The sequence below is a fragment of the Arachis hypogaea genome, chromosome 9, assembly GCF_003086295.3.
Source record: "Arachis hypogaea cultivar Tifrunner chromosome 9, arahy.Tifrunner.gnm2.J5K5, whole genome shotgun sequence".
In the NCBI taxonomy this organism is placed as follows: Eukaryota; Viridiplantae; Streptophyta; class Magnoliopsida; order Fabales; family Fabaceae; genus Arachis; species Arachis hypogaea.
In genome coordinates this window covers 41,148,416-41,220,504 of record NC_092044.1, presented here as the reverse complement: position 1 = coordinate 41,220,504, position 72,089 = coordinate 41,148,416, and the positions used below count along the sequence as shown (strand labels likewise).

At 37.8% G+C, this 72,089-nt stretch overlaps 1 protein-coding gene, 1 non-coding gene and 1 pseudogene across 5 annotated transcripts; 1 reads left to right on the top strand and 2 right to left on the bottom strand.

Moving 5' to 3' along the window:
- Positions 1-4,347: 4,347 nt before the first annotated feature.
- Positions 4,348-4,455, bottom strand: LOC112713961 (small nucleolar RNA R71). The gene has a single exon (XR_003158921.1). It is a non-coding gene; the product is annotated as a small nucleolar RNA R71 (small nucleolar RNA).
- A 24,497-nt stretch (positions 4,456-28,952) lies between these two features.
- Positions 28,953-66,838, bottom strand: LOC112709122 (BES1/BZR1 homolog protein 2-like; annotated as a pseudogene).
- LOC112710897 (uncharacterized) lies at positions 66,356-70,236 on the top strand. 4 transcript variants are annotated; one of them, XR_003157089.3, is made up of 5 exons: positions 66,356-67,130; positions 67,204-67,305; positions 67,421-67,448; positions 67,564-67,676; positions 69,997-70,236. XR_003157089.3 is itself a non-coding variant. In XM_025763351.3 (4 exons), exons 1-4 carry the CDS (start codon positions 66,837-66,839, stop codon positions 70,031-70,033), a joined length of 546 nt encoding a protein of 181 aa, XP_025619136.1. In that variant the 5' UTR covers positions 66,356-66,836; the 3' UTR covers positions 70,034-70,236. The 4 variants fall into 4 exon arrangements, 2 of the variants coding, with proteins under 2 accessions (XP_025619136.1, XP_025619135.1); XR_003157088.3 differs by having other exon boundaries at positions 68,016-70,236; XM_025763351.3 differs by lacking the exon at positions 67,421-67,448.
- The last annotated feature ends 1,853 nt before the right edge of the window (positions 70,237-72,089 follow it).

The following is a 72,089-nucleotide window of genomic DNA, read 5'->3' as shown; positions in this document are numbered from 1 at the left end:
CTACACTAGAAGGGTCAACTTTGATCAAAGGTTGGACCAAGTCATCATGGACATATGTATGGAAGGAGCTCAATGGAGAAGAGACTTAAAAGGCAAGCCGGTTCAATTGAGAAGACTGAACCTTAAGCCTGTGGCTAGAGGATGGTTGGAGTTCATCCAACGCTCCATCATCCCCACTAGCAACCGATCTGAAGTAACTGTGGACCGGGCCATCATGATCCATAGCATCATGATTGGAGAGGAGGTAGAAGTTCATGAAGTCATATCTTTAGAACTTTACAAAGTAGCCGAAAAGCCCTCCACCTTGGCAAGGCTAGCTTTTTCTCATCTCATTTGCCATCTATGCTCTTAGCTGGAGTTGTCATAGAAGGAGACATCCTCATTAAAGAGGACAAGCCCATCACTAAGAAAAGGATTGAGCAAACAAGAGAGCCCATTCATGGATCTCAAGAGACGCATGAGGAAGCTCATCATCAAGAAATCCCTGAGATGCCTCAAGAGGATGCACTTTCTTCCAAACAACTATTGGGAACAACTCAACACTTCTCTAGAAGGATTGAGTCATGACATGAACCAATTAAGGGTGGAACACCAAGAGCACTCCATCATTCTCCATGAGAGTAGAGAAGATCAAAGAGCTATGAGGGAGAAGCAACAAAGGCAAGGAAGAGACATAGAGGAGCTCAAGAACACCATTGGTTCTTCAAGAAGAAGGTGCCACCCTGATGAGCGGATAATTTGTACGCTTTTTGGCATTGTTTTTAGTATGTTTTTAATATGATCTAGTTAGTTTTTAGTATATTTTTATTAGTTTTTAGTTAAAATTCACTTTTCTGGACTTTACTATGAGTTTGTGTGTTTTTCTGTGATTTCAGGTATTTTCTTGCTGAAATTGAGGGACCTGAGCAAAAATCTGATCCAGAGACTAAAAAGGACTGCAGATGCTGTTGGATTCTGACCTCCCTGCACTCGAAGTGGATTTTCTGGAGCTACAGAAGCCCGATTGACGCGCTCTCAACGGCGTTGGAAAGTAGACATCCTGGGCTTTCCAGAAATATATGATAGTCCATACTTTGCCCAAGATTTGATGGCCCAAAAGTCACCCTTAGAATTTCCAGTGTTAAACGCCGGAACTGGCACAAGGATGGGAGTTAAACGCCCAAACTGGCACCAAAGCTGGCGTTTAACTCCAAGAAAAGTCTCTACACGAAAATGCTTCAATGCTCAGCCCAAGCACACACCAAGTGGGCCCGGAAGTGGATTTTTATGTCATTTACTCATCTCTGTAAACCCTAGGCTACTAGTTCTCTATATATAGGACCTTTTACTATTGTATTTTAATCATCTGATCTTTGGAATCTTTTGATCTTTAGATCTTTTGATCACTTTGGGAGGCTGGCCATTCGGCCATGCCTAGACCTTGTTCTTATGTATTTTCAACGGTGGCGTTTCTATACACCATAGATTAAGGTGTGGAGCTCTGCTGTACCTCGAGTATTAATGCAATTACTATTGTTCTTCTATTCAATTCCGCTTGTTCTTGTTCTAAGATATCACTTGTTCTTCAACTTGATGAATGTGATGATCTGTGACACTCATCATCATTCTCACCTATGAACGTGTGCCTGACAACCACCTCTGTTCTACCTTAGATTGGGTGAATATCTCTTGGATTCCTGATACACGACGCATGGTTGATCGCCTGACAACCGAGCGCTCGCCTGACAACCGAGCCAGCCATTCCGTGAGATCAGAGTCTTTGTGGTATAAGCTAGAACTGATGGCGGCATTCAAGAGAATCCGGAAGGTCTAAACCTTGTCTGTGGTATTCTGAGTAGGATTCGATGATTGAATGACTGTGACGAGCTTCAAACTCCTGAGGGCAAGGCGTTAGTGACAGACGCAAAAGAATCACTGGATTCTATTCCGGCCTGATTGAGAACCGACAGATGGATAGCCGTGCTGTAACAGGGTGCGTTGAACATTTCCACTGAGAGGATGGGAGGTAGCCACTGACAACGGTGAAACCCTTGCATACAGCTTGCCATGGAAAGGAGTAAGAAGGATTGGATGAAGACAGTAGGAAAGCAGAGAGACGGAAGGGACAAGCATCTTCATACGCTTATCTAAAATTCCCACCAATGAATTACATAAGTATCTCTATCTTTATCTTTATGTTTTATTCATCATTCATAACCATTTGAGTTTGCCTGACTAAGATTTACAAGGTGACCATAGCTTGCTTCATACCAACAATCTCTGTGGGATCGACCCTTACTCGCGTAAGGTTTATTACTTGGACGACCCAGTACACTTGCTGGTTAGTTGTGCGAAGTTGTAATGATCACAATTTCGTCCACCAAGTTTTTGGCGCCGTTGCCGGGGATTGTTCGAGTATGGACAACTGACGGTTCATCTTGTTGCTTAGATTAGGTATTTTCCTTCAGAGTTCTTAAGAATGAATTCTAGTGTTTCAAGGTGATGTTCTTATCATCACCAAAGCTGATTGATTTTCATCAATTTAGCTCTTGAATGCAATGTCCTGCTGAAGCTTGTTCAGCCATGTCTAATTTCTTTAGACTAAAGCTTTAGACTAACATTGCATGATTCCTGGAATTCTCATTAAGAATTTTGATACCTTTATTTTCTTTTTCCACTTAATTTTCGAAAAAATCCAAAAATATTTCTTGTTTGAGTCTAGAGTCTCATTTTAAGTTTGGTGTCAATTGCATGTTTCTGCTCCTTTTGCATTCATGCATGTGTCTTCATTAATCTTCAAGTTGTTCTTGATGATTTCATTGCTCTGATTTTTAAATTCTCTTGACTTGAGTGTTTATGTGTCTCATATGCATTCTCATTAGTGTCAGTAGTATACAAACTGCTAAGTTTGGTGTCTTGCATGCATTGTTATTTGATTTTAGTTGCATTTTCATTATTCCTCTTTATTAAAAATCCAAAAATATTTTTAATTTGTGTCTTTTCAAGTCAATAATACAGAGAATTTGAAGATTCAGAACATACTGCAGAGGAATTACACAGAAAAAGCTGGGCGTTCAAAACGCCCAGTGAAGAAGGACAGACTGGCGTTTAAACGCCAGCCAGGGTGCCTGGCTGGGCGTTTAACGCCCAAAAGGGTAGTAGTTTGGGCGTTAAACGCCAGAATGTGCACCATTCTGGGCGTTTAACGCCAGGATGGCACAAGAGGGAAGATTTTGTTTTCAAATCAATTTTTTCAGTTTTCAAAATCTTTTCAAAATCAAATCTTTTTCAAATCAAATTTTTTTCAATCAAATCTTTTTCAAAATCAATTTCTTTCTATTTTCAAAAATACTTGCTCTCAATTAATGATTTGATTCAACATTTCAAGTATGCTGCCTTTTCTGTTGAGAAAGGTTTAATGTTTGAATCATATCTTTTCTTGTTAGCCAAGTCATTAATTTTTAAAATCAAATCTTTTTAAAATGTTTTTCAAATCATATCTTCTCAATCACATCTTTTTAAAACCAATCATATCTTCTTAATCACATCTTTTTCAAAATAGTTTTCAATCAAATCTTTTTAATTTCTAATTTCAAAATCTTTTTCAAAAATCACTTAATTTCTTTTCACTCTTAGTTTTCGAAAATCAATTAAAGTTTTTCAAAATGTTTTTAAAATATCTTACTTAATTTTCGAAAATTCTTCCCCTCTTCTCACATTCTTCTTCTACCTCTTCCTTCTATTTTTCTTTTCCTCTGACACATTAAGGAATCTCTATATTGTGACATAGAAGATTCCATATTTCCTTGTTCTCTTCTCTTTCATATGAGCAGGAGCAAAGACAAAAGCATTCTTGTTGAGGCTGATCCTGAACCTGAAAGGACCTTGAAGCGAAAGCTAAGAGAAGCCAAGGCACAATTCTCTGTAGAGGACCTAACAGAAATCTTCAAAGAAGAAGAACCCATGGCAGCCGAAAACAACATCAATGCCAACAATGCAAGGAGGGTGCTGGGTGACTTTACTGCACCTACTCCCGACTTCTATGGGAGAAGCATTTCTATCCCTGCCATTGGAGCAAACAACTTTGAGCTTAAGCCTCAATTAGTTTCTCTGATGCAACAGAATTGCAAGTTCCATGGACTTCCATTGGAAGATCCTCATCAGTTTTTAGCTGAATTCTTGCAGATCTGTGACACTGTCAAGACTAATGGGGTTGACCCTGAGGTCTACAGACTTATGCTATTCCCTTTTGCTGTAAGAGACAGAGCTAGGACATGGTTGGACTCACAACCTAAAGAAAGCCTGAACTCTTGGGAAAAGCTAGTCAATGCCTTCTTGGCAAAGTTCTTTCCACCTCAAAAATTGAGTAAGCTTAGAGTGGAAGTCCAAACCTTCAGACAGAAGGAAGGAGAATCCCTCTATGAAGCTTGGGAAAGATACAAACAATTAATCAGAAAGTGTCCTTCTGATATGCTTTCTGAATGGAGCATCATAGGTATTTTCTATGATGGTCTGTCTGAACTGTCCAAGATGTCTTTGGATAGCTCTGCTGGAGGATCTCTTCATCTGAAGAAGACGCCTACAGAAGCTCAAGAACTAATTGAAATGGTTGCAAATAACCAATTCATGTACACTTCTAAAAGGAATCCTGTGAACAATGGGACTAATCAGAAGAAAGGAGTTCTTGAGATTGACACTCTGAAGGCCATATTGGCTCAGAACAAAATATTGACTCAACAAGTCAATATGATTTCTCAAAGTCTGTCTGGAATGCAAAATGCACCAAGCAGTGCTAAGGAGGCTTCATCTGAAGAAGAAGCTTATGATCCTGAGAACCCTTCAATGGAAGAGGTGAATTACATGGGAGAACCCTATGGAAACACCTATAATCCTTCATGGAGAAATCATCCAAATCTCTCATGGAAGGATCAACAGAGACCTCAACAAGGTTTCAACAACAATAATGGTGGAAGAAACAGGTTTAGCAATAGCAAGCCTTTTCCATCATCTTCTCAGCAACAGACAGAGAGTTCTAAGCAGAACAACTCTGACTTAGCAACCATGGTCTCTGATCTAATCAAAACCACTCAAAGTTTCATGACTAAAACAAGGTCCTCCATTAGAAACTTGGAGGGACAAGTGGGTCAGCTGAGCAAGAAAATTACTGAACTCCCTCCTAGTACTCTTCCAAGCAATACAGAAGAAAATCCAAAAGGAGAGTGCAAAGCCATCAACATGGCCGAATTTGGAGAGGATGAAGAGGCAGTGAACGCCACTGAGGAAGACCTCAATGGACGTCCACTGGCCTCCAATGAGTTCCCCAATGAGGAACCATGGGAATTTGAGGCTCAAAATGAGACCATAGAGATTCCATTGAATTTACTTCTGCCATTCATGAGCTCTGATGAGTATTCTTCCTCTGAAGAGGATGAGTATGTCACTGAAGAGCAAGTTGCTAAATACCTTGGAGCAATCATGAAACTAAATGACAAGTTATTTGGAAATGAGACTTGGGAGGATGAACCCCCTTTGCTCACCAAAGAACTGGATGACTTGCCTAGGCAGAAATTACCTCAAAAGAGACAGGATCCCGGGAAGTTTTCAATACCTTGTACCATAGGCACCATGACCTTCAAGAAGGCCTTGTGTGACTTAAAGTCAAGTGTAAACCTCATGCCTCTCTCTGTAATGGAGAAGCTAGGGATCTTTGAGGTGCAAGCTGCAGAAATCTCACTAGAGATGACAGATAACTCAAGAAAACAAGCTCATGGACTTGTAGAGGATGTTCTGGTAAAAGTTGAAGACCATTACATCCCTGCTGATTTCATAGTCCTAGAGACTGAAAAGTGCATGGATGAATCCATCATCCTTGGCAGACCCTTCCTAGCCACAGCAAAGGCTGTGATTGATGTTGATAGAGGAGAATTGATCATTCAAGTGAATGAAGAATCCTTGGTGTTTAAGGCTCAAGGATATCCCCCTGTCACCATGGAGAGGAAGCATGAAGAGCTTCTCTCAAAATAGAGCCAAACAGAGCCCCCACAGTCAAACTCTAAGTTTGGTGTTGGGAGGCCACAACCAACTTCTAAGTTTGGTGTTGAACCCCCACATTCAAACTCTAAGTTTGGTGTTGGGAGGTTCCAACATTACTCTGAGCATCTGTGAGGCTCCATGAGAGCCCTCTGTCAAGCTACTGACATTAAAGAAGTGCTTGTTGGGAGGCAACCCAATGTTATATTTTATTTATTTTCTTTTGTTATTTTATGTTTTCTGTAGGTTGATGATCATGAGAAGTCACAAAATCAATGGAAAAAGCAAAAACAGAATGAAAAACAGAAAGAAAAACAGCACACCCTGGAGGAAGAACCTGCTGGCGTTTAAACGCCAGTGAGGCTAGCAGATGGGCGTTTAACGCCAGTCTGGCACCATTTTGGGTGTTTAACGCCAGAAAGGGGCACCAGACTGGCGTTAAATGCCAGAGAAGGGCAAGAACTTGGCGTTAAACGCCAGAAATGGGCACCAGCCCGACGTTTAACGCCAGATTTGGCACAAAGAGCAATTTTGCTCGCCACTTGGTGCAGGGATGACTTTTCCTTGACACCTCAGGATCTGTGGACCCCACAGGATCCCCACCTACCCCACCACTCTCTCTCTTCTTCACCCATTCACCAATCACCTCAACACCTCTTCCCCAAAAACCCTTCACCTATCAAATCCCATCTTTCTCTTCACCACTCACATCCATCCTTCATAAAACCCCACCTACCCCACCATTCAAATTCAAAACACTTTCCCTCCCAAACCCACCCATACACAACCTACACACTACTTCTCCCCTTTTTGGCCGAACCACAAGCCTCCTCCATCTCCTTCATTTCTTCTTCTTCTACTCTCTTCTTTCTTCTTTTGCTCGAGGACGAGCAAACCTTTTAAGTTTGGTGTGGTAAAAGCATTGCTTTTTGTTTTTCCATAACCATTTATGGCATCCAAGGCAGGAGAAACCTCTAGAAAGAGGAAAGGGAAGGCAAAAGCTTCCACCTCCGAGTCATGGGAGATGGAGAGATTCATCTCAAGGGTGCATCAAGACCACTTCTATGAAGTTGTGGCCTTGAAGAAAGTGATCCCCGAGGTCCCTTTCAAACTCAAAAAGAGTGAATATCCGGAGATCCGACATGAGATCCGAAGAAGAGGTTGGGAAGTTCTTACCAACCCCATTCAACAAGTCGGAATCCTAATGGTTCAAGAGTTCTATGCCAATGCATGGATCACCAAGAACCATGATCAAAGTGTGAACCCGGATCCAAAGAATTGGCTTACTATGGTTCGGGGAAAATACTTGGATTTTAGTCCGGAAAATGTAAGGTTGGCATTCAACTTGCCCATGATGCAAGGAGATGAACATCCTTACACTAGAAGGGTCAACTTTGATCAAAGGTTGGACCAAGTCCTCACGGTCATTTGTGAAGAGGGCGCCCAATGGAAGAGAGATTCAAGAGGAAAACCGGTTCAATTGAGAAGGCATGACCTCAAGCCCGTGGCTAGAGGATGGTTGGAGTTTATCCAACGCTCAATCATTCCCACTAGCAACCGGTCCGAAGTTACTATAGACCGGGCTATCATGATTCATAACATCATGATTGGAGAAGAAATAGAAGTTCATGAGGTGATATCCCAAGAACTTTATAAGGTGGCGGACAAGTCCTCTACCTTGGCAAGGTTAGCCTTTCCTCATCTCATTTGTCACCTCTGTTATTCAGTTGGAGTTGACATAGAGGGAGACATCCCCATTGATGAGGACAAGCCCATCACTAAGAAAAGGATGGAGCACACAAGAGACCCCACTCATCATCAAATCCCTGAGATTCCTCAAGGGATGCACTTTCCTCCACAAAACTATTGGGAGCAACAAAACACCTCCCTAGGAGAATTGAGTTCCAACATGGGACAACTAAGGGTGGAGCACCAAGAACATTCCATCCTCCTCCATGAAATTAGAGAAGATCAAAGAATCATGAGAGAGGAGCAACAAAGACAAGGAAGAGACATTGAGGAGCTCAAGCACTCCATAGGATCTTCAAGAGGAAGAACAAGCCGCCATCACTAAGGTGGACCCGTTCTTTAATTTCCTTGTTCTTTATTTTTCTGTTTTTCGAATTTTAGTGCTTATGTTTATCTATGTTTGTGTCTTGTGATCATTAGTGTCTTAGTATCTATGCCTTAAAGTTATGAATGTCCTATGAATCCATCACCTTTCTTGAATGAAAAATGTTCTTAAATTGAAAAAGAGAAGAATTGCATGAATTTTGAATTTTATAACAGTTTAATTATTTTGATGTGGTGGCATTACTTTTGTCTTCTGAATGAATGCTTAAACAGTGCATATGTCTTTTGAATTTGTGGTTCATGAATGTTGGCTCTTGAAAGAATGATGAAAAAGGAGACATGTTACTGAGGATCTGAAAAATCATAAAAATGATTCTTGAAGCAAGAAAAAGCAGTGAATACAAAAAAAAGAGAGAAAGAAAAAGAAAAAGAAAGAGAAAAAGAAAGAAAAAGAAAAAAATAAAGTTGTGATCCAAGGCAAAAAGAGTTTGCTTAAGAACCCTGGACACCTCTAATTGGGGACTCTAGCAAAGCTGAGTCACAATCTGAAAAGGTTCACCCAATTATGTGTCTGTGGCATGTATGTATCCGGTGGTAATACTGGAAGACAGAGTGCTTTGGGCCATGGCCAAGACTCAATAAGTAGCTGTGTTCAAGAATCATCATACTTAACTAGGAGAATTAATGACACTATCTGGATTCTGAGTTCCTAAAGAAGCCAATCATTCTGAATTTCAAAGGATAGAGTGAGATGCCAAAACTGTTCAGAGCCAAAAAGCTAAAAGCCCCGCTCATCTAATTAATACTGATCTTCATAGATGTTTTTGGAATTCATTACATATTCTCTTCTTTTTATCTTATCTGATTTTTAGTTGCTTGGGGACAAGCAACAGTTTAAGTTTGGTGTTGTGATGAGCGGATAATTTGTACGCTTTTTGGCATTGTTTTTAGTATGTTTTTAATATGATCTAGTTAGTTTTTAGTATATTTTTATTAGTTTTTAGTTAAAATTCACTTTTCTGGACTTTACTATGAGTTTGTGTGTTTTTCTGTGATTTCAGGTATTTTCTGGCTGAAATTGAGGGACCTGAGCAAAAATCTGATCCAGAGACTAAAAAGGACTGCAGATGCTGTTGGATTCTGACCTCCCTGCACTCGAAGTGGATTTTCTGGAGCTACAGAAGCCCAATTGGCGCGCTCTCAATGGCGTTGGAAAGTAGACATCCTGGGCTTTCCAGCAATATATGATAGTCCATACTTTGCCCAAGATTTGATGGCCCAAAAGTCACCCTCAGAATTTCCAGCGTTAAACGCCGGAACTGGCACAAGGATGGGAGTTAAACGCCCAAACTGGTACCAAAGCTGGCGTTTAACTCCAAGAAAAGTCTCTACACAAAAATGCTTCAATGCTCAGCCCAAGCACACACCAAGTGGGCCCGGAAGTGGATTTTTATGTCATTTACTCATCTCTGTAAACCCTAGGCTACTCGTTCTCTATATATAGGACATTTTACTATTGTATTTTAATCATCTGATCTTTGGAATCTTTTGATCTTTAGATCTTTTGATCACTTTGGGAGGCTGGCCATTCGGCCATGCCTAGACCTTGTTCTTATGTATTTTCAACGGTGGAGTTTCTACACACCATAGATTAAGGTGTGGAGCTCTGATGTACCTCGAGTATTAATGCAATTACTATTGTTCTTCTATTCAATTCCGCTTGTTCTTGTTCTAAGATATCACTTGTTCTTCAACTTGATGAATGTGATGATCTGTGACACTCATCATCATTCTCACCTATGAACGTGTGCCTGACAACCACCTCCGTTCTACCTTAGATTGGGTGAATATCTCTTGGATTCCTGATACACGACGCATGGTTGATCGCCTGACAACCGAGCGCTCGCCTGACAACCGAGCCAGCCATTCCGTGAGATCAGAGTCTTCGTGGTATAAGCTAGAACTGATGGCGGCATTCAAGAGAATCCGGAAGGTCTAAACCTTGTCTGTGGTATTCTAAGTAGGATTTGATGATTGAATGACTGTGACGAGCTTCAAACTCCTGAGGGCGGGGCGTTAGTGACAGACGCAAAAGAATCACTGGATTCTATTCCGGCCTAATTGAGAACCGACAGATGGATAGCCGTGCCGTGACAGGGTGCGTTGAACATTTCCACTGAGAGGATGGGAGGTAGCCACTGACAACGGTGAAACCCTTGCATACAGCTTGCCATGGAAAGGAGTAAGAAGGATTGGATGAAGACAGTAGGAAAGCAGAGAGACGGAAGGGACAAGCATCTTCATACGCTTATCTGAAATTCCCACCAATGAATTACATAAGTATCTCTATCTTTATCTTTATGTTTTATTCATCATTCATAACCATTTGAGTTTGCCTGACTAAGATTTACAAGGTGACCATAGCTTGCTTCATACCAACAATCTCTGTGGGATCGACCCTTACTCGCGTAAGGTTTATTACTTGGACGACCCAGTACACTTGCTTGTTAGTTGTGCGAAGTTGTAGTGATCACAATTTCGTCCACCACACCCTCACTAAGGTGGACTCATTCCTTAACTTCCTTGTTCTTTTCTCTCTATTTTTCGAATTTATGCTTTATGTTTGTCTATGTTTTGAGTCTTTACTACATGATCATTAGTATTTAGTAACTATGTCTTAAGGCTATGAATAATTCCATGAATCCTTCACCTTTATTAAATGAAAAATGTTTTTAATACAAAAAAACAAGAAGTACATGAGTTTCGAATTCATCCTTGAAATTGGTTTAATTATATTGATATGGTGACAATATTTTTTGTTTTCTGAATGAATGCTTGAACAGTGCATATTTTTTATCTTGTTGTTTATGAATGTTAAAATTGTTGGCTCTTGAAAGAATGATGAAAAAGAGAAATGTTATTGATGATCTGAAAAATCATAAAATTGATTCTTGAAGCAAGAAAAAGTAGTGAAGAACAAAGCTTACGGAAAAAAAAAAGAAAAAAAAAAGAGAAGTGGCGAAAAAAATTTTTTATAAAGAAAGAAAAAGAAAAAGCAAGCAGAAAAAGCCAATAGCCCTTAAAACCAAAAGGCAAGGGTAAAAAGGATCCAAGGCTTTGAGCAGCAATGGATAGGAGGGGCCAAGGAAATAAAATCCAGGCCTAAACGGCTAAATCAAGCTGTCCCTAACCATGTGCTTGTGGCATGCAGGTCCAAGAGAAAGGCTTGAGACTAAGTGGTTAAAGTCGTGATCTAAAGCAAAAAGAGTGTGCTTAAGAGCTATGGACACCTCTAACTGGGGACTTTAACAAAGTTGAGTCACAATCTGAAAAGGTTCACCCAGTCATGTGTCTGTGGCATTTATGTATCCGGTGGTAATACTGGAAAACAAAGTGCTTAGGGCCACGGCCAAGACTCATAAAAGTAGTTGTGTTCAAGAATCAACATACTTAACTAGGAGAATCAATAACACTATCTGAACTCTGAGTTCCCATGGAGGCCAATCATTCTGAACTTCAAAGGATAAAGTGAGATGCCAAAACTGTTCAGAAGCAAAAAGCTACAAGTCCCGCTCATCTAGTTAGAGTTAATATTCATTGATATTTTGAGATTTATAGTATATTCTCTTCTTTTTATCCTATTTGATTTTCAGTTGCTTGGGGACAAGTAACAATTTAAGTTTGGTGTTGTGATGAGCGGATAATTTATACGCTTTTTGGCATTGTTTTTAGGTAGTTTTTAGTAGGATCTAGCTACTTTTAGGGATGTTTTTATTAGTTTTTATTCAAAATTAACATTTCTGGACTTTACTATGAGTTTGTGCATTTTTCTGTGATTTCAGGTATTTTTTGGCTGAAATTGAGGGACCTGAGCAAAAATCTTATAGGAGGCTGACAAAGGACTGCTGATGCTGTTGGATTCTGACATCCTTGGACTCGAAATAGATTTTCTGGAGCTACAGAACTCCAAATGACGCGCTCTCAATTGATTTTGGAAAGTAGACATCCAGGGCTTTTCAGAAATATATAATAGTCCATACTTTATTCGAGTTTAGACGACGCAAACTGGCGTTCAACGCCAGTTCCATGCTGCATGCTGGAGTAAAATGTTAGAAACACGTCACAAACCAGAGTTAAACACCAAAAATATGTTACAACTTGGCGTTTAACCCCAAGAGGAGCCTCTGTATGTGTAAAGCTCAAGCTCAGCCCAAGAACACACCAAAGTGGGCCCCAGAAGTGGATTTCTGCACTTAGACTTATTTCTGTAAACCCTAGTAACTAGTTTAGTATAAATAGAACTTTTTACTATTGTACTAGGGGTCTAATTCCCTATTTTCCGTATTCACATGCTATTTGGGGAGGCTGGCCATTTGGCCATGCCTAGACCTTGTTCTTATGTATTTTCAACGGTGGAGTTTCTACACACCATAGATTAAGGTGTGGAGCTCTGCTGTTCCTCGAGTATTAATGCAATTACTATTATTCTTATATCCAATTCAACTTATTCTTCTTCTAAGATATTCGCTGCACTTCAACATGATGAATGTGATGATCCGTGACACTCATCATCATTCTCACCTACGAATGTGTGCCTGACAACCACTCCCGTTCTACCTTAGACGAGCGCGTATCTCTTAGTCTCCATTCCGAAAGATCAGAATCTTCATGGTATAAGCTAGAATTATTGGCTGCCATTCCTAAGATCCGGAAAGTCTAAACCTTGTCTGTGGTATTTCGACTAGGATCTAAGATGGGATGACTGTGACGAGCTTCAAACTCGTGAGTGTTGGGCGTAGTGACAGACGCAAAAAAAATCACTGGATTCTATTCCAACATGATCGAGAACTGACAGATGATTAGCCATGCTGTGACAGAGCATTTGGACCATTTTCACTGAGAGGATGGGAAGTAGCCATTGACAACGGTGACGCCCTACATATAGCTTGCCATGGAAAGGAGTATGAAGGATTGGATGAAGGCAGTAGGAAAGCAGAGATTCAACAGAAACAAAGCATCTCCATACACTTATCTGAAATTCCTACCAATGATTTACATAAGTATCTCTATCTTTATTTTATGCTTTATTTATCTTAACTTTCGAAAACCATTATAACCATTTGAATCCGCCTAACTGAGATTTACAAGATGACCATAGCTTGCTTCATACCAACAATCTCCGTGGGATCGACCCTTACTCACGTAAGGTTTATTACTTGGACGACCCAATGCACTTGCTGGTTAGTTGTGCGAAGTTGTGACAAAGTGTGATTCATGTTTGAGAGCTCCAAGTCTTTGGTGCCATCGTTGATGATCACAATTTTGTGCACCAGACGGTGCAAACTTTTAAGTGTGGGGAGGTCGTCCGACCAGTCAGCGTTTTTGGATGACAAATTTCTAATCCCAACACTTTTGCATCTCATTTTTAGGCCTTTTAGGGTTTTAGTTGTATTTTCTTATTTTGCATATATATATATATATATATATATATATATATATATATATATATATATATATATATATATATATATATATATAAAATAAGCTTAGCTAAAATAATAAAATTCTCCAAGAAAAAAAATTCTTGATAGGGCATTGACATCCCAATTGATTTGAGTGAAAACTTTTCATTGAACTTGCTTGAACTATATATTGTGGAACATGATTTTTGAGCTAAGAACACAAGCTTGTGAGTCTTGAGCCTAATTGTGTGGTTACATCTTATAACCACTTATTTTCCTTCTTGTGTGCATTATTCTCTTTCTATGACTGTAATCTTTGATTTGTTTGATTCTTTATGTCCATTATTTTGTGTATACATGTATTTATATGATTGAGGCCATTGTTTCATTTAGCTCACTTATCCAAATAGCCTACCTTTTATCTTCCATTGTTAGCCAACTTTTAGCCTACGATTAACCCACTTATTCATAATTTTAGCACATTACAAGCCTTAAAGCGAAAAACAATGAATGTCCTTAATTTGGATCTTTGATTAGCTTAGGCTAGTGAGTGTGTATCATTCAAGTGTGGGGAAACTTGGGACATTGGTTGAGGTAAAAGTGTATTTTGAGTTTTTCATTGAAAATCATGGGAATTGGGTACATACTCATGTGTTAATTAAATGGAAAACCATATGCATTGTTTGTATATACTATATTTCAAAAAGAAAAAAATGAGAAAATAAAAAGAAAAAATATATATATAAAAAAATAGAAAATAATAGAAAAGAAAAAAAAGCAATAAAAAGGGGACAAAATGCTCCAAAGTGAAGTCCAATAATAATCAATGCATATGAGTTATGATAAAAAAGAGAATGCATGAGTATGTGAAAAAAAGTGAAAAATGGGCAGTTAGGTTAGCACGTAAATTTTATAGGTTGTTATATAGGTTAAGTGGGAAGTTTAAGTTAATCAAAGATTCAAATTGCAAGTCACTTGACCATATGCATCCTACCTTGACCCTAGCCCCATTACAACTTTGTGGAAAAATCTCATGATATTTGTATGCATGCATGAAATAACTGTTGATTGTTAGATGAAAAACAAATCTTGGAAAGCATGATTAGGGGAGAATTGAGTGAATCGACCCTATACACTTGAGCGACTAGAGCGGATACACATCCGGTGAGGGTTCGATTTGTAAAAATATTTAATAACTCAATTCAATTGTGGACTTGATTTGATTGATATTACTTTAGCCCTTGTACTTATATATGTTTTTTTGGAAATTGAATTATTTTGACCAAGTGGTTGCATGCATTTAGGTAGTTGCATTTAGAGAGATTGCATTTAATTAGTTTACATTGAATAAATGTTGATACCCTTCGGTTCTTTCTTGATTATAGCATGAGGACATGCTTAGTTTAAGTGTGGGGAGATTTGATGCACCACTATTTTGTGGTACATCTTGTGCTTAATTTGGGTGGATTTTATCCACTTTTTCCACATTTATTCAATGAAATAGCATAGTTTCATGACTTTCTCCTAATTTGTGCTTAAGTGTGAAAACGTGATTTTTAGGCCTTGATTTGCTAATTTTAATTCACCTTTGATTCCACTAGATGCCTTGATGTGTTTGCTAGTGATTTCAGGTTGAAAAGGCTAGGAATGGATCAAAGGAGCAAGAGAAAAGCATGAAAAGTGGAGAAATCATGAAAAATCAAGGATTTGGGATGCATTCACCAACACGCACGCGTGAATTTGAAGTACACGTACGCGTGGATGGAAAATTGCCAGGCGATGCGTACGCGTGACCCATGCGTACGCGTCAATGCTCGCACGTGACTTCATTAAAGTGAATCCGCTGGGGGCAATTTCTGCGCTTCCCAAGCCCAGATCCAACTCATTTCTGAGCCTATTACATGCAGAATTCAAAGGGGGATCAACACACATTAGCACATAGTTTAGTTTTGATGATGCTTTAGTTAGTTTCTAAAGAGAGAAGCTCTCTCTTCTCTCTAGATTAGGGTTCTTAGTTTTAGATCTAGATCTACTTCCTCTTTTGTTTCAATTTTCCTTTTTCATTTTTAATTGTTCTCTTGTAGTTTTAGCATTCTACTTCTCTTGTAGTTCTTTTGTATTGTTAGTTGCAGTTCATGAATTCTTTTATAGATCTCCTTTCCCTTTCAATGCAATTTATGATTTCCTTGTCTTCTCATGTTTGCTTTAGTTTTCTATTATTGATTTCTTGCCTTTGTAGTTATAGCTTCTTTTAATTCTAGCAATTTATGATGTTTACCTTTATTGCCTCCCATGTGTTTGATGAATTGTCTCTTTTAGTCATGAGTTAGATTTTTCTTCTCTTGGCTTGTGTTGAGTAATTAGTGACTCTTGAGTTATCAAACTCATTTGTTAATTCATAATTGCAAATTGCTAATTCATTTGCATGTCACTAAAGCTAGTCTTTCCTTAGGATTTGACTAGGACTTGTGAATCCAAATTGATTATCTTCACTTGACTTACTGGTACACAAAATCGTGATTCACACTTTTCACAACTCCGTGCAGCTGACCAGCAAGTGCACTGGGTCATCCAAGTAATACATTACGTGAGTAAGGGTCGATCCCACGGAGATTGTTGGCTTGAAGCAAGCTATGGTCATCTTGTAAATCTCAGTCAGGTGGATTCAAATGGTTATGAAGCTTTGATAATTAAAAGATAAATAAACATAAAATAAAGATAGAGATACTTATGTAATTCATTGGTGGAAATTTCAGATAAGCATATGGAGATGCGTTATTCCTTCTGAATCTCTGCTACTGTCTTCATTCAATCATTCATACTCCACTCCATGGCAAGCTGTATGTTGGGGATCACCATTGTCAATGGCTACCTCACGTGCTGTCAGTGAAAATGGTCCTCTACGGTTTCTGTACGGCTAATCAACTGTCGGATTTCTCGTCTCGGATGAAAAATACCAGGCACAGCTACCGCATGGCTAATCAGCTGTCAGTTCTCGATCGTGTCGGAATAAGATCTAATGATCTTTTTGCGCACAGTCACTGCACCCCACAGTCGCGAGTTTGAAGCTCGTCACAGTCATCCCTTCCCAGATCCTACTCGAAATACCACAGACAAGGTTTAGACTTTCCGGATCTCAGGAATGCTGCCAATTGTTTCGAGCCTATACCACGAAGGTTCTAATCTCAGATTCAGATTCCCCATTATCAGAGGGGAAACAATGTGAATTGTTGATTAGAGACCCAAGAAATATGCATTCCAGCTTGTTTTCATGTAGAACGGAAGTGTTTGTTAGGCACGCGTTCATAAGTGAGAATGGTGATGAGTGTCACTTGATCATCACATTCATCATGTTCTTGTGTGAAAATGGATATCTTGGAATAGGAATAAGCTTGAATTGAATAGAAGAACAATAGTACTTTGCATTAATACTCGATGAACTGCAGAGCTCCAAACCTTAATCTATGAGGTGTAGAAACTCTACCATTGGAAATACATAAGTGATAATGGTTTTCATTGGTTTCGGCCCCAGAGAGGGAACCAGAATAACCAAGACCTAGGTCTAAGGACTAAACATCCAAAGATACTCAGTACAATAGTAAAAAGTCCTATTTATACTAAACTAGTTACTAAGATTACAAAAATAAGTAAATGATGCAGAAATCCACTTTCGGGCCCACTTGGTGTGTGCTTGGGATGAGCATTGAAGCTTTCGTGTGTAGAGACTTTTCTTGGAGTTAAATGCCAGCTTTTATGCCAGTTTGGGCGTTAAACTCTAGCTTTTATCCTGTTTCTAGCGTTTAACGCCATAATAGGGCAGGAAGTTGGCGTTTGAACGCCAATTTGCGTCATTAAAACTCAAGCAAAGTATGGACTATTATATATTGCTGAAAAGTCCAGGATGTCGAATTTTCAACGCAATTGAGAGTGTGCCAATTAGGCTTCTGTAGCTCCAGAAAATCCATTACGAGTGTAGAGAGGTCAGAATCCAACAGCATTTGCAGTCCTTTTTCAGCCTCTGAATCAGATTTTTGCTCAGGTCCTTCAATTTCAGCCAGAAAATACCTGAAATCACAGAAAAACACATAAAGTCATAATAAAGTCCAAAAATGTGAATTTTGCTTAAAAACTAATAAAAATATACTAAAAAGTAGCTAGATCCTACTAAAAACTACCTAAAAACAATGCCAAAAAGCGTATAAATTATCCACTCGTCACAGCACCAAACTTAAATTGTTGCTTATCCCCAAGTTACTAAAAACAAATTAGAATAAAAAGAAGAGAATATACAATGAATCTCACAATATCCGTGAAACTTAGTCCCAATTAGATGAGCGGGGCTAGTAGCTTTTTGCTTCTGAACAGTTTTGGCATCTCACTTTATCCTTTGAAATTCAGAATGATTGGTATCTATAGAAATTCAGAATTTAGATAGTATTATTGATTCTCCTAGTTTCGTATGTTGATTCTTGAACACAGCTACTTTATGAGTCTTGGTCGTGGCCCTAAGCACTTTGTTTTCCAATATTACCACCGGATACATAAATACCACAGACACATAACTGGGTGAACCTTTTCAGATTGTGACTTAGCTTTGCTAAAGTCCCCCATTAAAGGTGTCCAGAGTTCTTAAGCACATTCTTTTTGCTTTGGATCACGACTTTAACCACTCAGTCTCAAGCTTTTCACTTGGACCTTCATGCCACAAGCACATGGTTAGGGATAGCTTGATTTAGCCGCTTAGGCCAGGATTTTATTCCTTTAGTCCCTTCTATCCATTAATGCTCAAAGTCTTGGATCTTCTTTACCCTTGTCTTTTAGTTTAAAGGGCTATTGGCTTTTTCTGCTTACTTTTTCTTTTTCTTTCTTTCTCTCTTTTCTTTTTTTCGCCATTTTTTTGCCATTTTTTTCGCTAATTTTTTTCTTTTTCACTGCTTTTTTTTGCTTCAAGAATCAATTTCATGATTTTTCAGATTATCAATAACATTTCTCTTTGTTCATCATTCTTTCAAGAGCCAACAATTTTAATATTCATAAACTTCACTATAAAAAATATGCACTGTTCAAGCATTCATTTAGAAAACAAAAAGTATTGCCACCACATCAAAATAATTAAACTAATGTCAAGATAAAATTTGAAATCCAAGTACTTCTTGTTCTTTTGTAATTAGGCACATTTTTCATTTAAGAAAGGTGAAGGATTCATGAAATTACTCATAGCTTTAAAGCATAGACACTAGACAATAATGATCATGTAGTAAAGACACAAAACATAGTAAAACATAAAGCTCAAAGCCAAAAACAGAACGACAAATAGACAAGAAGATTAAGGAATGGGTCCACCTTAGTGAGGGTAGCGTCTTCTTCCTCTTGAATAACCAATTGTGCTCTTGAGCTCCTCTATGTCTCTTCCTTACCTTTGTTGCTCCTCCCTCATGGCTCTTTGATCTTCTCTAATTTCATGGAGAATGATGGAGTGCTCTTGGTGCTCCACCCTTAGTTGGTCCATGTTGTAACTCAAGCCTTCCAAAGAGGTGTTGAGTTACTCCCAATAGTTGTGTGGAGGAAAGTGCATCCCTTGAGACATCTCAGGGATTTCATAAGGAATTTCCTCATGCTCTTATTAGTGATGGGCTCTCTTATTTGCTACATCTTCTTTTTAGTGATGGGCTTGTCCTCTTCAATTAGGATGTCTTCCTTTATGACAATCCCAGCCAAATTGCACAGGTGACAAATGAGATAAGGAAAGCCTAACCTTGCCAAAGTGGAGGACTTGTCAGCAACCTTGTATGGTTCTAGAGGTATAATCTCATGAACTTCCACTTCCTCCCCAATCATGATACTATGGATCATGATGGCCCGATCCACAGTTACTTCGGATCGGTTGCTAGTAGGAATGATAGAGCGTTGGATGAACTCCAACCATCTTCTAGCCACAGGCTTAAGGTCTGGTCTTCTCAATTGAACTGGCTTGCCTCTTGAGTCTCTTTTCCATTGAGCTCCTTCCACACATATGTCCATGAAGACTTGGTCCAACCTTTGATCAAAGTTGACCCTTCTAGTGTAGGGACATGCATTTTCTTGCATCATTGGCAAGTTGAACGCCAACCTTACATTTTCCAGACTGAAATCTAAGTATTTCTCCCGAACCATTGTAAGCCAATTCTTTGGATTCAGGTTCATACTTTGATCATGGTTCCTAGTGATCCATGCATTGGCATAGAACTCTTAAACCATTAAGATTCTGACTTGTTGAATGGGATTGGTGAGAACTTCCCAACCTCTTCTTCAGATCTCATGTTAGATCTTCGGATACTCATTCCTTTTGAGCATGAAAGGGACCTCAGGGATCACCTTCTTCTTGGCCACAACTTCATAGAAGTGGTCTTGATGGACCTTTGAGATGAATCTCTCCATCTCCCATGACTCAGAGGTAGAAGCTTTTGCCTTCCTTCTCCTCTTTCCAGAGGTTTCTCCGGCCTTAGGTGCCATAAATAGTTATGGAAAAACAAAAAGCAATTCTTTTACCACACCAAACTTAAAAGTTTGCTCATCCTCAAGCAAAAGAAAGAAAGAAAGAAAGAAGGGGTGAAGAAGAAAATGGAAGAGATGGAGGGTGGTATGTGGTTCGGCCAAGGGGTAGAAGTAGTGTTTGTGATGTGTGAAATTGAAAGAGGGATGAGGGGTTTTTATAGGAGTGGGGGGAAGAGGTAGGTTCGTGTATTTAGGGTTGGGTTTGGGAGGAAAAAGTGTTTGAATTTGAAAAGTGAGGTAGGTGGGGTTTTTGGGGAAGAGGGATGGAGGTGATTGGTGAAGAGAATATAGGGAAGAGTATAGGATTTGATAGGTGAGTGGTGTTTTGGGTAGAGTGTTATAGAGATGTGCGAGGGAGAGAGAGAAAGGTGCGGTAGGTGGGGATCCTGTGGGGTCCACAGATCCTGAGGTGTCAAGGATTTCTCATCCCTACACCATTTAGGCGTGCAAAATGCCCCTAGAATGCAATTCTAGCGTTTAACACCAGACTGCTGCCTGTTTCTGGTGTTAAATGCCAGCTTTTATACCTTTCCTGGCATTTAACGCCAACTTGGTGCCCTTTTCTGGCGTTAAACGCCAGTCTGGTGCCCATTTCTGGCGTTAAATGCCCAGAATGGTGCCAGACTGGGCGTTTAACGACCATCCTGCTACCCTTACGGGCGTTTAAATGCCAGTAAGTTCTTCCTCTAGGGTGTGCTGTTTTTAATGTTGTTTTTGAATTTGCTTTCATTATTATAGTTATTTTTGTGACTCTACATAATCATCAACCGAAAGAAAACATAAAATAATAATGGAAAATGGAAATTTAACATAGATAAATAAAAATTGGGTTGCCTCCCAATAAGCACTTCTTTAATGTTAATAGCTTGACAGTAGACTCTCATGGAGCCTCACAGGTAATCAGAGCATGGTTGTGGCCTCTCAACACCAAACTTAGAGTTTGGTTGTGGCCTCCCAACACCAAACATAGAGTTTGGTTGTGGCCTCCCAACACCAAACTTAGAGTTTGAATAAGGGGGCTTTGTTTGACTCTGTATTGAGAGAAGCTTTTCATGCTTCTTCTCCATGTGTACGGAAGGAGAACCTTGAGTCTTGAATACAAGGTAGCCCTCATTCAATTGAAGGACCAACTCTCCTCTGTCAACATCAATCACAGCTTTTGATGTGGCTAGGAAAGGTCTGCCAAGGATGATAGATTCATCCTCATCCTTCCCATTGTCTAGGATTATGAAATCAGCAGGGATGTAAAGGCCTTCAACCTTCACTAGCACGTCCTCTACTAGTCCATAAGCCTATTTCATTGATTTGTCTACCATCTCTAGTGAGATTCTTACAGCTTGTACCTCAAAGATTCCTAGTTTCTCCATTATAGAGAGTGGCATGAGGTTAATACCTGACCTTAGGTCATACAGAGCCTTCTCAAAGGTCATGGTGCCTATGGTACAGGGTATTAAGAATTTATCAGGATCCTATTTCTTTTGAGGTAAAGTTTGCTGAATCCAGGTATTCAGTTCATTAATGAGCAATGGAGGTTCATCCTCCCAAGTCTCATTACCAAATAGCTTGGCATTCAGCTTGATGATTGCTCCTAAATACTGGGCAACTTGCCCTTCAACAATGTCTTCATCTTCTTCAGAAGATGAATAGTCATCAGAGCTCATGAATGGTGAAAGAAAGTTCAATGGAATCTCTATGGTCTCTGTATGAGCCTCAGATTCCTTTAGTCCCTCATTGGGGTACTCCTTAATGGCCAGTGGACGTTTCTTGATGTCTTCCTCACTGGGAATCACTGCCTTTTCACTCTCTCCAGGTTCGGCCATGTTGGTCACAGTTATGGCCTTGCATTCTCTTTTGAGATTCTCTTCTGTATTGCTTGGGAGAGTGCTAGGAGGAGTTTCAGTAACCCTTTTACTTAACTGACCCACTTGTGCCTCTAAGTTTCTGATGGAGGACCTTATTTCATTCATGAAACTGAGAGTGACCTTAGATAGATCAGAGACTATATTTGCTAAGCTAGATGGATTCTGCTCAGAATTCTCTGTCTGTTGCTGAGAGGATGATGGAAAAGGCTTGCCATTGCTAAACCTGTTTCTTCCACCATTATTATTCTTAAAGCCTTGTTGAGGCTTTTGTTGATCCTTCCATGAGAAATTTGGATGATTTCTCCATGACGGATTATAGGTGTTTCCTTAGGCTTCACCCATGTAATTCACCTCTGCCATTTTAGGGTTCTTAGGATTATAAGCTTCTTCTTTAGAAGATGCTTCTTTAGTACTGTTAGATGCAGCTTACAATCCATTCAGACTCTGAGAAATCATATTGACTTACTGAGTCAACATTTTGCTCTGAGCCAATATGGCATTCAGAGTATCAATTTCAAGAACTCCCTTCCTCTAAGGCGTCCCATTATTCACAAGATTCCTTTCAGAGGTGTACATGAATTGGTTATTTGCAACCATTTCAATGAGTTCCTAAGCTTCTATAGGCGTTTTCTTCAGGTGAATAGATCCACCTACAGAATGGCCCAATGACATCTTAGACAATTTAGACAGACCATCATAGAATATATCCAGGATGGTCCATTCTGAGAGCATGTCAGAAGGACACTTTTTGGTCAGTTGCTTGTATCTTTCCCAAGCTTCATAGAGGAATTCACCTTCTTTCTGCCAGAAGGTTTGAACATCCACTCTAAGCTTGCTCATCTTTTGAGGAGGAAAGAATTTGGCTAAGAAAGCCGTGACCAGCTTATCCCAAGAGTTCAGACTATCTCTAGGTTGAGAGTCCAACCATATTCTAGCTCTATCTCTTATAGCAAAAGGGAAAAGCATAAGCTTGCAGACCTCGGGATCAACTCCATTGGTCTTAATAGTATCACAGATCTGCAAGAATTCAGTTAAGAAATGAAAATGATCTTCTGATGGAAGTCCATAGAACTTGCAATTCTGTTGCATCAGAGAAACTAATTGAGGCTTAAGCTCAAAATTGTTTGCTCCAATGGCAGGGATTGAGATGCTTCTTACATGGAAGTTGGAAGTTGGTGTAGTAAAATCACCAAGCACCATCCTTGCATTGTTATTGTTGTTGGGTTCGGCCATTACTTTTTTTTCGAGATTCTCTATAAGGTTTTCTCTGGATTGTTGTTCTTTAGCTTCTCTTAGCTTCTTTTTCAGAATCCATTCAGGTTCAAAGTCAGTTTCAACAAGAATGTTCTCATCCTTGCTCCTGCTCATATGAAAAAGAAGAGAACAGAAAGGAAGAGGAATCCTTTTTGTCACAGTATAGAGGTTCTTTAAGGTGTCAGAGGAAAATAAGAATAGAAAGGTGAGGTAGATAGAAGCGAATTCGAACATATAAGGAATGAGAGAGTCCGAATTGCTAGTTGAGGAGAAGTGTTAGTGATTAAATAGAAAGAGATAAGATGGAGGTAATTTTCAAAAAATTAAATCAAAATTTAAAATAATTAGTTAATTAAAAATAATTTTGAAAAATGGTTAATGGTTTTCGAAAATCAAAAGTGAGAAAGTGGTTAGGTGGTTTTGAAAAAGATAAGAAATAATAAATTTGAAAAGATAAGAAGTTAGAAAGAAATTTTGAAATTAGAATTTAAAAGGATATGATTTGAAAAAGATATGGTTTAAAAAGATATGATTGGCAAACAATTTGAAAAGATTTGTTTATTAAAATTGATAGCTTGGCTAACAAGAAACTAAAAGATATGATTCTAAAATTCAAATATTAAATCTTTCTTAACAAGAAAGTAACAAACTTGAAATTTTTGAATCAAGATTTTTGAAAATAGTGAAAGAAAAATGAGAAAGATTTGAATTTTTTTTGAAAAAGATATGATTGAAAAGATTTGATTTTGAAATATATGATTTCAAAAATAAGAATTAAAACATGAAAATTTGAAAAAGATTTGAATTGAAAACAAAATCTCCTCTCCTGTGCCATCCTGGTGTTAAACGCCCAAAATGGTATCCATTCTGGTGTTTAACGCCCAAAATACTACCCTTTTGGGCGTTTAATGCCCAGCCAGGTATCCTGGCTGGCGTTGAATGCCAAAAATGCTTCCTTACTGGGCATTTTTCTGAACGCTCAGCTTTTCTCTGTGATTCCTCTGCTGAATGTTCTGAATTTTCAATTCCCTGTATTATTGACTTGAAAAGATATATTTTTGAATTTTGAATTTTTAATGATGAGAGAGACAAACAACAAAATGAATTAAAACATAAGAATGCAAGATCAAAACAAATAATGCATGCAAGGACACTTTGAATGTCAAGATGAATACCAAGAACACTTTGAAGATCATGATGAACATCAAGAACATATTTTTGAAAAAATTTTAGAAAAGAAAGACATGCAAGACACCAAACTTAGAAGTTTGTATACTATGGACACTAACAAATTGAGAATGCATATAAAAAACAACAAATCATACAAAACAAGAGAATTTAAAGATCAGAACACAGAAAATCTTCAAGAACAACTTGAAGATCAATAAAGAACATAATGCATAGAATTTCGAAAAATGCAAGAAAAAAAGAAAACATGCAATTGAGACCAAACTTAAAATTGACTCTAGACTCAAACAAGAAACACAATATTTTTTATTTTTTTGTTTTTTTTATTTTATAAATTTTTTGTATTTTTTCGAAAATTATTTTTGGAAAAGAAAATAAGAAACTAAAAATTTTTAATAAGAATTCCAGGAATCATGCAATGTTAGTCTAAAGCTTTAGTCTAAAAAATATTAGACATGGCTAGGCAAGCTTCAGCAAGACATTACATACAACAGCCAAATTGATGGGAATCAACTAGCTCCTGTGATGATAAAGGCATCCTCTGAAACTCTAGAATTCATTCTTAAAAATTCTGAAGAACAAAATAAAAAGAAAAATACCTAATCTAAGCAATAAGATGAACCGTCAGTTGTCTAAACTCGAACAATCCCCAGCAACGGCGCCAAAAACTTGGTACACAAAATCGTGATTCACACTTTTCACAACTCCGTGCAGCTGACCAGCAAGTGCACTGGGTCATCCAAGTAATACCTTACGTGAGTAAGGGTCGATCCCACGGAGATTGTCGGCTTGAAGCAAGCTATGGTCATCTTGTAAATCTCAGTCAAGCTAATTCAAATGGTTATGAAGCTTTGATAATTAAAAGATAAATAAACATAAAATAAAGATAGAGATACTTATGTAATTCATTGGTGGAAATTTCATATAAACGTATGGAGATGCGTTATTCCTTCTGAATCTCTGCTACTGTCTTCATTCAATTATTCATACACATTTCCATGGCAAGCTGTATGTTGGGGATCACCATTGTCAATGGCTACCTCCCGTCCTCTCAATGAAAATGGTCCTCTACGGTTTCTGTACGGCTAATCAACTTTCGGATTTGTCGTCCCGGATGAAAAATACCAGGCACAGCTACCGCATGGCTAATCAGCTGTCGATTCTCGATCGTGTCGGAATAAAATCCAATGATCTTTTTGTGCACTGTCACTGCACCCCACAGTCGCGAGTTTGAAGCTCGTCACAGTCATCCCTTCCCAGATCCTACTCGGAATACCACAGACAAGGTTTAGACTTTTCGGATCTCAGGAATGCTGCCAATTGTTTCTAGCCTATACCACGAAGGTTCTAATCTCATATTCAGATGCCCCATTGTTAGAGGGAAAATGATGTGAATCGTTGATTAGAGACCCAAGAGATATGCACTTGTTTTCATGTAGAACGAAAGTGTTTGTCAGGCACGCGTTCATAAGTGAGAATGGTGATGAGTGCACTTGATCATCACATTCATCATATGTTTGTGTATGAATGGATATCTTGGAATAGGAATAAGCTTGAATTGAATAAAAGAACAATAGTACTTTGCATTAATACTTGAGGAACAGCAGAGCTCCACACCTTAATCTGTGAGGTGTAGAAACTCCACCGTTGGAAATATATAAGTGATAATGGTGTTCATTGGTTTCGGCCCCAGAGAGGGAACTAGAATAACCAAGACCTAGGTCTAAGGACTAAACGTCCAAAGATACTCAGTACAATAGTAAAAAGTTCTATTTATACTAAACTTGTTACTAGGATTACAGAAATAAGTAAATGATGCAGAAATCCATTTCCGGGCCCACTTGGTGTGTGCTTGGGCTGAGCATTGAAGCTTTCGTGTGTAGAGACTTTTCTTGGAGTTAAACTCCGGCTTTTATCTTAGTTTCAGTGTTTAACTCCAGCTTTTATCCTGTTTCTGGCGTTTAACGCCAGAATAGGGCAGGAAGTTGGCGTTTGAACGCCAATTTGCATCGTCAAAACTCGAGCAAAGTATGGACTATTATATATTGCTAGAAAGCCCAGAATGTCTACTTTCCAACGCAAATAAAATCGCGCTAATTGGTTATCTGTAGCTCCAGAAAATCTATTTCGAGTGCAGGGAGGTCAGAATCCAATAGCATTTGTAGTCCTTTTTCAGCATCTGAATCAGATTTTTGCTCAGGTCCCTCAATTCAGCCAGAAAATACCTGAAATCACAGAAAAACACACAAACTCATAGTAAAGTCCAGAAATGTGAATTTTGCTTAAAAATTAATAAAAATATACTAAAAAGTAGCTAGATCCTACTAAAAATTACCTAAAAATAATGCCAAAAAGCGTATAAATTATCTGCTCATCACTTGCCTTCATAGTTAGAGGTTAACTAAGTGGAGCAAAGAACAATTGTTGTCACAATTGATGATGATAATGAGAATAGGACTTCTAGTTCTCATACCTTGCCAAGAGCTTTCTTAGTATTAGTTTATTTCTTTTGCAATTTACATTTCTTGTCTTTTAATTCAAAAACCCCAAAACATACTTCATAGCCAATAACAAGAACACTTTATTACAATTCCTAGAGAGAACGACCTAAGATTTGAATACTTCGGTTATTTTATTGGGGTTTGTTACTTGTGACAACCAAATTTTTGCATGAGAGGATTCTTTTTTGGTTTAAAAACTATACTTGCAACGAGAATTTATTTGTGAATTCTTTACCATCAAAAATCCGTTCATCAATCGCTCTGTCCGAACTAAAGGGGGGAAACTAACTCTCTCCTCAGGATCGGGCGACACTAATTCATAATTCTTCTCATCCTCCCTACGCTCACAGATCCTATAAAATCGCCTATGTTTCTCACAGTACTCAAGGTCGGCTACCGTAACACACATCAGGACTATGGAGTCTAGCCAATCGCCCATACCAGCAGAGACCTTGGTGGACATCTCGACAATGTTCTTATGAAAAGACATATAGCAAACTACACCTACAGCAAAGAAAAATAAAAAGGGTGTCACTACCAAACAACTCAAACAGAAGCAAAAACGGAAGAAACAACCAACAAAGCAACACGTCTACCAGTAAAAGGGCACCCCAGCATCCATAAAAAGCAAAAAATCAATACCAAAAGCGCTAGGGGCACCCTTTGGAGGCAGCATTACAGAATACAGAAGAAGATAAATGTGATAAACCAAAACCCTAAAACCCCCAAACAAAGTAAACGACTGGAGGTAACAACGAAAACCTAAAGCATGCACATTTCCCCGAAACGGAGCAGCAGAGATAAAAAAGATCGCAATTTTGAAAAGAAACAAAGACATGCAAGTATCAGAAAGCTTCAACCTTTTTAAAGGAAGCTCAGCAAAGATCAAAACTTTTCCCGAAAAGAACGCATGCAGCAGTGAAACACATAGAAAATCTACAAATAAAAGCGCATAAAAAGTGAAATGGTGTGAAGCCGAGCACCAACTTGCGAAAGAAGACAAAGGAACCAGCAGCAAGCCACGAATAGATCCCCACTAAGAGATGGAAACTCCGAAAATCCAAGAAAGGAACAATCTTGGAGCGCTGGGGAAGTCAGAAGATGAATGAAAGGAAGTTTCTCTCACTGAGCATATGAGACAAGACGGAAGCAAATGAGGAACGAAAGAAAACCCTTTCTTTTCAATTTCAAATTAAGTGAGGAAATGAAATGGAAAAGGGAATTTAAATACCTATTAAAAGTCTTTAAAAGCACTCACAAAAAACCCAAAACTGATGCGACGCCGCATTTAAAGGAAAAAATGCTTCACAAGACATTACAGCAACACGAAAAGCTATTTCGAAGTAAGAGCAGACCAGACGCAATGCTTGAGCACAACTTCCCCCAAAGAGGTCGAAGCTCAGAAACGAGCACAACCTCACGGAAGATCAAAGCTCAAGCAGGGGCACTGTTCATACATCGGTCTGAGCTATAAGGTCCGAGTTAGCCTGAAGCAAATTGACCAACCTCTTTTAAGGTTGGTCCATTACCGACCTCTTCATAAAGAGTTCAGAAGATCACAACAAGAGGCCCAAGTAGGCCCAAAAGTAGACGATCACAGCCCACCTGAAGGCAGCTGGCCAAAAGATAAGTGATCTTACCCACAAAAGATAAGATAAGATAACTAACTTATCTCAAGGAAGGTCACTCCACACTACTATAAATACACAGGAGCACCCAGGTATAACTCATACTCAAATTCTACAAAAAATCTGCTTAAACTTCGTGCTGACTTAAGCTTCGGAGTCTCTTACAGGTACCACCACCCTCTGGTGATCAAGGACCAGCCGCACCTCAAGCTCCAACAAGTCAAACACGAGTAAATCCCAAAATGGTCCCTCAGATTAAGCCCGTGCACCAATGCTACCCCTGAATTTTAAAATGCTCTAATTGCACCCTTCAGATTGAGCTCCGTGCGAAATCTTGGTCCTTCCACCCATTTCCGGTGTGACTCAGCAGCCAGAGTGCTGAGCTGGCGGTTTGTGGTCCACGTAGGCAGCCTTAAACGACGCTGTTTTACCTGGAGGTAGCCCTAAACATTATTTTCAACATCAGGCCTTTCCACATCCTAGAGTAAGTTCCAACTCATCCACTCCCACCTCATGTATCCTCTCACCCTTCCATGGCTTCACTCTACCATTCTCAAAGTCAAAATCCGATGGTCTTCCTCTCTCTGCAGCCTGGCCCTATTGCATCCCTTCATTCATATCCATGGAACCTGGAGAGTGATCTGCTGCATTACTGGTTTCCCAAGGTTGAAGGTAGGCGATGGAGGAGCAGCTGAGGTCGTCGTTGTCTGAAAACTAAGCCAGCGACCGGAGTCCACAGTGGAAGCATCAGCTTCATCACACTCAGGAATGGTGGAAGTAGCCAATTGGTGGCGGCGGAAGGGGCTGGATGGGGCGGATACCGTGAAGAGAGGCTGGAAAAACGAATTAAGAGAGGAGACATTGGAGAGGGATTCGAAATCTTCCTTCCTTTTAGAACCCCTAGAGGTTGGGGAAGAAAGAGGAGAGGTAATAGGGGCACTATTGGATATTCTAAGAAGAGGAAGGTTTGTGGGGATGAAGGTGATGTTATGAATGAATGGTAGGAGGAATGAAGAGGGGTTTTGAAGGTTGGGATCAATGCGAGAGGGACTGGGGAATGATGAGGAAGTTAGGCTAGCATGGTAGGAAGGAACAGGGCTTAGGAACGCTGATGACTGTGGGCTTGGCTGTAGTGAAGAACAACCACTCATGTTCACTGGAGTTCCTCCAATCTCACCTTGTGGCCTCTTGCATCCCTATCATCAAAACACAAATCTCAATCAAGATTTCTAGGGTGAAACTAACGGAGCATAATCAATCATCTAGAACTATCACAATGACAGATTAACACTACAAAAGCTAGTTAGATCGCAAGCCTCCAAGATCAAATCAACTTTTTAGCAAGATTAGAAAGCAAATCAACAAAGCAAGCAAGAAAGAGCAAGTAGATCTGAGAGAAAGAGAAGTAGAAGAAGAAACCTTGCTGTAGGTAGTACCGTCCTCTTCTTAACAAGCAATGGAAGTACCCTCCAGGCTACCTACGTGGACCACAAACCGCCAGCTTAGCACTCCGGCTGTTGAGTCACATCAAAAATGGGTGGAAGGACCAGGATTTCGCACGGAGCTCAATCTGAAGGGTGCAATTAGAGCATTTCGAAAGTCAGTGATAACATTGGTGCAAGGGCTCAATCTGAGGGACCATTTTGGGGATTTACTCGTCAGACACGGTAGCTCCGATCACACCTGAAGATCTCGTGCGAGATTGACCTCATCATTTTAGGTAAGCCTCAGAACACTAGCCTTAGCCCATGTTAGCCCAAAGAAAGATAGTTCAAAGTATGGAAATACTCATATACCTATACCCTAATTGGCTTGTAAAGGTAGAAGTCATTTTGGTTAGGCACTTGTGCTCCTCCCTGAAACAGCATCCACATAGTGTCACACTGCTACCTTGAGAAATAGATTTGCATATTAAGAGTAAGGTGTAGACTTTTGTACCTGAGATGGAAGAGCATTAGTTTCTATGGGAATGTCAGCATTAGGTAGGTCTGGGTTAACAACTACAAGTGCTAAATTGTTTCTCTTCTATTTTTTTTATTTTTTTGCCACCAATTAGGATTTTCAGGAGATCCTCTGTAGGTTTTGTCGTAGTGACCCATCTCTTCATACTTGTTGTAGGTAACTGATGAGCGGATAATTTATACACTTTTTGGCATTATTTTTAGGTAATTTCTAGTATGTTTTAGTTACTTTTTAGTATACTTTTGTTAGTCTTTTATGAAAAGTTCACATTTTTGGACTTTACTATGAGTTTGTATATTTTTCTGTGATTTCAGATATTTTCTAGCTGAAATTGAGGGACCTTAGCAAAAATCTGATTCAGAGGCTGAGAAAAGACTGCAGATGTTGTTGGATTCTGACCTCCCTGCACTCAAAGTAGATTTTCTGGAGATACAGAAGCTCAATTGGCACGCTCTCAATTGAGTTGGAAAGTAGACATCTTGGGCTTTCCAGAAATGTATAATAGTCCATACTTTGCCCCAGACTTGATGGCCCAAACTGGCATCCAAACGCCCACTTGAGGCCCTTTTCTAGCGTAAAACGCCAGAACTGGCACCAAAGCTAGAGTTAAACGCCCAACTTGGCACCCAAGCTGGCATTTAACTCCAAGGATGGCCTATGCACGATAAAGCTTCAAAGCTCAGCCCAAGCACACACCAAGTGGGCCCCGGAAGTGGATTTTTGTACTATCTACTCATTTTTTGTAAACCTAGTTTACTAGTTTAGTATAAATAACACTTTTTACTATTGTATGGGGGTCTTCTTTGGAACCCTTGAGCTTTATGATCATCTCTGGGGAGGCTGGCCATTCGGCCATGCCTAGACCTTTTTCTCTTATGTATTTTCAACGGTGGAGTTTCTACACCTCGTAGATTATTGTGAGGAGCTCTGCTATTCATCATGAATTAACGCAAGTACTATTGTTTTTCCTTTAATTCATGCCTACTTCTCCAAGATATACTCTTGTACTTAATTCGGTTAAGTCAGACTGAAGGGGTGACCCGTGACAATCACCCACTATCTTTAGTACTCGCTTAGCCAAGATTCGCGTGCCTGACAACCACAAAGCGGTCTACATGATGTTCAACGTAGTCATTGGATGCCAGCCAGAGTATACTCTCTTGGGTCTTTGATCCACGGATTCGCATCATCTCTCCTGACAACAGAGCATCCGACCCCGTGATTAGGATCTTCGTGGTATAGGCTAGAGTCAATAGACAGTATTCTTGAGATCCGGAAAGTCTAAACCTTATCTGTGGTATTTCGAGTAGGATCTAGGAAGGGATGACTGTGAGGAGTTTCAAACTCGCGAATGTTGGGCGCAGTGACAGTGTGCAAACGGATCAATGGATCTTATTCCGACACAAGTGAGAACTGACAGATGATTAGCCCTGCGGTAGCTATGCCTGGTATTTTTCATCCGAGACGAGAAATCTGACAGTTGATTAGCCGTACAGAAACCGTAGCCGGACCATTTTCACTGAGAGGATCATACAACTTGCCATGGAGGGGAGCAGGCATGATTGGATGAAGACAATATGAAAGCAGAGGTTCAGAAGCAACAAAGCATCTCCAAACGCTTATCTAAAATTTCCACCAATGAATTACATAAGTATCTCTATGTTATTTTCCGTCTTATCTATCTTTTAATTATCAATACCTCATAACCATTTGAATCCGACTGACTGAGATTTACAAGATGACCATAGCTTGCTTCAAGCCGTCAATCTCCGTGGGATCAATCTTTACTCACGTAAGGTATTACTTGGACGACCCAGTGCACTTGCTGGTTAGTTGTGCGGAGTTGTGAAAAGTGTGATCACAATTTCGTATACCAAGTTTTTGGCACTATTGCCGGGGATTGTTCGAGTTTGGACAACTGACGGTTCTTTTTGTTGCTTAGATTAGGTAATTTTATTTTATATTTAAGCTCTCTTTTATTTTTATTTTCGAAAAAAATAAAAATACAAAAAAATTTAATAAAATCATAAAAACCAAAAATATTTTTTGTGTTTCTTGTTTGAGTCAAGTGTTAAATTTTAAGTTTGGTGTCAATTGCATGCTTTAATTTTTCTTAATTTTCGAAAATATATGCATTGTGTTCTTCATTGATCTTCAAGTTGTTCTTGATGATTTTACTTGTTCTGATCTTTAAATTCTCCAATTTTGTGTCTTTTCTTATTTTTCATATGCATTTTCAAATCCATAGTGTCTAAACATTAAATATTTCTAAGTTTGGTGTCTTGCATATCTTTCTTTTCTTAAAATTTTTCAAAAATATGTTCTTGATGTTCATCATGATCTTCAAAGTTTTCTTGGTGTTCATCTTGACATTCAAAGTGTTCTTGCATGCATTACTTGTTCTGATCTTAATTTTTCAAAAATATCTCTTTTCAAGTAAATAATACAGAGAAATGAAGATTCAGAACATACAGCAGAGGAATCACAGAGAAAAAGCTAGGCGTTTAGAAAAAGACCCAGTAAGGAAGAAATTCTGGCGTTAAACGCCAGACAGGGTATCTGGCTGGGCGCTAAATGCCCAAAGAGGTAGCATTCTGGGCGTTAAACGCCAGGATGACACAGGGGAGGTAATTTCGTTTCAAATTCAAATTTTTTTCAAATTTTCATGTTTTAATTCATGATTTTAAAATCTTATCTTTCTCTTTTAATGCTTTTGAAAATTTTAAAACTAATTTTTCAAAAAAAAAATCTTTTTCTTAAATTTTCAAAAAAAAAAATCCTTGCTAACAATTAATGTTTTGATTCAAAAATTTCAAGTTTGTTACTTTCTTGTTAAAAAAGGTTCAATCTTTGAATTCTAGAATCATATCTTTTAGTTTCTTGTTAGTCAAGTCATCAATTTTAAAAATCAAATCTTTTTAAATCCCTTTTTAATTTTCTTTTCAATCATATCTTTTCAATCATATCCTTTTTCAATCAGATCTTTTTCAATCATATCTTTTTTTTTTAATTTTAATTTCAAAATCTTTTTCTAACTTCTTATCTTCTTCAAAATTTATTTTAAAATCTTTTTCACTTCTCATTTTCGAAAATCACTAACCCATTTTTCAAAAATTATTTTAATTAACTAATTGTTTTAAATTCTAATTTTCTATTATTTCATTTAAATTTTCGAAAACTCTTTCTCTCTCATCCCTTTGCATTTCCTCGAAACTTTCTTCCATGGTTAAACATAGGAACCACAAACACAGACATCTACAATATTTTAGAACTAAACCATTAAAGTTTTTTCCTAATACACATCACAGATCAACAACAGCTAGAAAAACCAGAACTAAAAACATTGCATTATATCAATAACTTGAATATAAACTTCCTTTTTGACAACACGAAATGAATGAACCCTAATAAAAAATAGTGTTTTATCATGCAAGCGATTCATCGTCAGAGACATGCATGCAAAAGAAGTACATTATCAACTCACAGTAGAGAAAGCTAAATAGGGAAACTAACCTTTCATGTGTGCCACGAAGTCACCGTCAAAATCTTCTGAACATCTGTCAACCACTTGTAACCAGCAGGCTAAGAGTTGTAATGTGTTCCTTGACTTTTGGAGGAAAATAATGGTGGAAGAAGAATTATTAAGGCTTTTCTGCGAATGAGTGAGGAGATCAAGAAAAGTAATGTAAATATGGCTAGGCTATTTATGAACGACGACGTTTGGGACCCAGGGAGGGGGCTTTTAGTCCCATTCACAACTTCGTTCTGCCACCTGACACTGTGGTATGACACATCAGACAACAACGGATGCATCACACGGGTAACCCATTGGCATCCGGTGACAAGGGTCTGTATTTACATTTCTTTGCATGGATGGGGGCCTGGATGAGATATCAAGAAGATCAAGGTGCTCGTCGTCTCTCGGATAAAAGGTCAGGAACTGGAAAGGATATTTACCATTTTATTTGGGATTTAGGGTTTAATAGGTGACACATTCAAATATAAATAGTAACTTCAAAGTTTCTGTCCCAACATATCAAAATTGCCTCCGTAGCTTTTTATCAGAAGAGTTACAATTCAATCCTATTAAGGATACAAAAAGTTTTGGTTGAACAAGATTAAGATAATTCTTCAATCACTTTTACGAGTACAGATAAACTTTTGTATTATGATAAATATTTTTTTGATGGTTTAATATAAAAGATTCGAATTATAAAATTATTTGTTCTAATAAACGGTATTAGAGTCCTTCATAATTTAATCATAAAAAATATTTAATTTATTATTTTAAATTTTAATTACTGAATTGAAATATGTATATATTTATGTTGTTTAGATTTAAAATTGTTGGCCAACAAAGTCATATATTATGAATATTCTTCTGTGATTCTGTTTATTGTCGTTGCACATATAATATGTAACTTTAATATGTGTGTGCGTCATATGTTTGACTTTTATATATATCTAAGCGTCATATGTCATATATATAACTAGTATTGTTGTACAAACATAAAATATAATCACTTTTAATGCTGGTGTCGTTTGGGTTGCAATTCTTTATTATATATAGGGTTGTAATTCTTTATATATATACACTGTTATGTATAGTGTGTTTGGTTGTATCTGTCAGATAGACTGTGGACAATTTTAAATAATATTGAGTAGTATTTTGAGAATTTAATTGATACTTTTAGAGAAGTATTTTGAGAATTGAATCGATACTTTTGGTGAAAAAGAAGAGTAAAATCAATGGGTGATTAGTTTTTTTTGTTATGATTTGAAATATTTGACTTGAAAAAAAAATGTTAAGATTTTTAAAAATAAGCAATTGGGTGTGGAGAATATTATTAATAGATCAATTAAAAACTATTAAAAATAGAAAAATGTTAATTTTTATAGGTTGTTGATGACAATAACAAAAATAATTACAGATTATTATAATTTTATATTTTAGTATTATTTTTTTTATTTTTTTTATTTTATTGTGTTAAGTTCCTTGCTTTAAAAAAAAATATTTATTGCTATGTATGAATATTTATATATATTGATGTGCATTTATAATGAATATAATGTGTTCTTTAATTACTTATATTTTTTTATAAAATGATACTCATAAAATTAATGATTAGTGCATGATGTACTTCCTTCACGTGTTTTTTTTTCAATCCTTTTAGATTGTGTAATTCAATATGATGTGTTCTTTTTCTTCTATTATTTATTGGGTTATTTTTTATAAAATAAATAAAAAATACAAATAATTTACACTTATTGTAGTCTTATATAAATTTAATATTTGGTTGAAATATATTAAGATGTTTGTTATGATGTTTAAAAATATTATTTAATTGTTAAAATATGTTTAATAATTAATTTTAAATTTAAAAATATAAAAATGAAAAAAATTTAAATATTTTAAAGTTATTAAAAAAATAATTTAAATAAAAGTTAAACGCTAAACGAAAGACACTATAGAATTAGTCATATATTAATTAAGGTATATATTTTATATGAGACCGCATCTTTCTTTTATTTGGTTTGGTAGAATTATCTTGATATAATAAATAAATAAATGATTTATTCTAAACCATTAGTAGAGTATTATAAAACTATGATTTGTCTCGAATTTAATTTTGTGTGATATTGATTTGGTATAAAATTAATTGTTCTTTTGAAATATATGTATCATTTATGTAAATATTAATCGATCCAAAGAGATATTTATATTTAGCCAAGTTATATGTCCACATTAGTAATATTTGAATAATTAAAAATTAAAAATAATATTTTTTATTTATGCAAATAATAATCAGCAAAAAAAATTTATTATTTTGCCAACTAATAAGCATTGTACATTTTTATTTATTTTCTATTAATTATGTAGTCAACAATTGACCCAAAAGAATGTTAATGTTTTGGCCAATTAACATAAAATATATACATTAATAAATAGTTTGTAAAATTTAGGTTTTCATCTGTGTATTTAGTCCGTCCAAAAAAAAAATGACTTAATATGTGTCGAAATTTTTTGACAATATTTGATTACCATAATAAGAGTATCACTTACCATTAATTTTTCTATCCAAAAATAAAAAATTAATGTTGTTCTAAATATCTTAATATGGACATTTTTTAATTATTTAACTAATATTTATTGCACATTTTTTTTCTAATCTAGTTGTTATGCCTTTAACTACCAATATTTTTCCACAAGTTAGCAGTATTCTTATGCTAAATGGTACAAATTCTAAAATTTGGGATACTGATGAGTCCATATTTGACGATAATTTTTTCTCGAATTGGACGGATTTCATCACATAAACTCACACTTAATCACCAAAATAGCATACTTGTGTTTTATCCCTAAATTGAAATTAAATGTGAAAACATGCGTTTTTGTGCTTAAATTGACCATTTTAATTCCACTTTTATTCTATTCGATACCGTGATATGTTTGTTGAGTGATTTTAGGTCCTAAAGGCAAGAATGACTAGGAAAAAGTGGAAGGAAGCATGAAAGATGTAACACCCTACCACACAGAGTTTTATGCTTAAGTCATAAGATAGAGGTGGCGAGGTATTACGACCTCTAAAAACAAAATTTAGTACGTATAGTAGTGTAAAAATGTTCATAACTAGGAGCCTTTGAAAATAAAAGGGTAAATTAAAACTGATAAATCGAAAAGTGCAACACTCCAATCGATAACGTAAACGAACAGATATAGAATAGACTAACACGATAAGATATACAAGAGAGTGCCAAAAATACAGGTATCAAGACTTAGAACTCGGTTTGTGAAGAGAACTGGTCCGAGCATATAAGGTATACATACATATATAAGGAACTTCCAAAAGACAATCCAAAAGACAAAATACAGAACCTGTTTCTCCAAAATAGCCTCTAAGAGGAGTAATACAAAACATATATATATATATATATATATATATATATATATATATATATATATATATATATATGTAATCAAAACAAAACAAAATTCCAAGTGTAACACCCTACCATACAGAGTCTTATGCTTAAGTCATAATTCAGAGATGGCAAGGTATTACGACCTCTAAAATAAAAAAATTTAGTACGTATAGTAGTATGAATGATTGATTATAACTAGGAGCCTTTGTAGAAAAAGGGGTAAACAAAAATCGCAACTCTAAAGCGCAACACTCCGATCGATAACGTAACGAACAAGGATAACCAACGCGTGATTATATATATACAAAGGAGTGTCAAAAACAGGAATATCAAGACTCAAAATCCGGCTGCGAAGACACTGGTCCGAGCATAGCAATATATACATATGATAAAATAAGGAAAACCCCAAAGGAAACCCAAAGGGACACAAATACATAAAACCTATTCTCCAAAATCTCCCATAAGAGGAGTCATCACAGTTTGTATTATTTAATGGAGATAAAAGTATCTAAGCAAAACATATAAACCAAAACATAGCCCCGAGAACAAAGGATCTTCGCAAATCTAGAAGTCTCCAGCATGCCTCAACGGGAAACCTCACGCCCTGCATCTGAAAACCACAAAATCCGCATGGGTGAGAACCAGAGGTCCCCAGCATGGTAACAGCTTCCACATATATAATACATAATAATGGAGGAAAGCCAAAGGCAATCCTAGAACTTCCTCCAGATAATATCAAAGCTTATAAACAGGCTAAACCATAAAGGGCATCTGACTAAAGATTCTTCAGTCTAATTAACTCTTCCCTTTCCAATTCCTTCAGACCTCCCAACCACCAGCAGGAGTATAAAGTAGAAAACACAGTTATATCAAGTAAGAAATATACAATTAGGAACAAGTAAAGCATTTAGACAATTAGCAAGTAATATGCAGTCAAATAGGCAATCTCAAACAATTCATATAGTATGCATATGATGAATGCCTGTCCCTAGTGGCTGATGATATCATCTGTCGGTTATAGAGCCAACCCGACAAGTCCTGGTAGCTAACCATTGGACTGTCCCTCTGTCGCGCATCCCCAACTCGAGCTATACTCATCATAAACTTGATCATAAACATGATCCATATCCATCACCCTCACTGGTGAATATTTCGGGGGCGAGCTCATCCGGGACTTTCACAGTGCCCGGCCACACTTACGACATAGGGTCAACAGAGTATCAAGTCTCAACCTGGAGCACGTGGTGGCTAGCCACTGCTACTACCCAGGGAAACTCGTATCTCAAATAGTGGAAGTGCAAATCACAATTATCAATAATTCAGCATAAACATGCATGAATTCTCATCCATGGATCAACATCCATATCAGCCATCCGGCTCACGGTTCAGTCCAGAACCAGCCAATATTCATATCATACACAGCCATTCCGGCTCACGGTTAAATCCATAACCAGCCAATATTCATAGCATACACAGCTATTCCAGCTTACGGTTCAATCCAGAACCAGCCAATTATATCAACAATTACGGCCCTTCGGCCAATGGCATAACAAGCACTTCCACCACCATCCTCCACATCTCACATAATCATCAATGATCCTCATTGATTATTCATTTTCCCTTGCTTCACTCACAAGTTACCACATCCACTAGCTCCTTCTCTCTTAGCTAGGCATATCATAATGATTTAAGATATAAGTGGTGAGATCGGAGGCTTAGAAGTGTGAGATTTGGCTTTTAAAACTCAAAAATCAACTTTGGGATGAAAACAGGTCCACGCATACGCGCACTCCACGCGCACGCGTGGATGGCCCCAAAAACTTCATCGACGCGCAAGCGTCATGCACGCTAACGCGTGGATTAAAAATTTGCCAATCGACGCGTACGCGTCAACCACGCGTATGCGTGGGTGTTCTCGTGCCCTAGGCACAACACTAGCACAGTTCTGGTATAACTCTCTGGAAAATGGCTGGGCATTGGGTGCAGCACCATCGGCGCGCCCGCGCACATCACGCGCACGCATGGATGGCATTTTCTGGAAGAACGGCGCGCACGCACCAAGTGCGCCCACGCGTAAGGGGTTATTCTGCTAAAAATTTTCTAAGTTAAAAGCTGCAGAATTCACCAATTTAAACCCCAATCTTCCAACGGACATAACTTCCTCATTTTAAATCGTTTTTCACCTGTTCTTCGAACGGCATGGACATCCCGGATCCAATTTCCTTTCTAAACAGATTTGGCACAAAATAGAGATCCGTAGTCCAAGTTTTGTCCCAACAAAGTATGCCCAAAAACCATGTTTTTCATAAAAACCACAAAGTACCATTTTCAAACAAGCCATTTCCAACTCTTTTCAAAATCAATCAAAACATGCCATTTTCATCCCTTTTCTTTGAAATCAATCAAAATATATCAATTTCAACATCAAGCCTCCTCAACTCACACATTGAGACTTTACCACAATATACAAAATCACTATCCCATCATTTTAACCCACTTTACCCAAGTGGCTCAAACTCAAATATTTTGACATATCATATACTCTTCCTCATGCCAATTCTCTCAACATCAATTCCACTAAATCATCATGGTATACAATTAATATCATACTCACCATCAACATGATAAAAACCCACAATTCAACCATAACCAATCATCAAGCATATATCACAACATGCATATTTCTCATACATCATACCATCAAGGCATCATTAATCATCATCACATATATGACCACATCATATATATCAATCATTCAACAACATCAACCATTCAATGCCTATCTTAGGGCCTCTAGCCTAAGTATTTTCCTACCACATTACATATTAGATACGGGAAACCGAAACCATACCTTAGCCGATTTCCCAAGCTCAACCGGAGCACTTCCAAACCACTTATCCACAAGCTCTCAAGGCCTCAATACCTCCAAGAACAGATTTTTCACCACCAAATCCCTTTTTCAAGCTTTTCAAAATCACCACTCAAGCTCTAATATTCACATATACACAACCTAAGCCACAATCATCATACCCATACACACATCTCAATACCCAAACATCATAGAACAACAAATTACACTAGAGTTGAGAATCTTACCACACCCAAGGTCCAAGGAGACAAGATTAGCCTTCTCCTTCAAGAGAGTTGGGTCCTATAACATCAAAGAGCCCAAACTCTCAACATTTTTGCTCATAAAACTCGAAAACAAGGCTGGAATTTCGAAGAGCAAAACGTGGCTTACCTCAAGATTAATTGTATGGGTTTTGTAGAGCTCTCCGCGGTGAACGCGTGACTGCAAACGGAGCAGCAATCGGAGCTCTAGATCAAAAGTTATGGTGGTTTGAAGATCAAGTGAGAGATGGAAGGTTGAGAGAGTGTTCTTCCCCCATTCCCTCTACTTTCGGCGTGTTTTTGAGTGTTGTGAGGAGAGAGAGTGCTGAAAACTAGGGTTTTGGTCTAGTTATGTTGGGCCAAGGGCCCACTCTGGGTCCGGTTGGCCCGGTTTGGCCCGTTCGGTCCAATCTTGGTCCGATTTCTATAAAATTGGTACCGAAATTCTCGTCTCAATCTCCTCTATCACATTTAGCCATAAAAATCACATTTTAGGCTTTCTAGAATAAATTCTCATTTATGGGTTAATTAGCCATTAATTAACTGGGTTTTACACCAAGAGCTAAGGATCTTTGCCAAAATAGAAGTCTCCAGCATGCCTCAGCGAGGAGCCTCACGTCCTGCATTTGAAAACAACAAAATTCACATGGGTGAGAACCGGAGGTTCTTAGCATGGTAACAGTGCCCAAATATCTAACATGTAATGTCCTGGAAAAGCCGAAGGCAATCCTAGAACTTTCATCTTATAATCAAAGCGTATAAATACAACTAAACCATGAGAAAAGTGAAAACAGGCGACTAACTTAAAGATCTCCAGGCTAACTAAATATCCCCTTTCCAAATCCTGCAAACCTCCCAACCGCCAACAGTAATTTAGGTGCAAACACAAGTATATTAAACAAAGAAATGCAAAAGTAGGAAGCAGATAAGACAATTAGGCAATTAGCAAGTAATAATGCAATCAATTAGGCAATCTAGACAAAACACATATAATGCATATGATGCATGCCTGTCCTAGTGGCTGACGAGTCTCATCTGTCGGTTATAAAGCCAGCCTGACAAGTCCTGGTAGCTAACTATTGGACTGTCCTTCTGTCGTGCATCCCCAACTCGAGTTATCTACAACATAAACATCATATATATACATATATCCAACACCCTCATTGGTGTATATTTACGAGGGTGAGCTCATCCAGAACTTTCACAATGTCCGGCCACACTTATGACATAGGGTCAGCAGAGTATCAAGTCTCCACCTGGAGCATGTGGTGGTTAGCCACTGCTTTTACCCAGGAAAACTCGTATCTTAGATAGGTGGAGTGCAAACAATCATAATAATCAACCATTCATCATATATGCATTTAATCACAGCCATACATTAATATTTATCTCAGCCATTCGGCCTACAAATCATAATTCGTACTCAGCCATAATCATCATAACACGCAGCGATTCGGCTCATATCACACTCAATCATTCGGCTCTTATCATATACAGCACTCCACCATCCTTCTCAACAACTCATATCATCATCTTTCATCAACTCATCATAACATCCCCTTTCTTCACCCACAAGTTACCATCTCCCCTAGCTTACTCTCATTCGCTAGGCATTCTATATCAATTTAAGATTTAAGGGATGAAATTGGGGGTTTATAAGTGTCAAATAACACCTCGAAAGGTTACAATTTTGTTGGGAATGTGAAAGACTTGAAAACAAAAGCTTTAGAAAAGAACTGGGTCATGTGCGTACGCACAGGGGTGTGCGTGCGCACGCCCAGAAGCATTTTCAGAAAGTGTGCGTGCGCACAGGGCTGTGCGTACACACATAAAGTTAAATTCTTAGGGTTGAGTACGCGCACAAGGTGGGCTAGTGCCATCAATCGAATGGTATTCCCAACGTGTGCGTGCGCACAGGCCTGTGCGAACGCACAGTTCGCAAACCTTTGTTGGTTGTGTGTGCACACAGGGCGTGCTAGCGCTCCCATCAGTGGCCCTGTCCCCGCGTGTGCGTACGCACAAGGCTGTGCGTGCGCATAGGTTCAAAATCACACGGGGTGTGCGTGCGCACACAAACCAGAAATCACAAATTCTGCAGAAGTTACAGAATTCAGATTTTTGGCCCAAACTTCTAATGATCATATCTCCTTCCACAAAAATCAGATTTCCACCAAATTTAAACCATTTTAAAGCTTATGAAATTATCTTTCCTTTGATATAAAAATCATCAAATTCCAAAAACAATAGCTCAATATATGATCCGTTGAAATTCATTAAAATTCCATTTTTACCAAAACTCATAAACTCCCAAATTTCAAAACATACACTTCCCAATCAATTCAAAATCAACTAAAAACTCAACCATTCCAACATCAATCATTGCCAATGCCACATACAATCATCAACCCACCAATTCCACCATATTTAGCCATATCTCATTTTCACAAATATCACATCACAATCAACATTTCATATCTCAATCTCCAAACAAATATTCAATTTATCACTCACCATATATATAAATATACACATATCATTATCACACTTCAAATCATGCTCATCAACAAGAGCCTTAACCCTATCATCAATCAACATATTAATCCATATCACAAACAACATTTCATACTTTACCAACCATTATCACTATTACTCATATATTCCACTCAACCCAAATCATCCAACAATTACATCAACATTTTCACAATCCACCAAATACATACATAACAACACAATTCACATCATCCATCAACTACATCAATATTTCAAAATCCTAACCTAGGGCCACTAGCCTACATTTTCACTACCACATTACATTTTAGATATAGGAAACCGAAACCATACCTTGGTCGATTCCAATTTCACCCGGAACACTCTCTAATTTCAACCTTCAAGGTCTCCAAATCCTCACCAACAGATTTCCAAGCACCAATCGCCTTTCCAATCTTTCCAAAAACCACCAATTAAGCTCCAATACACACACACACACACACACACACACACACACACACACACACACACATATAATGCCTAAGCCACAATATCACACCAAAACACAATAACTCAATACCCAATACCTCAAATTCAATATTTTCACTAGGCTTTGAGATCTCTTACCTTATCCAAGGATCAAGGGAGAAAGAACAAGCCTCCCCTTCAAGTTAATTTGATCCTATAACACAAAGGAGCTCATAATTTCAACATTGTTGCCCATCAAACTCGAAATCAAGGGCTGTAAATTTGAAGATGAAACTGTGACTTACCTCATAATTGCTGTGTAGCTTTTGTAGAGCTTGACGCCGCGGTCACGTGGCTGCAAACATTGTGTCAATCAAAACTCCGGATCAAAAGTTATGATCAATGGAAGTTGGAGGTGAATAGGAGCAAGGGTTTCATGTTCTTCCCTCTTCTCCCTTCCAATTTCAGCATGTGTGTGTGTTGTGAGGGGAGAGAGTGTGCTGAACTCTTTAATTGAGTGATGCTTGGCTGGGCCTTGGGCCTAACTTGGGTCTGGTTGGCCCGGTTTGGCCTGTTCGGCCCAATCTTGGACCGATTCCTGTAAAATTGGTGTCAAAATTCTCGTTTTAAATTTTTCTATCACATTAAACCATAAAAATCTCATTTCTCACTTTTTAGATTATATTTTAATTTATGGGTTAATTAGTCATTAATTAACTGGGTTTTACACAAGAAGGGAGAACACATGAAGAAAACAAAGGAGAAGCACACTGAAGTGTGCGTGTGCGTATGTGATGCCAGGGCATCTTGGCTAGTTTTACTAGCCATTTTTTGTATGCTTTAGGTTGGTTTTATGCATTTTCTTAAGCAATAAGCAAGTATTTGGATGAGAATTGCATGCATGCATTGATTCAATCAAACATTGTTAATTATGTGCATTTTCATGAGATTTATGCAAGAATTGTTTGATGTTATGAATGATGAAAAATCTTGTGATTTAGCAACGCTTTGATGCATGTTTTCGGTTGATGATAGGTGAAGCAAGAAGACAATGGAGCAAGAAAATCTTGGAGCAAGGAGGAACAGAAAGTTGGCAACTTGGAAACCAAGTTGGCAACGCCCATTTAGGTGCAGCCAGGAGGAGCAGCACCTTGGCAACTTGGAAACCAAGTTGGCAACGTGCTAGTGTGTATCCAGCAGAGTTGGCAGCTTAACCTTACCTCCTTCAAGGATGCATAACTTGAACCACAGAGATCCAATTGACATGCTTCCAGTTGTGTTAGAAAGTTGACATCATGAGCTTTTCAATGATATATAATAGTTCATAATGTAGCATGAAATGGAAGCTCAAATCAGAGCCATATTTAAGCCCCAAAAATAAGGAAATGAAGTTGAGAGTAGAGGAGGGGCGTTGTCACTAGCGTGTCCAGCAACAACGTGGGCAGCAACGCCCAACAAGCCAAGTTTCCATGGATGGGCATTGTCACTGGCGTGTCCAGCAACAATGTGGGTAGCAACGCCAGGAAGCAACCAGAGAAGAAGGATTGCATGTTGTTGCTGGCGTGTTTGGCAGTAACGTGGGCAACAACGCCTATGCAAAATTGGCAGCCTGACCTTGCCCTCTTCAATGGAGTATATCTTGAGCTACAAAACTCTAAATGAGGTGATTTCAGTGGCATTGGAAAGTAGACATCAAGAGCTTTCCAACCATATATCATAGTATGGAATTGTAGATCATTTGAAGTTTCAAAAGCTGGCTTCATTTAGAGACTCAGAAATTGAGCACGTTGGCACATGCGTGTTTGCCAAAAATGCCTGCGATTCTGGCAAGCTGACCATGTCTTCTTCAATGGAACATAACTTAAGTTACAGAGATCCAATTGAAGTGCTTCTAATTGTGTTGAAAAGCTAACATTCAGAGCTTTCCAACCATAGATAATAGTCTATAGTGGAGCACAAAATTTAAGCTCAAACCAAGGGCAACTTTGGGCATCAAAACTGAGTTCTAGAAGAAGAGAGCCAAGTGTTTTGCAACAACTTGGGCAACAACTTGGGCTTGTGAAGGTTTTGGTGCCAATAACGCCCATATGACTCTCTGGAGCTTGGTTTTGGTTTAATCAAATTACTTCAAGGTCCATCCAACATCAAGCAAGCAAAGCCCATAAATCTCAATCAATCAAGGCCACAAGAATCATTTAGAATAGTTAATTTTTATTTTGATCGTAATTTTCTTTTAATTTCATATCAATTTGAAATTTAGGAGAGCCTATATAAAGGCCATAGTTTCATAGAATAGAGAGGGGGAACTCTGGGCAAAACACACACACTTCATTGACACACTCCACTGGGAGTGGGTCTTCGGACCCCTCTCCTCATACTCTCTTCTTCTCTTTTCTCTTCTTTCTTCTTTAGTTTGTAATTCTCATTTATGAATCTTTAATTTTCAGTTTTGAATTCTTAATTCTCACTCTTTATTTTCATGCACTTTAATTTCATGCAATTTAGTTTTCATTAGAGGGCAATGATTACTTAATTCCCTTTGCATTTGGGAAAGGAGCTCTGTTTCAATTTTAATTGAATTGATGTTTATCCCTTCTTCTCTTCTTCACTCTATTTTCATACTTGGATATCTTTTAGAATCTTTGCAAGAGAGTTCTGTTCTTCAAAGATCCTTGGATCTACTAGAATCCTATTGTTAGCCTCGAGAGAGGGATCATAGGATTCAGTTTAAGCTCTCTTGGCATAATGAAGTTGATTCTTAATTTAGAGTTGGTATGTGACATATAACCACTCTAATATTGGGTTCTTTGGATTTATGTAGTATGAGATTAAAAATCATGTTTGTTTATCTAAGAGAAAGTCTTTGTGCTTCATAGATCCAATTACTACCGAGAGGGGAATTGGATCTACTTGAATTACATGTGAGCCTTGAGAAAGGGATCATGGAATTCAGTTAGAGGCTCTTCTCTCATAATTCTCTTGATCAATACACTCTTAGTTGGTACGTGACATATAACCTCTTTGAGTTGAGGTCTTGAGGGTTGTGTGGCTCTAAGATTAGAAATTGAACTTCACCTCTTCTCATGACCAATTAGATCACGAGAGTGGCAATTGATTATGTTAAGAGAAATTAAATCACCAAGAGATTGGGGTTTAATTATTCATAATCCGCCATGGATCTATCCTACATGATTGAGAAGGAGTGAGACCCATTGATTCAAGAGGAATCAACATCTCCAATCCCTCATGTCTGCCATCTTTACTTTCTGTCATTTACTTTCTTGCAATTTATTGCTTTCCTTTACTTCCATGTCATTTACATTTATTGTTTGCTCATCACTCCAAAATGATTGTCTAACTAGAATAATCAACTAACTATTGATTGTTTAATCCTTTAATCCTCGTGGGATCGACCTCACTCTTAGTGAGTTTTATTACTTGATGCGACCAGGTATACTTACCGGTAATTACGTGAATTCTAATTTTTTTTGCGTATCAAGTTTTTGGCGCCATTGCCGGTGATTAATTGTGATTAACAATCTACCGGTGGTTGATTACCTTGATTAGACATTTTTTTCTCTCTGTTTTAGTCATTTCTCTATTTTTAATACTTTCTTTTATTATCCCCAACTATTTGTGTTAATGCCTCACCAAGAAAACCTTACTCGTGACAATCTTTTCTCTTAGTGATTGTGTTATTAACATACAACAGTTTCTTTTGCTTAGTTTCATTCCAAATAAATGGGCATATGATTGCATTCTAAGTTTGGTGTTGCCTTGCAACAAATTGATTTTCAATCTTCACTAGGTACTTGCATTATTCTCAATTGAAAGTGGCATCCTAAGTTTGGTGTTGTCACTTATTTTTCATGCTTTGTACCATACACACCACTTATTAATGCAATCACATTGTCTCTGTTTTACTTCTAGTGTCTTTATTGTATCCTTAATTTTGCTTGCTTAAGCACATGCATTACTCACATTTCAATGTGCAAGACACTCATGATCCATCATAGACCCCATCACCACTATTTTAATTGTTGCTTGAGGACAAGAAATTATTCTAAGTTTGGTGTGGGAAGGGGAAGAAAAGGAGGAAAAGGACAACAATAATGAAGATGAACTATAAGGTGGTAAATTTCCTTTCTCCTCTTACTTATTTCCAGCACCTTAAATTGCATGACTGATGACAAGTCATCATATACCCATTTTTCAAGCTAATTTCACTTGTTTTATTAATCTTTATGCACTTTCTTGCATCCTAAGTAAGAGATTTGGAATGAAAACACATAACTTCTTTAAATCAAGCAACTACCATTAATTTGATGCTAATTCATGAGGTTTAAGCTAATTTTAATTGAATTTTAATTGATTCATAAGCCTTGTGAATTTAGTGATACTTTGAGTGGTTGTTTTGGTTTATTGTAGGTGAAGAAAAGAAGAAAAGAGAAAGTGTGGCTTAAGAAAGCGTGGCCCAAGGAGAAAAAGGCGTGGCGCATAAAGGAGGAATGCAAGCAATGCCCTCCACAAGGGCACACTGCCCTCTAGGAGGGCAACATGAGCAAGCAAGCCAAGAGAGGCAACGCTGCCCTGCCCACGACAAGGGCAGAGCACAAAATTGTGCCTTGGATCAAAGAAAGTAAAAACCTTGCCCTGCCCTCCTCAAGGGCAGTATCGGGCTCACCAAAGGGAGAAATTCAAAGAAAAAGTCACCATTGCTTTCCACAAGAATCGAACACGGAACCATGAGGAAGCAAGGAACTAAGCCTTACTTTGGTGCCAAGAAAATCAAAGAAAAGAGGAAGCGTGCGCGTCACACAAGGATCGAACACGGGGCTTCAATTTGGAAACATTGCCCTGCCCTCCGCAAGGGCAGGGCAGCATCTTGTAATGCACGGCCAGCGCACCATTCTGGCGCACCAAGGGAAGTCTCGGCAGCACCAGCAGCACGCACGAGCACCATTCTGGCGCACCAAAAAGTTCTGCCCTGCCCTCCGCAAGGGCAGGGCAGCATCCTGCACGCACCAACGCACCACACGCACGCACCATGGGCCAGATGCACCATTTTCTGCCCTGCCCTCCACAAGGGCAGGGCAGCCTCCTGGGAGCAACTTTCTTCATGGGCTAAAATTGGATTAAAAATCCAATAAAATTCATTTCTTCACCAAATCAAAAGCCCATCCAAATCCTAAGATCCAAGAATAGAAAGTGTATAAATAGGAGATAGTTTGATGTAATGAGGACCTTTTCCTTTACTTTTGAACTTTGATCTTTCTTTTGAGCTTTAAATCTTCATTTTTATTTTTTAACTTTCTCTTGGAGACTTCACTAAATTTCAGAGAATTGGGGAGAAGAATTGATCTCTCTTCTTCCTCGTTCTTGCTGGAGCATTTTTACTTTTCTTGTTTGAGTTTTGGGTGTGAAGAATTGAGGAAATTCTGTCTCAATCTCCATTCAAAATCTCTTTAATTCCTCTTCTGCATAATTGAGTTTAATTACAATTTCTTTACTGCTTCTTCTTCAATTTCTTGTCAATTGCTTTGTGAACTTGGATCTGGGAAGGCAATTGAGATCTAGACCTTGCTTTCTAGTCTCTTGAGTCCTGAGATCCCATTTTCCTTGTTGGTTCTTCTGTGAACCTCTGCTGCAAGATTAATTTCCATTTCTGTTTGGATTCTAGTTATTTCAAATTCAACTGCTGCTTTGTTAATTGTTGCAATTTAAGTTCCCTTGCTGAAATTCTTGATTCCCAATCCTCAAATTCCTTTTCCATTCAAGCAATTTACATTTCTTGCAATTTAAGTTACTGCAATTTACATTTCTTGCACTTTAAGTTTCAGTCATTTAATTTCTTATTCTTTAAGATTCAGCACCTTTTTCTTTCCTGCTCTTTAATTTACTGCAATTCTCCCCTCCCCCTTTACATTTCAAGTAATTTAGTTTCTGTTAATGATAAACCACTCAACCAATATTTGATTCGCTTGACTAAATCAACCACTAAACTAAAATTGCTCAATCCTTCAATCCCTGTGGGATCGACCTCACTCCCGTGAGTTTTTATTACTTGATGCGACCCGGTACACTTGCCGGTGAGTTTTGTGTTGGATCGTTTTCCACACATCAAGTTTTTGGCGCCGTTGCCGGGGATTGAAATAGATTGACAATGATTAAGTGAAGTGGAGATCTAGATCAAGCACTTTTTCTTTTCTGTTGCTTTAATTTTGGCTAACACACTAACTGTTTGAATTTTTGCTTAAACTAACTAAAACTTCATTCTAGCAATAGATTGAAGTTTTCATTAGTTTTCTGGATCTGTGTGTTTATTGTTGTGTGTTTGTATGTCAGGTACAGGAAGATCTTCCCCTATCCTCTCTGAAATTGAGCAAAGAACTCTTCGAAGAATAAGAAGAGCTGAAAGAGGGAAGAACGTTGTTGGAGAGGAAGAGTCTGAGGAGGAATTCCAAGAAATGGAAGGAGATCCATCAAATCTCAATCAACCAGGAGGAGGGGCCAACAATAACCCACAACAAAGAAGAGTCCTGGCTTCCTACACATTTGCAAATGCTAGACCCTGTGGAAGTAGCATTCTTACTCCTAATGTTAATGCAAACAATTTTGAACTAAAGCCACAACTCATCACTTTGGTTCAAAACAACTGCTCTTTTGGAGGAGGGCCATTGGAGGACCCAAATCAACACTTATCTACCTTCTTGAGGATTTGTGATACTGTGAAAACCAATGGTGTGCCTCCTGACAGCTACAAGCTGTTGCTCTTTCCATTTTCTCTCAGAGACAAAGCCACTCAATGGCTAGAGACATTTCCAAAGGAGAGCATCAACACTTGGGATGACTTGGTGAGCAAGTTTCTTGCCAAATTTTATCCCCCTCAAAGGATCATAAGATTGAAGACTGAGGTGCAGACATTCACTCAAATGGAGGCTGAAAATTTATATGAAACATGGGAAAGATATAAGGCACTATTGAGGAAATGCCCACCAGAGATGTTCACGGAGTGGGATAAGCTGCAGAACTTCTATGAGGGACTCACTCTGAAGGCTCAAGAAGCACTTGACCATTCAGCTGGAGGCTCATTACAACTCATGAAAACTACAGAGGAAGCACAAAATCTCATTGATATGGTGGCTAACAACCAATATTTCTTTGCTCACCAAAGGCAACGCCAACCATCACAAAGGAAAGGAGTAATGGAGTTGGAAGGAGTGGATTCAATCTTAGCTCAAAACAAAATGATGCAGCAGCAGATTCAACAACAATTTGAGCAAATGGCCAAAAGGATTGATGGCCTGCAAGTTGCATCAGTAAGTGCCACAAGCCAACCATCAACTACTTGGGGTCAGAATGAAGAAATTCAAGAGGAGCAACAACAAGAGCAAGTCCAATACATGCACAACCAAAATCCTGGAACTAATGAAGTCTATGGAGATACCTACAATCCTTCTTGGAAGAACCATCCCAACCTCAGATGGGGAGACAACCACAATCAAATTCAGTAGCCATGGCAAAGGAACTCAACTCAAAATAATTGGAAAAACACAAACAACAACCAGCCAAACACTAACCAAAACACATACAAAAAACCACAAAACACTTATCCCAACTCTAACCATTATCCACCCAATAACCACCCAACTAACCAAAACACCTATCATCATCCATCAACACCCCAAAACCAACCAATCTTACAAGACTCTCAGAGGATTACTAATCTAGAGATGCTCATGGAAAAGATGATGAAGAACCAAGAATTGACAACAAAGAACCAGGAAGCTTCCATGAAGAACCTAGAGAGGCAGATTGGGCAAATCTCCAAACAAATTTCTGTTGAAAAACCATCAAGCTCACTACCAAGTGACACCATTCCTAATCCAAAAGAGGAATGCAAGGCAATACAGTTGAAGAGTGGAAAAATACTGCTGAAAGATGAAGAAGTCACTAAGAAGCCCAAGGAAAGTGACAAGAAACAAGTTGAAAATGAGGCAGCCAATGAAAAAGATGCAACAGCAAGCAAGTACTCTCAGAATCAACCTCAAGAGAAAGAAAATACACCACAAAATCTGAAGAAGGGGAAGCAGATCGTGGAAGAACCAATTCCAAGACAACACCAAGGGGAGAAAAGCTTGACATCTCCACTGCCTTATCCCCAAAGATTCCACAAAGAGACAAAGGATCAACATTTCCACAAATTTCTTGAGACTTTCAAGAAGTTGGAAATCAACATACCGCTGGCTGAGGCATTAGAGCAAATGCTTCTGTATGCCAAGTTCTTAAAGGAACTCATCAACAAGAAAAGAGACTGGAATGAAAAGGAGACGGTAATGCTCAGTGAAGAATGTAGCGCTGTGTTACAAAAAGGAATCCCACCAAAGCTTAAAGATCCAGGAAGTTTTGTAGTATCATGCACCATAGGCAATTTAACTTTGGACAAAGCTCTCTGTGATCTTGGAGCTAGCATCAACTTAATGCCCCTGTCCATGATGAGAAAGCTTGCTATAGAAGAACTCAAACCCACCAGGATGTCACTAATCATGGCAGATAGATCAATCAAGACACCCAATGGAATTGTGGAAAATCTGTTAGTGAAGGTTGGGAAGTTTATCTTTCCTGTGGATTTGTAATTTTGGACACCGACGAGGAAGGAAACAATTCAATAATCTTGGGAAGACCGTTTCTAGCAACTGCAAGAGCCATTATAGATGTGGAAAAAGGAGAAATGATCTTCAGAGTACACAATGAGCAAATGATCATAAATATTTTCAAGTCAATGCAACACATTCCTGAGCAAGAAGATTACTTGAGGGTGGATATGATAGAAAGCCTGGTGGAAGAAATATTAGACACTAATCAGCATGAGCAAGAAGGAGAAATTAATCAAGAGACAGCAAAGGAACACGCAGCTGAGATCTCTATTGACAAGGAGGAGAACCCAAGCAAGAAGAAAGAGGTGCATAAACAAGAACTGAAGCCATTACCTACTCATCTCAAATATGCATTCCTAGGCACATCAGAGAGCTTCCCAGTGATCATCAATTCATCCTTGACAAAAAAAGAAGAAGGAGAGTTTCTTGATGTACTCAGAACTCATAAGGATGCTTTAGGATGGACCATCGATGATCTGAAAGGCATTAGCCCAGCAATATGTATGCATAAAATCCTCTTGGAGGACAATTTCAAAGCAGTAGTTCAACCTCAGAGAAGGTTAAATCCTGCGATGAAGGAAGTTGTCCAGAAAGAAGTAATGAAATTGTGGAATGCAGGGATAATATATCCTATCTCTGATAGTCCATGGATAAGCCCAGTCCAAGTGGTACCAAAGAAGGGAGGAATGACAGTCATTGTTAATGAGAAGAATGAACTCATTCCAACAAGAACTGTGACAGGATGGAGAATGTGTATTGATTATAGGAGGTTGAATGATGCCACACGCAAAGATTATTTCCCACTTCCTTTCATTGATCAGATGCTTGAAAGATTAGCCGGCCATGCATACTATTGCTTCCTGGATGGCTATTCTGGGTATAATCAGATAGTGGTAGATCCAAAGGACCAAGAAAAGACTTTATTCACTTGTCCATTTGGAGTTTTTGCTTATAGAAGAATGCCATTTGGACTATGCAATGCCCCAGCCACTTTTCAAAGGTGTATGCTCTCCATTTTTTCAGATATGGTCGAAAAGTTTTTAGAGGTTTTCATGGATGACTTTTCTGTTTTTGGTGACAATTTCAGTACTTGCCTGAAACATCTAACTCTTGTTTTGAAACGGTGCCAAGAAACCAATTTGGTTTTAAACTGGGAAAAGTGCCATTTCATGGTGCCTGAGGGGATTGTTCTTGGTCACAAAGTTTCAAGAAAAGGGATAGAGGTTGATAAGGCAAAGGTGGAAATTATAGAGAAGCTTCCCCCACCAATTAATGTAAAATCTGTTAGAAGTTTCTTGAGACATGCAGGATTTTATAGAAGGTTTATCAAGGATTTTTCTAAAATAGCTAAACCTTTGAGTAATCTATTAATGATTGATAACCCTTTTGTTTTTTATGAAAACTGCCGGCATGCTTTTGAAACTTTAAAACATAAACTCACAACAGCACCAATTATCACACCCCCGGATTGGGAATTACCCTTTGAACTCATGTGTGATGCGAGTGATATTGCAATTGGTGCTGTGCTTGGACAAAAAAAGGGAAACCTGCATCATGTCATATATTATGCAAGTAAGGTGTTGAATGAGGCTCAAAAAAATTACACCACAACAGAGAAGGAATTGTTAGCTGTAGTTTATGCGTTTGATAAGTTTAGATCATACTTGATAGAATCTAAAATTGTGGTTTATACTGACCATGCTGCCCTCAAGTATTTGATGTCAAAGCAGGATGCTAAACCAAGACTTATCAGGTGGATACTACTTCTACAGGAGTTTGATATTGAGATAAGGGACAGGAAAGGTACTGAGAACCGAGTTGCTGACCATTTGTCAAGGTTGCCACAAGAGGCAATTCAAGAAGCTTCACAACCTGTGAATGAAAGCTTCCCAGATGAACATCTTCTGCTGATCCAACAAACACCATGGTTCGCTGATATAGCAAACTACAAAGTGGGGAGGAAGATACCTCAAGAATTCACTAAGAAACAAGTGAAGAAGCTAATCAATGAAGCAAGGAAGTTCTTGTGGGATGAACCTTATCTGTTCAAAAGATGTTCTGATGGAATAATTAGGAGATGTGTCCCTGAGAGTGAAATAAGAGATATATTATGGCATTGCCATGGCTTAGCTTATGGTGGACATTTTGGTCCAGAAAGAACAGCCGCAAAGATATTGCAAAGTGGTTTCTATTGGCCAACTATCTTCAAAGATGCTAGAGAGTTTGTCCACCAATGTAATGAATGCCAGAGAGCAGGAAGATTGACAAGAAGGAATGAGATGCCGCAGAATTTCATTTTGGAAGTAGAATTATTTGATCTATGGGGCATTGATTTCATGGGACCCTTTCCCCCTTCTTATTCTTTCAGATATATCTTGGTAGCAGTGGAGTATGTTTCAAAGTGGGTGGAAGCCATAGCCACAACTACCTGTGATGCACAAATTGTCCTTCAATTCCTAAAGAAGCACATTTTCACTAGATATGGAGTACCCAAGGGTCTTGTCAGTGATGGTGGTGGTCATTTTTGTAACAAACAAATGGAGAAACTTCTTCATAAATATGGAGTTACTCATAAAGTGGCCACACCATATCACCCTCAGACCAATGGGCAGGCTGAATTAGCAAACAGAGAACTGAAGAAAATCCTAGAGAAAACAGTAGGTAGCACAAGAAAGGATTGGGCTAGGAAGTTGGAAGATGCACTTTGGGCGTACAGAACAGCTTTCAAAACTCCCATTGGGAAGTCCCCCTTTCAGCTGTTATATGGCAAATCTTGTCACCTCCCTGTAGAGCTTGAACACAAAGCCTTTTGGGCTACTAAACTTCTAAACCTTGATTCTGAAGCAGCAGGGGAGAAAAGGTTGTTGCAGCTAAATGAGCTGGATGAATTCAGGCTAGAAGCCTATGAAAATACCAAGATATACAAGGAAAAAGCCAAGAGATGGCATGACAGGAAGATTTTGAAGAAAGAATTCAAACCTGGACAACAAGTACTCTTGTACAACTCACGACTCAAGATATTCCCTGGCAAGCTTAAGTCTAAGTGGACTGGTCCATATTTGGTAACTAAGGTCTTTCCTTATGGGAGTATTGAATTGCTAGATGAAGCAACAAAGAGTCGATTTACAGCAAATGGTCACAGAGCAAAGCTATATCTAGGAGGACAATGGGACAAGGAAAAAGAGGTTCAGAACCTAAATCCTCCTTGAAGTAAAAACAGAAGATGTCAAGCTAGTGACAATAAAAGAGCGCTTGTTGGGAGGCAACCCAACCGGAGGTAGTTTTCTTTCATAAATTTTTCAATAAGAATGTTGAATAATTAGTATGGATTGCAAGGAGCTAAGTTTGGTGTTGCACACCAAAACAATTTAAGGGAGAATGAAAGATTCTAAGTTTGGTGTTCCACCAAAAATATTATTTAAAAACACATTCTCACCTCTTGCATGATGCTAGCTCCAAGCAACCAAACACATTATTCAACAGTTTAACTTCTTTCTAGCTTTAATTTCATAACCTTTAGCAAGGACACAAGGTTTCATATATGGTTAACTGTTGCATTAGAAGCAGTGGCAAACAATTAAGTTTGGTGTTCTCACACCTAAATAAAACCAAGACCCACACTCAATTTATGCATACTAACCATACAATTAAGGGCTTGAGAAGCAAGCAACTTTGAGAATTATGCAGGACAAGAGTCAACAATTGAAGATATTATGCATCTTAACTCAAAGAGAACACAACAGAAGGAAGAATCAAAGGGCTGCAACTTCAAAGGTTGTATCTAAACTTAATCCTTGCTGCTGTGAAATGTTTTGAATCTGGAAACCATTGTATGTCCTGCTAAAGTGCATATCTAGTTACAAGTGGAATTGTTTGTTAAGAATGCTAAATCTGCATGTTGTTTGTTATCCATCACTTAGCTAAATTTAGTTTTGTTTCCCACATGCTTGAATAAAAGGGAATTGTTTGAATTGAAAAGTGAAATATCCAATGTTGCATAAGTAAGAATGGAAGTTAATGGTGGTATATGTGTTTGATTAAATGCATAACTCATGAAATAATTGTTGCATAATATCAGTTTCATTAAAGTGTGAGTTAGCTTGCTGTTATAAGGATTCTTATCAATAAAGAAAAAGCCCTTGAGAACAAAAACAGAAAGAAAAGGAAGAAGAAAAAGCCAAAGTGGCAAGAAAAACAAAGAATAAAGGTTGGACACCAATAGCTTGGACCCTAGGACATATGCCTGTGGTGTTCTTGTACTAAGATATGCTTGGATAAGTAAATTCTAAGGGGTATTTTAAAACCCGGTCACTTAGATCAACTGATTTGGGATGGCCAATTGAAAGTCCACAATAAAGAGCAACTTAGATACAGAACATTTAGTTATCCAAAGAGATGCTGGGCATCAATGATCCTAGGAAGAAATAGTGAGCCATGTGTCTGTGGTGGAAAGATGTTGAGTAAAAGAAAAAAAATAAAGCCAAAGGCTACTACTGTAACTTTAGACACCAAACCTCCAAAAGAATAAGCTTGTTAAGCATTATAAGAAAGAAAAGATAGCAAGGGAGTAATTAAAAAGTAAGTCTTATAACAGCAAGTTTAGCAAGCCTTTGAGGAAAGATGTATATTATGTAATAGCAACAACAATTGAGTTATCATTGTCTGCATAAAGACTCCATAAATCAAGTTCTGCTATATGCCTAATAAGGATATGTGTTCTTTTCTTGTTCATTTCATTTTCTCTTAGTTTTGATGCTTGCTTGGGGACAAGCAAGATTTAAGTTTGGTGTTGTGATGACAAGTCATCATATACCCATTTTTCAAGCTAATTTCACTTGTTTTATTAGTCTTTATGCACTTTCTTGCATCCTAAGTAAGAGATTTGGAATGAAAACACAAAACTTCTTTAAATCAAGCAACTACCATTAATTTGATGCTAATTCATTAGGTTTAAGCTAATTTTAATTGAATTTTAATTGATTCATAAGCCTTGTGAATTTAGTGATACTTTGAGTGGTTGTTTTGGTTTATTGTAGGTGAAGAAAAGAAGAAAAGAGAAAGTGTGGCTTAAGAAAGCGTGGCCCAAGGAGAAAAAGGCGTGGCGCATAAAGGAGGAGTGCAAGCATTGCCCTCCACAAGGGCACACTGCCCTCTAGGAGGGCAACATGAGCAAGCAAGCCAAGAGAGGCAACGCTGCCCTGCCCACGACAAGGGCAGAGCACAAAATTGTGCCTTGGATCAAAGAAAGTAAAAACCTTGCCCTGCCCTCCTCAAGGGCAGTATCGGGCTCACCAAAGGGATAAATTCAAAGAAAAAGTCACCATTGCTTTCCACAAGAATCGAACACGGCACCATGAGGAAGCAAGGAACTAAGCCTTACTTTGGTGCCAAGAAAATCAAAGAAAAGAGGAAGCGTGCGCGTCACACAAGGATCGAACACGGGGCTTCAATTTGGAAACATTGCCCTGCCCTCCGCAAGGGCAGGGCAACATCTTGTAATGCACGGCCAGCGCACCATTCTGGCGCACCAAGGGAAGTCTCGGCAGCACCAGCAGCACGCACGGGCACCATTCTGGCGCACCAAAAAGTTCTGCCCTGCCCTCCGCAAGGGCAGGGCAGCATCCTGCACGCACCAACGCACCACACGCACGCACCATGGGCCAGATGCACCATTTTCTGCCCTGCCCTCCACAAGGGCAGGGCAGCCTCCTGGGAGCAACTTTCTTCATGGGCTAAAATTGGATTAAAAATCCAATAAAATTCATTTCTTCACCAAATCAAAAGCCCATCCAAATCCTAAGATCCAAGAATAGAAAGTGTATAAATAGGAGATAGTTTGATGTAATGAGAACCTTTTCCTTTACTTTTGAACTTTGATCTTTCTTTTGAGCTTTAAATCTTCATTTTTATTTTTTAACTTTCTCTTGGAGACTTCACTAAATTTCAGAGAATTGGGGAGAAGAATTGATCTCTCTTCTTCCTCGTTCTTGCTGGAGCATTTTTACTTTTCTTGTTTGAGTTTTGGGTGTGAAGAATTGAGGAAATTCTGTCTCAATCTCCATTCAAAATCTCTTTAATTCCTCTTCTGCATAATTGAGTTTAATTACAATTCCTTTACTGCTTCTTCTTCAATTTCTTGTCAATTGCTTTGTGAACTTGGATCTGGGAAGGCAATTGAGATCTAGACCTTGCTTTCTAGTCTCTTGAGTCCTGAGATCCCATTTTCCTTGTTGGTTCTTCTGTGAACCTTTGCTGCAAGATTAATTTCCATTTCTATTTGGATTCTAGTTATTTCAAATTCAACTGCTGCTTTGTTAATTGTTGCAATTTAATTTTCCTTGCTGAAATTCTGGATTCCCAATCCTCAAATCCCTTTTCCATTCAAGCAATTTACATTTCTTGCAATTTAAGTTACTGCAATTTACATTTCTTGCACTTTAAGTTTCAGTCATTTAATTTCTTGTTCTTTAAGATTCAGCACTTTTTTCTTTCCTGCTCTTTAATTTACTGCAATTCTCCCCTCCCCCTTTACATTTCAAGTAATTTAGTTTCTGTTAATGATAAACCACTCAAACAATATTTGATTCGCTTGACTAAATCAACCACTAAACTAAAATTGCTCAATCCTTCAATCCCTGTGGGATCGACCTCACTCCCGTGAGTTTTTATTACTTGATGCGACCTGGTACACTTGCCGGTGAGTTTTGTGTTGGATCATTTTTCACACATCAATGACTGTCTTCTATTTTCTTTGTATGCATGTGTAATTACTCCTTGTGAATAAGCATAATTTGGTATTTGATTTGAAACATGTTACTATGATATCATGATTATCATCTTGAATTTTACTTGCACCCAATATCTCTAAGAATGCAACAAAGAAATAATTCTTTTGAAAGGAAAATGTTGAAGAATTTTATAAATCTTGGGACAAGTAAAAGATTAAGAGGAGTGGAGGTTCTGATTGTATGATTGTGTATTGAGGTTACATGTTTGTGAAAACTTGCATGGGAGCTCATAGACAGGAAATGAAATTTAGAGAAGTATTATGGAATTTCTCAAACATCTATTGATCCAAGAAGCAGTAACAAAAGAAAACAAAAGAAAAAGAAAAACAAGGAACAAGCCCAAGGCTCTAACCATCAATCACTAGGAAGAAAAAGAAAGAAACAAGAACTCAAATAGTTATTGTCCTAGTTAAATGCTTGTGGTGGATTTGTGTCAAAGAGAGAGGCTTGAGCAAGTAAATCCTAAGGGGTGCTTCAACACCTAATACCTTAGACCAACTGGTTTGGGCGTATTGATTGAAAGCTTATCTAAAGAGCCGCTTTGAGACATGACATTAGAGTCGAGGTCAAAATCCAAAAAGGAAAAATTGTCAGAAAATAAGTGTTGCTTCAAGGTGATAATCTATAAAGAGACTTCCATAATATCATTTAAACAAAAGTCCTAAGTTCTAAGACTTCCAAAATGTGAGGACTAATAAACACTGAAATCCTTGCATGAGCATACAAATTAGAGTTCACCCCACTGACACTTATTCACTTCACCCACTAAGGCATCATAAGCAATTCTTCAATACATTCCAATTAAGAGAGTTCTATGTGCATAGTTCTTTTCTTGCTTGGGGACAAGCAAGATTTAAGTTTGGTGTTGTGATGCCAGGGCATCTTGGCTAGTTTTACTAGCCATTTTTTGTATGCTTTAGGTTGGTTTCATGCATTTTCTTATGCAATAAGCAAGTATTTGGATGAGAATTGTATGCATGCATTGATTCAATCAAACATTGTTAATTATGTGCATTTTCATGAGATTTATGCAAGAATTGTTTGATGTTATGAATGATGCAAAATCTTGTGATTTAGCAAGGCTTTGATGCATGTTTTTGGTTGATGATAGGTGAAGCAAGAAGACAATGGAGCAAGGAAATCTTGGAGCAAGGAGAAACAGCAAGTTGGCAAATTGGAAACCAAGTTGGCAACGCCCATTTAGGTGCAGCCAGGAGAAGCAGCACGTTGGCAACTTGGAAACCAAGTTGGCAACATGCTAGTGTGTATCCAGCAGAGTTGGCAGCTTAACCTTACTTCCTTCAAGGATGCATAACTTGAACCATAGAGATCCAATTGACATGCTTCTAATTGTGTTAGAAAGCTGACATCATGAGCTTTCCAATGATATATAATAGTTTATAATGTAGCATGAAATGGAAGCTCAAATCATAGCCATCTTTAAGCCCCAAAAACAAGGAAATGAAGTTGAGAGTAGAGGAGGGGCGTTGTCACTGGCGTGTCCAGCAACAACGTGGGCAGCAACGCCCAACAAGCCAAGTTTCTAAGGATGGGCGTTGTCACTGGTGTGTCCAGCAACAACGTGGGCAGCAATGCCAGGAAGCTACCAGAGAAAAAGGATTGCATGTTGTTGCTGGCGTGTTTGGCAGTAACGTGGGCAACAATGCCTATGCAAAATTGGCAGCCTGACCTTGCCCTCTTCAATGGAGTATATCTTGAGCTACAAAACTCTAAATGAGGTTATTTCAGTGGCATTGGAAAGTAGACATCAAGAGCTTTCCAACTATATATCATAGTATGGGATTGTAGTCCATTTGAAGCTTCAAAAGCAGGCTTCATTTAGAGCCTTAGAAACTGAGCACGTTGGCACAAGCATGTTTGCCAAAAACGCCTGCGATTCTGGCAGGCTGACCATGTCTTCTTTAATGGAACATAACTTGAGGTACAGAGATCCAATTGAAGTGCTTCAAGTTGCGTTAAAAAGCTAACACTCAGAGCTTTCCAACCATGTATAATAGTTTATAGTGGAGCACAAAATGTAAGCTCAAACCAAGGGTAACTTTGGGCATCAAAACTGAGTTCTAGAAGAAGAGAGCCAAGTGTTTGGCAGCAACTTGGGCTTGTGAAGGCGTTGGTGCCAATAACGCCCATGTGACTCTCTGGAGCTTGGTTTTGGTTTAGTCAAATTACTTCAAGGTCCATCCAACCTCAAGAAAGCAAATCCCATAAATCTCAATCAATCAAGGCCACAAGAATCATCTAGAATAGTTAATTTTTATTTTGACCATAATTTGCTTTTAATTTCATATCAATTTGTAATTTAGGAGAGCCTATATAAAGGCCATAGTTTCATAGAATAGAGAGGGGGAACTCTGGGCATAACACACACACTTCATTGACACACTCCACTGGGAGTGGGTCTTCGGACCCCTCACCTCATACTCTCTTCTTCTCTTTTCTCTTCTTTCTTCTTTAGTTTGTAATTCTCATTTATGAATCTTTAATTTTCAGTTTTGAATTCTTAATTCTCACTCTTTATTTTCATGCACTTTAATTTCATGCAATTTAGTTTTCATTAGAGAGCAATGATTACTTAATTCCCTTTGCATTTGGGAAAGGAGCTCTGTTTCAATTTTAATTGAATTGATGTTTATCCCTTCTTCTCTTCTTCACTCTATTTTAATACTTGGATATCTTTTAGAATCTTTGCAATAGAGTTTTGTTCTTCAAAGATCCTTGGATCTATTAGAATCCTATTGTTAGCCTCGAGAGAGGGATTATAGGATTCAGTTTAAGCTCTCTTGGCATAATGAAGTTGATTCTTGATTTAGAGTTGGTATATGACATATAACCACTCTAATATTGGGTTCTTTGGATTTATGTAGTATGATATTAAAAATCATGTTTGTTTATCTAAGAGAGAGTCTTTGTGCTTCATAGATCCAATTACTACCGAGAGGGGGATTGGATCTACTTGAATTACATGTGAGCCTTGAGAAAGGTATCATGGAATTCAGTTTGAGGCTCTTCTCTCATAATTCTCTTGATCAATACACTCTTAGTTGGTACGTGACATATAACCTCTTTGAGTTGAGGTCTTGAGGGTTGTGTGGCTCTAAGATTAGAAATTGAACTTCACCTCTTCTTATGACCAATTAGATCACGAGAGTGGCAATTGATTATGTTAAGAGAAATTAAATCACCAAGAGATTGGGGTTTAATTATTCATAATCCGCCATGGATCTATCTTACATGATTGAGAAGGAGTGAGACCCATTGATTCAAGAGGAATCAATATCTCCAATCCCTCATGTCTGCCATCTTTACTTTCCGTCATTTACTTTCTTGCAATTTATTGCTTTCCTTTAATTTCATGTCATTTACATTTATTGTTTGCTCATCACTCCAAAATGATTGTCTAACTAGAATAATCAACTAACTATTGATTGCTTAATCCTTTAATCTTCGTGAGATCGACCTCACTCTTAGTGAGTTTTATTACTTGATGCGACCCGGTATACTTTCCGGTAATTACGTGAAATCTTAATTTTTTGCATATCAGTACGCACAAGTGGCAAAATCAGCAAGTGTGCGTACGCACATATCTGTGCGTACGCACAAGTCCTTGCGCGTGACCTCATTAATGAAGCACGTGGCTTGCAATTTTTGGGACTCTTTGGCCCAATTTTGGAAGTGCTGAAGCCATTTTGGAGTGCTATATGAAGGGAACTCCAAAACATATCAAGGCATTAGCTTAGGAGAGCTCACTTTTAGATAGAAAAACATAATTAGGAGTAGGAGTAGTGTAGAGTAGTTTTCTCTCAATCCTCTCTTAGGGTATACTAAAATCTCATTGTAGCATTCTATAGTTTCAATTTTGGTCTTGGATTTTACTTATCTCATTGTAAGTACTCTTTAATTTCCTCTTTAATTTCACTACTCTTGCTACTTTTTCTTCTACTTCAAGTTACTTGTTAATATATGCAATTTTGATTTCTTGAAGGTTTGGTTGGTGAATTTTGTCTTTTATGATTTTTATTTGCTTGATTGCAAGTTTATTGTTGATTTTGTGAATAGTTTTTTTCTATATTTTTCATTTTTCTTTGCAAATTCTTATGTTTTGCTTTTATGCCAACTAAGTGTTTGTGAAAATGCCAACTATAGATTTTGAGTAGATTTTCATACCTTAACTTGGGAAATGAGTTCCTAAGATACTAGAGTTATAATGTTCGACATTTAGTGGTAATTCTTGGGTAGTTAGTTGGCTCTTGTTTCCATTGACACTAGCTTTTTACTAAGAAATTAGTAAGTTAGCTAGGACTTTTGGATTAAGGTCAATTATGCTTGCTTGACTTATTCCTCGATGTTAGGGGTTGACAAAGTGAGATTGACTCATCATAGTTATCATAGCTGTGGTTATGGTAATGATAGGATTCCTTAATTCTCATTCCCAAGTCAAGGCTCTTTTTATGCATTTACCGCATTTTCACTAAGTTTTGATCTTGTTTCCTTTTAATTGCATTAATTCCCTTTTTTATCGTTTCTTAGTTCTTGTATTGCTTATTTCTTTTAATCTTTCGTTCCTTGATTCAAAATTCCCTTTTCTTCAAAACCAAAAGTGTAACATCTTAATTGCATTGTCCGAAGGAGACGATCCAGGACTTAAAACTCTCGGTTTTTATTGGTTTCTGTTGTGACAAACAAAGTTAAACTTTGATCAGGAGTTAGTTGTTGGTTTGGACTATACTTGCGACGAAGAAATTCTATTGAGGAATTCGAAAGCAACATTAATTCTCACATCAGATACTGTGGAAATTGTCCTTAATTGTATGGATCTGGATATAGCTCTTTGAGAGGAGAAACCCACTTTCACTCGAAAAATTTTCAATGAGGTTAAAATAGAAAAGTGGGAGGGATCCAATCGAATGAGTTTCATGATTATGAAATGCTCAATTCTTAAGATGTTTCGGGACTCAGTTACTGAGAATACAGATACCAAAATATTCCTAAAAGATGTTGAAAAATTCTTTGCTAAGAATAAAAAAGCGAAAGTAAGTAACCTTTTGAGCAAATTTGTCTCCATGATATATAAAGATAAAGGGAATATAAGGGAGTACATTATGGAAATGTCTTATCTTGCTTCTAAATTGAAAGCACTAAAGTTAGAGTTGTTTGAGAATTTACTCATGCATTTTATTTTGATCTCTCTTTCTGCATACTTTAGGCAATTCAATGTGAGTTATAACACTCTAAAGAATACTTGGTCCTTATATGAGCTTATATCTCACTGTGTACAACAAGAAGAAGAGAGGCTACAGCGAGATAAGATTAAAAAGTGCTTATGTGGTTTCATCTTCTTAGTATAAAAGAAAGCATGATACTACTACGAATACACCTTCTCAGCAGAAAAAAACTAAGAAACAGGATCATGCTTCAACCTATTTTTTTTGGCAAAAAGATTAGACACATAAAGAAGTATTGTACTAAATATGCCACTTGCATTGGTGTGCAAAAAAGGGTATGATTTTTACTTTCATTTATTCTGAGGCTAATTGAAGTTATGCACCTATTAATACTTGGTGGATAGATTCTGCTGCTACTACTCATGTAAGTGTTACTATGAAGGATTGCTTGTGGAGCCGACCGCCAAGTGATGCTGAAAGATATATCTATGTAGTAGACGGTAATATAGTTGCAGTAGAAGCTATATGAACTTTTAGATTACGTTCTACAAGTAGATTTTACTTGAATTTGTTTGAGACATTTTATGCACCATCGTTTAGACATAATTTAGTTTCTATTTATTGTTTGGACAAATCAGATTATTTTTGTTCGTTCGAAAATAATATGTTAAAAAAGAAAAGTTAATTTTAATTTTAAAAATCAAATTTTGAATTAATTAGGTTTAAACATAATTTTGAATTTTTTTATTTTTGTCGCAAACGCTCTTTTTGTAATCCTGTGCCACCGCCGCAGCTGCTGTCTCATTACTTGTTTCTTATCAATTGATTCAAATGTTTATTTTACTATGTATGTGGATGGTTGAGAGAAGGTTATCATCAGTGTAGAATTTCTTCTCAATAAAAAAATTATTTCGTTGCAAGTATAGTTACAAACCGACAAACAACCCTAAATCAAAGTTTAATTTTGGTTGTCACAAGTTCAACCCAATAAAAATAACCGAGAAAATTAGTCTCGGGTCATTCTCCCTAGGAATTATAATCGAGTGCTCAATTATTGGTTAAAATTTTCACTGGGTTGGGTTGATGATAAGACAAAAAATTAAAAAGGCAAGAATTTAAATGACAATAAAGTAAAGAAAACAATTAAAGATAACAACTACTAAAAAAAGGCATTCATGGCAAGTATTGAAAATCTAGATTTTTTATCATAGTCATTAATCATAAGACAATAATTAACAATATCTAATCCTATTTCGGTATCTCCAACACCGGGAGAAAATCAAATAAGACTTGTTAATCTCAATCCATAAGTAGCATCAATGAAAACAAGATCAACTAACAACTCTAGATCACCAATCTAAATTGGGTATTAATGACTCAAGATTGCCTAATTTCTCTTTCCAAGCCAAGAATGCTAAAAAACTACTCTAAACCTAAGCCAAACATTTTGTCAAATACTTGGAAGGCTTAAAAGGAAAGCATGGTAAAAGGGCAAGAATAATAAAATCTAAAGCTACCAAATGTAAGAAAATAATAATAACAATTCAAACAAACAACAAGAAACATAAAAACACATCTATTGCATTAAAAAAAATGAAAATTAACAAGAGTTCATAAAACTAAAAGTGACATAAAAAGAAAAATTAAAGCAATAGAACAAGGAAAGGTAAAAGAAACTAGATGAAAACAAGAATTGAAACCTAAATCTAAGAGACAATTAAACTAAAAACCTTAATTTCTAGAGAGAAAAGGAAGCTTCTCTCTCTAAAAAACTATCTTAAAATATGGTTCTAACCTATACTAATTGCTACCCCCTTGATCCTTCTTAAATTTGGCCTTTAATAACTTCAGAAATGAGTTAGATTTGGGCTTGGATGGTTCAAAAACTGCCCTCAGCTTGTTGCCTTTAATGAGGTCACGTGATGCCTGTAAGACCCAGAACTTTTGATAAGGTTTATTATAAACTAATTTCAAATTATATTACTTATCTATAACTTTAATTTCAAAAATTTTTTTACTAAAAATAATTAAAGCAAGTTTTGATTAACTAAGTTTGAAATAAATTAAGATTCTTATCCAATTTTATAATTATTGATTTATTTTCTATATTTAAATTATAACGACAACAGTTATGTAATCATAAGAATTTTATATGATTTTGGGTTAAATGATTAATATTTTATAATTTAATACTTATATTTTGACCAATAAAAAAATTAATTATATCATCTCTAATTTTTGAATTTGAGCACTTAATTGAAAATATTTTGCGAAATTGATGAACAAATAAAATTTTAAACATAATTATTGTTGGATTAAAAAATTATTTCTAATTTTTATATTATGCCTATTTTTATTTGAAATTACCAAATTTTCCTAAAATTAAATTTTACCCAAATCCTAATTTTCAATACACACACCACAGATCCTCACCCCAGCCGCCCACCCCACTCCTCCCCCCACCCCCACATTTCCCTTCTTTCCCCTCCAGTAAACACACATCAGGAAAAAGAAAAAAAATAAAAGAAAGAAAGGGGGAGTAGAGGGAAGAGAAGAGAATGGAGAAGAAGGAGAGGAAGAGGGGCACGAGCCAGCGCCGGGGGGCCTCGCTGTCGCCACTGAGCTGCTCGCCGCCATCTCGACGAGGAGGTGTCGCCCTCCAGTGGAGCCGTGTCACCGTCGTCACCGCGAGGAGCATCACGCCACTGCTGTTGTCCGTGCCATCGCCGTCGCCACTGGTCCAGCATGGAGCCGCCGTCAAAATTGAGTCACGGAGAGAGATGGCTCGCAAGTGAGGGGTGGTCATGGGCTTGGAGCTGCCGGGCCTTCGTCGCTGTCGTCCAACGTGAAGCCAGCTACTGTCGTTGCTTCTCTCAGTCGTCCCTGCTGCCGCCGTGCCGTCGAGGAGGGGGCCGTCGGGTCGCACAGAGTGAGAGAGGGAGAAAGCACAGGAGCAGAGGAGAGAGAGGAGAGACCTGCGCTGGCCACCGTCGCTTCTGCCGCTCGGAACCCTGCTGCCGTCATCGGAAGACTCTGTCGGTAAGGGTCTTGTTATTAGTTTTGGTCCTTTTTTTAATTCTGGGAATAATATTGTCACTAAATGTTGTTGCAGCCGCCGTCTAGGTCGCGTGGAGGGAGGAAGAGCCACTGGGTGACGCCGCACCTTGCCTCCACCGCCCTATCGCCAAAAACCACCACTGAATCCTCTGTATTGGTAAGCGTTTCTGATTTGAAAGGCCTTTTGTCGCTGCTCTGTATACTTATGCTGAGGCGTTGCGGTGTTATATATCATATGGTTGCGTATCCGTGCTTGCATTCCGTGCTCAAAGTTTGCAGCTATCTTGTTTTGTCTTTTCAGTAAGTATTTCTGTTTCGAAAATTCCCGTGTTAGTGTTCTGTACGTGTATTTAAGCCCTTGCGATATTAATGTTCCTAGGATTTAGTAACCAGAGTTGCTTATTGTGATTTATAGATGTTTATGCTGTTGCAAAAGTGTGTGGGGTTGTGCTTTGAAGCTGCCGTTGATTTTGGGTTGAAGCTAAAGGACATTTGTGAGGCGTTTGGGATATGGTTTTGCATATCGAGGTAGGGGCCTTTTTAGAAAAGCATATTTTATAAATTGGAATTATTATATATGGATATTATGTGGTAAAAATGTATCCTTGAGTGATTGTATAAGTGTTATGTAATGTTGGTTGTCATGGATGAATATCAATGCTTGGTTGATTTGATTATTATTTGGTTTGTGAAACGGACGGTTTTGAAGTGTTTCTTTAAAGTCGCTTCTTTAAAGTTTTGAAATCAAGCTTAATTTGTTGAAAACTGATTTGAGTTTGATTTGGCTTTCCTGAAATATGAAAAATGGGATTTACCTTTGGATTCAGTTGGATTTTGAGCTGATTTGGTTTTGGACCCTTTAAACAGGGTTATGGAATGGTTTGGATGGGACCTGGAAAGGGTGACAAAGTCCAAGTTTTAGCGGAGGTGCTGCCAAAATTCCGATGGGATCCGAGGCTTTATCAAAATATCATTTGGAAAATTATGAGCTTAAGACTTTTACTATGTTACTTAAATCATTTAAGAAAGTTATGAATTATGTTTTGAAACGAATTATCAAAAATAGAATTATGACTTGGCTTTGTTTTCTAAGAAAAATATCATGTTTGGGTGGGAGTTGTTTGGAAGAGTTTTTGCTTTAAAGCTGTTTCAAAGGTGAAAAGGTTTATATAATTGAATTTAATTTAAAGATTTTTACTTAAAAGGGTTTTAGTGACTTTGAAAGGACTTGGTTTTCGATTGATAAATTCTCATTTTTCTTTGACATTTTAAGAAAGGTTTAAGTATCCTTAGATTTCTGGTTTAGGAAAAACTAAAATGATTTACGAGTCGTTGAAAATGTTTCAGATTTTAATATGGGGTTGAGATTGGTTTGGTTTAAGTACAAGAAATGGTTTTGAAAATATGGGTGGACTAATTAATTACACGACTCGATTTGGCTTAGATCTCTATTTTATTCCTCACATCAGGAATCCAAGGTTTTAAGGATTTTAAACGAATTGGAGGAAATGAATTATGTTATTCTCCCCTAAAGACTTAAGACTCTGTTGAGGAACCTTTGTCACCAAATCCTGCTTTAGTATGAATGATTTTGAGTCTCTCAGAAAAGACTTTTGATTTCGTGTAGTTTTTAAAATATTATGGAAAGATGTTGAGGAATGTGACTTTCTTTTAAAAAGAGAAATATACGTTTGAAGAAAAGTGGCTAGTGAGCCTGTAATGATTATGAGAAATCGGGAGTTTAAAGTTAAGGTTGGAAGGAATTGATTTTGATTTCGAAGTAAAAAGATTTGAGAAAAAGTTATTTATGGCTTAAACGATGATTATATGTTTGATGATGTTAGATGGTGGAAGTGCTGTTATGCTATGAGCCGGATGACTGTATATAATAATGAAATATGGTTGTTTGTGGAATATGTTATGAGCCGGATGGCTAAGATGAATATGAATGAGAATTGACTTGATAAAGTGATTGTTGCACTTCCAACTATCTGAGATATGAGTTTTCCTGGGTGAAGGCAGTGGCTAGCCACCACGTGCTCCAGGTTGAGACTCGATACTCTGTTGACACTATGCCGTAAGTGTGACCAGACACTGTGAAAGTTTCAGATGAGCTCGTCCCCGTGGATAAGCACCAGTGTGGGTGTTGTATATATATATATTGGTAATTATGATTGTGGATAACTCGAGTTGGGGATGCGCGACAGAGGGACAGTCCAATGGTTAGCTACCAGGATTTGTCGAGTTGGCTTTATAACCGACAGATGAGACTCATCAACCATTAGGACAGGCATGCATCATATGCATTTATGTGACATTGTTTGGGCGTGCATATTGTACTTGGTTTGCCTATGTGATTAATTATATTTAATTGCTATTTGCTCTACTTGAAATAACCCTTTGTCTGTGCTTGAACATTCCTACTTGTATTTGTAACTAATAAATTGGTTGGATTGTGGTGGATGGTCTGTTGTTTGGATTGTTTGAGCCTAGGGCCGTAGTTGATTAAAAGGTGGGCCAAAGGCCGTGTTTGATTTGTGTTTTTGGTCTAGGAAAGTATGAAAAACTAAATTGATTTAAGATAGACTTAATGAACCTATGCTTAGAATATCTTGGTCATTTATACTGTCTAGGAAAGACTTTTCGAAGGGCTTTTGGATTTTGAAGAATTGACAATTGTCCCTTTCAGAAATCATTTCGGAAATTTGATATTAAATCTTTGGTTTGAAAAGATGTATAAGGTGGTTATTAATCACTGTAACGATTTTATCTCGTGTATCCTATTATAGTAATTCTGCGACCCTATAGTGAGAACCCTTTCGAGGATGATGTTCTCATTCCCCTACAGGTCTTCTCTTTTTCAGGTTACGGACGACGAAGTTTAGAAGAGCTTATTTCTTTTCTGTTAGACGATATTTTTGTATTGTTTTAGTATTTATGTTTCGCTCACCTTTAACTTTGCAAGTTTTGTAAGAGGGATAGGATTTTGATATGAGATGCTTGTAAATTAATATGTATATGTAAATATATATGTAGTTCTTGTGAGTATTGTAATTTATATTGTAAGCATGAATGTATGTTTTTGAAATATTCGGTTTAAGTTTTAAACAGACTCATATTTTATTATTAAATATTATAAGAATCGTTGTAATACCCGAACTATTAGAGTGGCATGGCCGGAAGCGTGACATTTTGATAGTTAGGGTGTTACAACGCCTTTCACGGGTACGCATGGGTCACACGTGCGCGTCGCCTGGAAAATTTCCTTCCCACGCGTACGCGTAGGCCATGTACACGCGTCGCCATAAACTCTTCAAATGCTCATTTCTTCATGAATTCTCCACTTTGCATGCTTTTCTTTTCACTTCTTCCACTCAATCCTTGCCTTATGAGCCTGAAATCACTCAAGAAACATATCAAGGCATCGAATGGAATTAAAGTGAATTAAAATTAGCGATTTAAAGGCCTAAAAAGCATGTTTTCACTCTAAAGTAGATTTAAGCACAAATTTAGAAGGATATCACAAAACCATGCTATTCATTGAATAAATGTGAGATAAGTTGACAAAATCCACTAAATTCAACACAAGATAAAGCACAAAATTAGGGTTTATCAATGGTTCTTTTCATTCTAAAGTAGATGTTTATTTGTATATACCATTGGTATTTTACTTAATTTGCTTGATTCTGTATGCACATGCTCTGCAGGATGTTCATTTTACTATGTATGCAGAGGTTTTTTTCACTGGGATGTGGATGTTCATTATTAAACACTTGTCAAAGAAAAATTCCAGCTTCTTCTCCCTCCAATATATAATTTGAAAAAAAGAACAAGTACGCAATGACAAACCGAGTCGGGCTTGGCTGCTGAAGATGTGCGGCAGGGAGAACAATTGGCACTGAGGCTGTGGCAGTGACCACGCTAGGTAGGGACGCGGCGTTGGGGAGGACGCTGGGCAAAAGTACGTCGGGGCAGCAGCGGAATAGAAAAGGAGAAGGCATGGCTTCGTTGCGGTGACGGTGGACGAATGCGACACTGAGATGCTTTATGCCAGTGACAATTAGCGGTGTCACAAGGGAGGAGGCAATGAGCATTGTCACAGCGGCTATGACGGTGGAATGGTTGTGCTGAAATTAGGGTTGCAGGTGTAGCCCGTCGTTTACGTTGTTCACAATTCTCGTTGTCTTCCTAGTTGAAATGAGTGGGAGTAGAATTTTTACATTTTTATGAATACTTTTTTATTTTTTATTTTAAAAGAATTTATTTTGAAAGTTAGATATTAAAATTTGAAATAAATTAAAAAATTATTTTTAAACAAGTTTTCAAAAACAAATTAAATATTTTTGAAAACACACACAACAAATGCATTTTAAACTATTGAAATTTTATTGTATTTAGATTACTGGATATCACTCATCACAACGATACAATTTAGGAGATGCAAAGAACATGAGTGAGGTCGAGGAGGGAAGCTTCTAAAAGATCGGGACCTCAATAATGAAGACTAAAGATCTGTGATCCGAAACGCAGATAAGACGAATGTGATGGCAAGGGATGATATGATGTGACAAAGATGAACATAAGGGGAGCAGATATGGAGGGGGAGAGAGAGGCTAGAAGTCGTGATATTGACGTTGGGAGATGTGGCTAAGGGAGGTTGCGATGACGACAGCGATATTAGATTTTAATGTAGAGAGAGAAAAGAGAAAGCAAATTTAGGGATGAATGGGGCTCGGATATGGCCACAATTTGGATCCGATCCATACTAAAATCATCGGATCGGATTGGATCAAATATCCGCAGTTTTTCAGCTTGAATCCAATCCGATCTGCATATTTGCGGACCGGATTGGATTGGATCGGATATTAGATATATACTCAAAATATAAAAATATTTTTAAAAGTTTATTTTATTAAAAAAATATCAATAAAATTTATTTTT

Excerpts from the sequence above, each read along its gene's own strand:
- LOC112710897 (XM_025763350.3), top strand. The coding sequence starts at position 66,837 with ATGGAGCCGCCGTCAAAATTGAGTCACGGAGAGAGATGGCTCGCAAGT. Across the intron at positions 67,131-67,203 it reads GTCATCGGAAGACTCTGTCG|CCGCCGTCTAGGTCGCGTGG; the intron begins GTAAGGGTCTTG and ends ATGTTGTTGCAG. Across the intron at positions 67,306-67,563 it reads CCACTGAATCCTCTGTATTG|ATGTTTATGCTGTTGCAAAA; the intron begins GTAAGCGTTTCT and ends TGTGATTTATAG.